We start from the raw sequence: 72,089 nt of genomic DNA on the forward strand, positions 1-72,089 counted from the left end.
CCCTGTTAATGATGCTGCATTACCATTGCCATATTCTGCACTGGCTGCCAGAGACTTCTTGCTGATTATGCGATAGATTTCAGTCAACGCAGTTGTAAAAACACTTTCAACATTGGTAGCCTCTAATGCAGATGTCTCCAGAAAAAAAATAGCCCTTCAGATTTAATACAACCTCCTCATTCGGCAGCCATGCTTCATAATCCACACAGAATTCATTCTTAAGCCAACGAGGCCACATCTTCTTTGCAATGTCCATTATTGCTAGCTCATAGTATTTTGCCATGGCTTCAAGACTTGGAAAGCGGAAAACAAGAGCATGCGTGAACCGGATTCCACTGTTTTCATACAGTTGACCTTTGTTAAACCAGCTGTTGATGCCTCCATGCCTGGCGAGCGTGAGAAAAAGCACTAGCTTTCATTCAGAGGTTCAACACCTCTCCAAAAGTGGATCAATCCTCCCCCGATGATTCCTCTGCCCATAAATGTGTGATATCCAAATCCTTGATCAATCTGCTCAATATTGCATACTCTTTGTTTCATAATAGATAAGGAACAAGATTTCCATAACAAGATTGACTTCTATGATGATTTCCTCGAGAGATGTGTATGCTTTTCAGCCGAATTGAATGGCGATCTGCTGAGGTGTTGTGCATAAAATGGAATGCTGTTAGAAGCGTCGCGTTTTGTGCTCGAGACAGAAAGTCATCACAATCCCCCTTGACTTCATCTAGGTCCTCTTTGAGATCACTCGCAAAAATTTTGGAATCTTGGTCCACTTCATCCATGTGTTGTGTGCAGGACTGGAGTTCCACCTTGGTTCGCTTGGAGAGGCGAGCAGAAGCTGCAGCGAGCTCCTTGACAAGAGGCATTGTACAATGTGCATGTAGTTTTCCAAAATAAAATAATTCAGGATCCAGAGGTTCTGTACCGAAGCCTCCTATTGCCAGAGACAGACTCCCCCCCACCATATGCCGGGTTTCCTCCCTCTCTCTCTCTGATCCACCTCTTTTCTTAGCTTTTCCCCTTAATTCCATAGCAATGCGCCCCTTTTGGATTTTGAGCACCCCCAATCTCAACTTAGCATTAATAAGGCTATTTTGGGGATGCAAATCTTTTGATCTTTCCCTCCAATTTTAAAAACGGAAAGCCTTCTCTCAAAACAGTAGGCTCTATAGGCTTTTCTCCTAGATCCATCCAGATGCCACCTTTAAGTCGATAATCTAAAGATTCTCTGTGGGTGTCAATACCATCACAAACCCAAATTTATAGAAACTTTCTAAAAGTCTTCTTGTAGACATCCAAGAGTTCATTGTATTGACGTTCCTCTCCTTTCTTTGCAGTCTTGACTTCATTGGCATGGCGAATTCTAGCATAATCAAGGGAATACACAATAAGGAGAAAAGAAGCAATCTTTGAGATAGCCGCAGAGACTCCTCCATTCAAAAAGTCTTCGGCAAAGGCATATGAACACTTCTCCTCCATGGCAGATAAGGCTAATGGATCTTCTTCCAAAATGCTTTAGCCCGCATATTACGTTGACCTTGTTCACGTGCAACCTTTATCTTTATAGCTTAAATGTCGGCTTCTACAAAGCTTCCTTTGATTCTACGATTTCCTGCACTTTTCTTGGAGATCATCATTGAAATTAACAGCTTGATAATGTCCTTTGGCATCAGTTTTTCATATTTTTCTGACACACACACAACATGCATACAAACAGAAACACACACAAACACACACACACAAGTGGAGTATATACATTGGATGCAGGTACTGAAAAGGATGGATTATCTTAATGCATCAATCACACACAATGAAACACACGCAAAAAGATAACACAGATGCACAACAAAAATGGAGGTGTTTACGGCTCGGATGTGCAACAGCACGACACCGGTGTGTCTGCAAGGATCCTCCATTTTCCATCACTTGAACAATGACTAGTATGCCATGACATGAGCTTTCCAATAGACTTACACTTGAACATAAGTTTTATACGTGGAACAATTGGAAAATGTCACAAAACCTTACGAGGCACATCCATTGACTTCATCTCCACTTCGTATCTTGATTCGCCACAAATAGGACACTCTTCGAACTCTTGAATCCCACGAAATCAGACACAATCATTGACACATGCATGGATCTTGACATAATCGAGGCCTCCTAGAGATGTCAGGTAATGTCTTGCTTGCTCTCTCTTAGTTAGCAATTTGTTTCCTTTTGGAATCATTTGTGATAATAACCTACATATATTTTTAAAAGTGAGTTAAAAAAGCACCAACATATATTTCTGTCTGATTTCAAAATAGAACAATTAATATTGTGATTCATAAGCCAAACTTGATTGATACCTACTTGAATAACGCATCCAAACTGACATTACTCCATCCATAAATTGTTTGCAAGTTAACTATCTCGAGGGATGCACGAAGAACGGAGTACGTACAACCTTCATACAACGGAGTAGATGACGCTACGTATAGTGGATCATCTGGCTTCATAGAGTGACCTTCTTCTTGAACCGGTTGCGAAAATAGATGGTGTACCATGTTGTCCAAAATCTCATCCTCTACAACTTGATGGGGCATTTCATGAGGGCTACTATCATGGTCGTGAGTCTCCACTCTTCTTGAAGACTCTGCCTCCTTGCGTCGACATTTTGCATCCTCTCGACGCTCGGGAGGGAGCATCTGAGGATATGACACCGCATCCTGCTCAACCACAAAAGGGAGTTTCATGTAAGTTGATATATATTGAGTAACATAGACTAGCAATCTTAGTGTTAAAAAAAAACAATGAATACTGGTGATTTTTCTCAGTCCCATCTACAAGCTAAGGTGTGATATTGCAATTCGACGTGCTCGAAAAATACACCCTCGACAACGATCACATATGCATTTAATTTTTCCTCGTAGCCATGCATCTCGATTATGAAAACGTAATGTTTCATCCTCACTTGAGGATGTGCTCGTTGACTCATCAGCATGCACTGCACTAGGTGATGACGATGACATGATTAAACCTAATTCATGGCAACATCAAAATATTTGTCATTCATATATTTACATAAAAACTTCAAGCTGGCGTATTAATTATTCTAAGATCTCAATTTTAAATACACAAAACTCATCATAAATACATTAAAACTTATGATAAGAATTCACTATCAAAACTTATCTTAAAAACAAAAAATTATGATAAAACCTAAATGCGCATCTATATCAGTGTTTATATACGTGTCTAAATTAGCGTCTATTTGCTTGTCTACATTCGCGTTCGTGCGTTTACGTAAACTTAGATGCACATATACATGCCAAAATAGACGCACACGTCAAAATTCAAAACATACTTAAATTATTTCTTTTCAAACTGTGCCTTTTCTTTCCTGCATTTTTTGTGGTTCTGAAGCTCGAGTTTAGCCGACATGTAGTCTCTTCATGCCTCACCTCCTCATGACTCACCTCTTCTCTCATTTCAAACACACAAGAAGGGAAAAAGGAAAGCCAAGGACAGGAAGAAAGAGAGAATAAGAGAGAGGAGAACAAGAGGAAGAAGAAGTAGCAAGTAAGCAAGCAAGCATCAAGGGAGAATAACTTACCAAGGAGAGGAAGAAGAAGAAGGAAGAAGCGCCACCACCCGCCACACCAAACACCCAAGATGAGTCCTCTCTCTCTCTCTCTCTCTCTCTCTCTCTCTCTCTCTCTCTCTCTCTCTCTCTCTCTCTCTCTCTGCATATTAGGATTTCTGATTCCATTAAGTATTGCATTTTGTAAATCATGAATGGCGGTCGTCGGACTGAAATCAGCCAACTGAGCGCATCTGTCAGCGCGTCTGCCAGCACGTCTACATTTCAGTGTAGACGCAGGGATAGACGCGAAGAAATGTTTTCTCTCATTGCATCTGAGGCCGCATCTTAGAGCGTGTGTATTCTGCGTCGGAGACGCGAGAATACACGCGCTCTGCACAGAGGCTTTGACTTCAGAGTCGCATCTCCAGGCGCGTGTACTCTGCAGCCTACACGCGATGATACATGCGCGTGCCAGAAGCATTGACCTACAAACCGTGTCTGACAACACATCTATACTGCATCTTAGATGCGGATATAGACGTGCTCTGGACATAGGATTGACTTTAGGGACACGTCTGAGCGCGTCTATCTTGCAATTTAGATGCGGTTATACACGCGCCAGCGCCAGCTCTGATTAAAAAAAAATTCATTGCCTAAACAATATATTTTTGCAATGATGAATGTGACCAATCCCATGTTTGTGTTTATTAGTTTTCTTTTTTATGAGAAGAATTAGCACTTAAGTTTTATGCTCAATGTCTAAAGAAAGCTAGATTATTAGCACTTTCAAGTGCCATGAGCATCCATGTATTTTTTCTATGTGTGAGCATCAAAAGCCTTCTCTTACATAATGATTCTAGGCTCACTGAATGATTTTTCATAATTAATGTTGGATTGGATCAAGGATTATGGCTCTTTGAAAATGTTTAGGTATGGATGAAGGTAATATATGATTTTTTGTATGCAAACAAATTTGTCTTTTTCTTGTGTTTTTTTTGCAAATGTCGCATCCTAGTTCATCTAGCAATGACCCGGATTTGGATCGCATGAATGATACATTGGCCTTGTTCGACAGGGGGGTCAATGCATTTTTTGGAGGTTTTCCTAGTAGGGAAGACTTCATGGGAGAGATGACCAGACACCTTCGCCGCTCTCCCATAGCAAACAAGGTGTTCAGCATCATGTCTGGAATGCCTCTGACGTCTTTGCCTGGCACTACTTCCTAGACTCCAATTGCAGGTACTCCACGTGCAGGTACTCCATGTGTAGTACCTGTACATGCATCGGTTGAAGCACAAGAGTCAGCCGACGCACGTGTATCTGCAGAAGCACGTGCATCCAGCGAGGTAGAGGGTAGTCAACAAAGAGAGAGGAGGGAGAGTCGAGGGGGAGGACGAGGCTTGTATGGGGGTTGCCTAGGAGGTGGCGAGTGATCACCCTCACCAGTAGATCATGTAGAGGAGCCTGTACACCAGTACTATAGAGTTACAGATACTGGTGGCATCTTCCATGATGATGAAGAAAGGGATATAATGGCGTACATGAGGAGAGTCGTGCATGTGATGTATAAAGATTGTTTCGTCTACTTCAAAAATCATAAAAGCAGCTTGTGGCAAGAGATATTGAGGACAGTCCATACGAGGTACCCAAATCCTGAGGGTCAGCGATTCTCGAATGATTGGGGATGCAAAAAAGTGAGGGATTTGCTTCACAACAAAAGATCCCACCTCATGACACGTGCCAGGGACTCACTGCGGAGGCAGGAGGAGGGGCATGGAGCCTATAGCCAACCATCTATGTGCCACCGCATAGAGTGGAAGAAAGCCAAGAAGAAAGCAGCAGAGCTAGTGAAGAGTCGCCAGCACGCAGAGGCGCGACGGATCCGAATGGAAACTATGGGATGGATCGGGCGGCAGAGAGTCGTGGGAGGCGGAGTTTGTAAGTATATTTTGATTTCTAGTTTTTTTTAATTTATATTTCTTTCAATTCTTTATATAATTTATTCTAATACATTGTGTCTCATAATTATTTATATATATCATGATTGTTTTGCAGACTACTATCGTTGGTAGGATACCTACTCCTAGAGAGGTAGGTTACCATCGAGGCCATAACCGCGCAGCCACATGGCTTCACTTCTATGAGGAGGGTCTCATCACTCAGGACCAATACAATCGGGCTATGAGGATTCGACAGCCAAAGGAGGTATGCTTTTCTTACTTTCCTATTAGAAGTATAACTAATTATAACTTTTTCTCCACCATGTTTACGTAAGCAACCTTGATCTTTTGTCTGTATAGGCAAACCCGGATGTGGAGCATAGCAAGGAGAGGGATAGCGACACTAGTAGCCACGGTGGCTAGCAAAGATGTTTCTTCTTCAGATTCGTAGAGGAGCACCATACCTCCTTTATGGCCTTGTTTTCTTGTATATGTATTATCCATCTTTGAGCCTACTACTTGCGGCCACACTTTAGGTCGCAAGCACTTAAACTCCCCATGTAAATGCTTTTGATCTATAATGAATACATGGACTTTTATTTTCAATTCTCGTGCTTTTAGATCCATTGTCTTTTTCCCAAATGCACAATCTGATGTATGGGAGGGGGAAAAAAAACCAGAGAGCTTTCTGGTTTTTTTTTTCCAGTTCTGTTTTGCGCGTCTATCCGCACGTCTAAATTGCAGAAAACACGCGTTTATAAGCGCATCTAAAATGTAGAGTACATGTGCTTATACATGCGCTAGATAATTCAAATTTAAAAACGAAATTAAATATCTTTTTTTTAAAAATGAGATTTTTTGTTTTCCGTTCGTGTCTATGAGTGCTTGTAAAAGCGCGTCTACGGGCGTGTCTATATGCCTGTCTAATTTGCCACATAGACACGCTGGTAGATGCATAGAAAAAATTAAATAAATAACAATTTTGGTTTTTTAATGTGCTTTTATTCACGCATGTATATGTGTGTCTGTTGCACATCTATTTTTGCGTGTAAATTCCTTTATACATGCGATTATAGACGCGAGGCTGTAGACGCGCAAATAGACAAGCGGATAGACGCGCCCATAAGATTTTCTCTATATTCAAAAATCATGTCTAAAAGTGCATCTAAGAGGCCTTTTTGTTGTAATGAGATATATCAATAAGAAATCTTTATATTCATGGCATCGAAAGATACAACATTGAGGCACATCTCATGACTATACTGTCATGACACCACATATGTGATATTTTTAACCTAAAAAGTAAATAGTTTGCCTTAAAAAAAAAAACTACTAGACACTCCCTCTGGCTATGATACTAGTTATTGGAGCTACAAGGAGAATGGAGATTGCACACACATATAGAGCTATATTCAATGTGGTGTCTCAAATAGCTTTGTTGTTGTCATCAATACTTTATTGTCTTATCAATCAATGAATAAAGAATGAGTATATACGTATATAATTGGGGTTAGTGAGTGAAATGGATGGGTAGCCACATTGGTATTTACCCTAAGAACCAATACTACGATGCATCATTATAAACCAATAAGACAAACCATGCCCTAACAAATCCTCCAAGAGCATATAGGAGCCTCCAATAGAACAAGGCATGGGAGATTAGGAGGTTTGGAGTGGTTATGTGAGAACTCAAAAGGGGTAAGCAGAGGTAATAAATAACAAACAAGAATTTTGAGAAGGATTGGATGAAACCCAAGATGTCTACAAGAAGTTCATTGTTGAATATGATGAGTGAGTACAAGAGCTCCATATACAACTTCAAGAAAAAGAATCAGCTCTTCAAGAAAACAACTATGTACTTTAAGGAACAGACTCAACACTTAAGGCGGCTAAGAAGGAAGTAGAGGAGCTATAAAAATCGCTATTAGAAATAAATCACCAAACTTACTAATGGCATACTCTAGCTAGCTTGGGAGAAGGTAGAAATAGACTTGTATGAGAGAGAAAACTTGGAGACTAAGAAAGTACAAGGCCAATGAAATGCATATGCTAGCCTATAGGAGGCAATAGTCGCTAGCCTGACAAAGGCTATAAAGCCTAGTAGAAATTGAGACCTAGAGGCTATATAAGGCAACACTAATGAATATATCCAATGAATTAAGAGTAGCATTATCCAACAAAATTCAATGAAGGTCCAATTGGAAGCATACAAAAATATCAAAGCTATACATTAGGAACTTTTTAGGAAATCTAATTTATTGGTCTACACTCTGTAAATAGAAGATAGCAAAGTACTCAAGGGTTAGATAGGGTTTATTTTTGGAACCTTGTGTGTGGGATGAATCTAATGTCTATAGAGCCAAAAAAGGACTTTGTCCATTATTTGAGAAAGTAGAGTATATGGATTAAGAAGTGAAGATAGTGGGGCTATGGGAACTCAAACAACCATACCCAAAATCTCCTATTACTAAAACCACTTACATTTGATGTGGGTGAATCTGACGGGTCGATATGATAGAAGAAGTGGATCAAGAGAAAAGAGAGGCATATACTACCATGGTGTAGGCACTAAGAGCATAGTCTCATAAGGTGATTGAATATCCTATCCACACTAAGCTCCTACTGCAAGAAGAAGAAGGAAATCTAAAAGAAGCAATGGAAAGGTATGAAGAAAGGCACACATCAAGTAACTCTATAGCCTTTGACTTTAGAGTGAGCGAGGAAAGCACATTTACAATACCACTACCCCTATGTAGAATATTTTTCCTTATAAAGGTAGTTGAGGATATACCAAGCAAGTGGCCCAACCACTAGATCTCAAGGCCTATCATAGGTCTTGTTGTGTAGAGGAAAGAAAGGGCAAATAACTTAAATAGAAACTAAGAAAAATATGGACAAGTCATCCAAAGTGGTCATATCCAATCTTTGGAAACAAGAAAATGGAATGGAATGTTTTTGCTACTCACTTAAATATGAGAAGGTGGATTCACTCTATTTCCCTATCTATGGACACATGGCAAAGAGTACGAAGACAACAAACATGATAGGTAAAAACTTAACATGCTCAACCTTTATCCATTGGCAACTCATGCATTCAGTGATATATTTAAGCACATCCCTTTTGATCTTTCTCCAGTAAAAGCTTCTTCCTATAGTATTGAGAGTCTTTGCATAGCCTGAATGTCTTGAGAAAAGAGAATCATGGGCTTCTTAAAGTATCTTCTTCTTTGGATGCACAGTCTTGTCTTGAAGTCGACAGGTCCTCCTATAGAGAAGTTCAACTATTTGAACTTGAACTTAGGGCTAATCTCCTTGATAGAACCTCTTTTATCATCTGTTGATACTTTGGATCCTTATTTGCTTCTTCCCCTTAGCCATTTCTATGATTGGCTTAGTGGACATTGACACCATTGCTATCAGAGATCTTGCCTTGGATAAGACTGAGGGAGAGGGAGAGGGAGTGTGAGAGAGTGTGTGGGGTGAGGGACATGGTCTGTGAAGCTTAATCCACTCTCTTATCTTCATCTCCATCCCTTCATGGCAGTGTTTAAAATGCTTGAGCAAGACTTTGTGACATTGAATATGTGAGGGAGTAAGAAACACACGACGTAAAGCTCTTTCCAATCTTGTCTTATTCATAGCATTGACCCCTTTCAAGCACATGGATGACAACTAAAGCAAAGAGGTGAGCAAATAAGTGTGTGTATGGATTGTGGAGTGTAGTATGCCAATGCAAATTAAAACAATGTGGTAAATATTTGTAAGTTCACTCACATTGAGTCATTAGATTAATGTGTGCACATGAGTAGGCTAGGTGAGAGATAGCCATGAGTTTCATGTGTCAAATCCTTGAAAGAATAATGTTGTGTCCAATCATCCCAGTGTTAAACTTGTATAATCCAATAATTCCAAAAGAAGAAAGAAGATACATTGTGCAACAATGACAAGTGCATATCTCATATATCCACAATGTTGCATATGTAGCTATTGTTGAGATATCGAGCTCTACTCGTGATATGCCAGGGTGACCGTTGTGCATTTATGTCACTGACTTGTTAGCTGCAGATGCGGTTGGTTCACCGCCCATGAATAATAGCCAGATGACAGCTATCCTTATCTACTCTAGTTCGTGGCTCAGTTAGTATGCAACCTTAGTTAGTTGAGTTTGGTTTGAGACCCATATATAGGGTTCTTCTATTTCTTTGTACTTGAGTTCTTTTGGCTTACACAACTAAGAAGAGGAAAACTGTTATCAGCCTCCACTTGTGTGTGTATTCCCCCATTGTGCAAGCAAGAAAGCTACAAGTGAGACTCCTTCCTTCTCTCCCACAATCTTGACATGGTATCAAAGCCTTGTTCCTGGTAAGGAGATCAAGAAAGCAAGCCAATTTCGCGGTTATCTGGTAAGAGGACCAGTGTTGCTTTCATTTTTCTATTTTGGAAGCAAGTCTCTGCAGGTAGCACAGCCAGAAAGTGCAAGAGTGCATTGTCTCAGATTGAGATGCCCTTCGCGATGTAGCAAGAGGGCAGTATATGCTACGGAAAAGGGCTTTAGCTCGAGGTTGCTCTGTTTTTTTGATTTGAGGCCATTTCGGGGCCTGTTTTGGAGGCAGAAGTTTTTGCACACACTCAAGAAAAGGCCCTGTTTTATGCTGTGCGACCACTGTTCTACAGGTCAGTGAAAAGTTACTGTAGAAATTGCATCGTATGCCTATGTGCAAAGACATTGGGAGTTACAGAATCATCCTTGTTGCCTGTTGATGTAAAATCGTCACTAGGAAGTGACTATGTGGTCAAATACCACTTTCGTCAGTTTTGCAGATTTGCCCTTGTGAGGTTGAAGCTGTGTTCTTTGCAGTGACAGAATTTTTTGCAGTGTTCTATAATGGCGTTTGATTCTCTTTCACAGATTGTCACTGAAAAGCTTGACAAGAACAACTTCCAAGCATGGAAGTTCAGAATGATGAATTTCCTTATGGGAAAAGGATATTGGGAATTCGTTGCAAGAAACAAAGAGCCAGGAAAGTTATGTAATGGTTGTCTATCAGCATTTCAGACTCTATGATTGTGCATATTCAAGATGCAAGTATGCCAAAGGAGGCATGGGATACTTTGTCAAAAATGTATAGCACAAATACGCAAGCCAGGAAAATGCAGCTCAAGCAAGAGTTGCACAATGTGCAAAGAGAAAGTATGAGCATCAATGACTACCACATGAAGGTGAAGAAGATTGCAGATGCACTTGCTTCCATTGGGTCACCAGTGGAAGATGATGATTTAGTTTCTGTGACCTTGAATGGTCTAGGAAAGGATTATGCACAGTTCCGAACATCCATTTCTGTCCTGAAAGATTTCCTGATTTTGAGGAGTTGATTGCTCTTCTAATTTCTGAGGAGCAGAGAAATGGTGGTGCATCTTCTTCAAGAAGAACTTCAAAAGAAGTTGTCTTCTACTTAAATGCTGGAAGAGGTAGAGGCAAAGGTAGAGGAGGCCGATCTCGAGGCCGTGGTAGAAATCAGAATATGTAGCAAACTCAAGAAAACCAGTCCTATGGAGGAGGACATGGTAACTCTAGGGGCAGGGGGAGCCAAAGAGGTCGTGGTGGATGGCAAAGAGGCCAAAATGCAAACAGCAATGTTGAATGCTACTACTGTGGTAAAATGGGTCATATGGCTAAAGATTGCTATAAAAAGCAGAATGACATCATGAATGAAAAATTGCAACAAGGGAATTATGCATCTTCTAGTGGACAGGGTGATGACAGAAATGAGCATTTGTTTATGGTGCAGCACATGACCAATTCTGTGACAAGTGTAGAAGAAAGAAACGATGTGTGGTATGTTGACTCAGGTGTATCAAACCACATGACAGGTCATGCAGAATGGATGCAGGATGCAAGGAAAATGAAAAAACCAGGATTTGTGGAGACTGGTGTTGATACTACACATCCTATTGTGCAGATTGGAAAAATTCATTTGTCTATGTAGGATGGAAAAAAGAAATACCTGTCGGATGTATTTCATGTCCTGAATATCACCAAGAACCTGGTTTCTGTTGGTCAAATGGTTAAGCAGGGCTTGTAGGTCAGATTTAATTCTCATGGATGCTTTGTTGAGGATATGAAAAATAAAGGTCGCTTGATAGCAAAAGGAAAGAAGAAGGGCAGAATATTTACATTGGATGCAGACATGCCTGAATTTAGTGTAGCAATGTTTGCACATGGGACCGGTGTAATTGCAGATATTGATATCTGGCATAAACGCATTGGTCATGTTAATGTACAGTGACTTAAATTAATGCAAACCCAAAATATTGTTGCAGGATTGCCTAAATTCAAGGTTGTAGAAATGCATAAGGTATGTGAAGCCTGTCAATTTGGAAAACAGGCAAGGAAACCATTTCCTAGACATGTTCAAGAGAGTAAGAAGCCATTGGAATTAATCCACTCTAATGTGTGGACTACTAAACCTGCATCTCTTGGAGGCTGTCATTATCTTGTCACTTTTATTGATGACTATAGCAGAAAAGTTTGGGTCTATTTTATAAAAAAGAAAAGTGAAGTTTTTGGGCATTTCAAAACTCTTAAAGCTATGGTTGAAAAAGAAACAGGCCTGCAAATAAAATGCCTAAGGTCAGATGGAGGGGGAGAGTACCTCTCAAATGAGTTTGCAAGGTTCATGCAGGAGCATGGCATAAAGCAGCAATATTCATGTAGTCATACCCCACAGCAAAATGGAATTGCAGAAAGAAAAAACAGGCATATTAGAGAGGTATCTCGTGCCATGCTCAATGAAAAAGACCAGCCATATTTTTACTGGACTGAGGCAGTTGCTACAGCAGTCTACATAATGAAGAGGACTCCCACTGCAGCAATACATGGCATGACTCCAGAGGAGAGGTATACTGGTAGGAAACCAGATATTTCTCATTTGAAAATTTTTGGTTGCATTGCCTATGTTCATGTGCCAGATGAGTTGAGATCCAAGTTGGATCCAAAAGCTGAGAAGTGCATCTTTATTAGTTACTCTCTACAGCAAAAATGGTATAGATGCTATAACCCTCCTCCTCGTAAGTTTACAATGAGCAGAGATGTTGTTTTTGATGAGATGAGTAGCTGGTATAAACCAGTAAATGTGATTGATAATGTAGATGCACAAAATGGTAATGCTGCACAGAATTCATAGCAATAGTCACAAGATATTAGTGGACCTGGAGCATCCTCTAGTAGTGGTTCACATTCTTTGCCATGGACAGGCAGATTGAGATTAGGAGAATCTTCTCAAAGCAATGCAGATAGTGGTATACAGGTATCACGAAAAGGAAAAGAGAAGGTAGGTCAGCCCATGTTTGATGTGAATGCAGGTCACTCTTATGTGGATGGTGAATCCAGTGGCTCAGATTAGAGCATTGATGATGAGTTGGGTATTCCTTCTATTGTTACACTTGGAGTAAGGAAGACCAGGGATGTTTTGAGAGCCCCTGGGAGTGAACCTACTTTGTGCAGGTCTACCAGAGCTAGGTATCCTGTGGATAGGCTGAAATATGATGGATTTATAGCCATTCACTATGCCTATATGGTCAAAGTGATACAGGAACTAGAACCCACTTCTTTTGAGCAAGTCATGGGAAAAGAAAAATGGGAGAAAGCCATGGATGAAGAAATGGATGCCTTGGAAGCAAATGATACATGGGAATTGGTACCTTTGCCTAAAGATAAGAATGCAATTGGTTGTAAGTGGGTTTATAAGGTGAAACACAATGCAGATGGTTCTGTGAATAGATACAAGGCAAGATTAGTAGTCAAGGGGTATGCACAAACATATGGCATTGATTATGAAGAAACATTCAGTCCAGTTGCAAGGATGGCAACCATAAGAGCAGTCATTGCTATGGCTGCATCAAAGGGATGGTCTTTACATCAGATGGATGTAAAGAATGCCTTCTTGCATGGTGATTTGCAAGAAGAGGTCTATATGGAGCAGCCACCAGGTTATGTGCATGTTGTTCATCCTGAGTTTGTTTGCAGGTTGAAGAAAGCCTTGTATGGCTTGAAGCAAGCACCGAGAGCATGGTCTGACAAGATAGGACAGTATCTTGTCACTATTGGCTTTCAGATTTCCAAGGCAGATTTCTCACTTTATGTAAGAAAAATAGAGAAAGATATTATGCTGCTTGTCATTTATGTTGATGATTTGATTATCACAGGTGATAGTGATGAAGATATTCTTCATGTGAAAATGCTATTGAAGCAGAAGTTTGAGATGAAGGATTTGGGAGAGATGTGTTATTTCTTGGGCGTTGAGGTGATTAGATCACCAAGTGGGATACGGCTCTTGCAGAGGCAGTATGGATTGGACATGCTGTCCAAATATGGGATGACAGGCTGTAAGCTTATTTCAGTTCCTGTAGAGCAGAATGTGAAGCTGAGTGCAGATGCAGGTCAGCTTCTCGAAGACCCTACTATGTACAGACGCATAGTAGGAAGTTTAATTTATATGACTATTACCAGGCCAGATTTGAGCTATGCTGTTGGATTGGTAAGTTAGTTTATGCAAGCTCCAAGGAAACCGCATTTGGATGCGGTTAGATGCATACTCAGGTATGTGAAGTCCACATTGTAGTATGAAGAGACATTCAATTCAGCTACTAGGATAGCAACTGTTAGCTGTATGATTACTTTGGCAGTAGTGAAAGATTGGAGTTTGCAAGGCAAATGGATGTCAAGAATACCTTCTTACATGGTAAATTACTAGTTGACATGTATATGGAGCAACTAGCAAGTTATGAGGATTTAGAACATCCCACATATGCAAGTTAAAGAAGGCACTCTATGGGCTGCTGAAGCAACCACCTAGAGCATGGTTTGACAAGATTGGAGAGTATCTTGTCAACATTAGTTTTTATGTTTTCAAAGTTGATCACTCACTTTATGTCAGAAAGGAAGATGTTCGTTTGGTCATCATAGTCATTTTTGTGGATGACTTGATTATTTTAGGTGACAATGATAGTGGGATTGTTGAAGTTAAGAAATTTTTGAAGAAGAAGTTTGAGATGAAGGATATGGGTGAGTTAAGGTGCTTTCTTGATATTGAGGTGATAAAATGTGATGATGGTATATGGATATCTTAAAGGTAGTATCACTTAGACATGTTGTCCAAGTATGGTATGACAACATGTAATTACCTTCTTTCAGTATCATTGGAGCAAAATGTGAATTTGAGTGTTGATGTTGGGGATGAGATAGAAGACTCTACTTTGTCTTGGAGGATAGAAGAAAGTCTGATTTACATGATTATCACAAGGCCAAACTTGAGTTATATTGTTGGCCTCGTCTAATCAATTTATATAGATGCCTAGGAAGCATCGTTTGGATGCAGCTAGATGCATATTAAAGTATTGAAATCCACTTTGCATTATGGACTCTTTTATGAGGTAGATAAGGATATACATGTGTTTGGATACATAGATGCAAATTTGGATGGTAGCATGACAGAAGATCCACCAATGGATTCATTTTTTCCTTGGTAGTAGTGCAACAGTTACATAGAGAAGCAAAAGAAACCTACGATTTCTTTATTGAGTATAGAAGCTTAGTACAAAGATGCTGCTATGCCGGCATGTGAGGTGGCATAGTTGCAAAAGTTACTAGCTGATTTAGATGTGTAGGGAGATGGTCTCGAGTAAGTTACTCATGAATATATGTGTGCATCACGTGGGTTCAAAATAAGGCATTTTTAAAATAACATTTTTATACATTTCTTACATACACAAGGGTGTAATATAAAGGGGTTATTTATAGATTGAATAGAAAGGGGCTATATTTAATTCAAGAAAAATTCACAGATAAGGATATTTATAAATAGGCCTTGAACACACATGATGTAGAGGATATACATATAGTCACTTCCACAAGGAGATGGTCCAGTTGACATTCACTATGATAACATGAGCAACATAGAACTAGCTAGGAATCCGATGTTCCATACTAGGACAAAACACATTAATGTATACTACCACTTTGTAAGAGACAAGGTACTTGGCAATAGAGATTGACTTGGTATACGTTAGCACATAGGATCAAAAAGCTAACATTTTTAGAAAGGCATCAAGTAGATAGAAGCTTCAAAAAATTCAAAGCTTATTTAGAGCTGCACAAATACAATTGAGCTTGAGGTGGAGTTGTAGAAATACAATTGAGCTTGAGGTGAAGTATTGAGATGGCAACCTCAACACGTGTAGACATTAATGATGGACCGCCTCATTAGATGGATTTGCACCTGTATACTTTGCATGTTGGTGATCATTACGATCTTCCACTAACTTATCACTTATTACATTTAGTTTGTTGCATCTACCTATAGTTGGCATTGTTTTAGTACTAGTTGATTGGTATAATAAGTTATACACTTTTTAACTTAATAGGCCACTTTTCTTTATGTTGTATCCTATCTATACTTTGTGTACAATGTATTGTGTGAGAAAGAAAAAGAAGAAACCAGCAATAAAGTGTTTCGGCCTCCATCTCTCTTCTAGTGTTCTTAAGTGAGCTTCCTCTTATGTGTATGGTGTGTGTTTGGCAGAGAAGCTCAAGAAAGTCCCCCACTATGCAATTCGGGATAAGAGGCCAATGGTGTATGCTTCTCTTCCAGAGACTTATAGAGCCTTATAAGGGTATACGAGGCCTATAAATTCCTATCATGGATTCTCTTAGAGTATAATGCAGCCTAAGATATGGCAAGCATGTACCTACTCACATGTAGTAAAGGTGTGTTTAGATGGCTAGATATAATCAATGGTTTTGAGGTTAGTTCTATCATCCTTGCACAAATGCATGTGTATGGCTGATGAAGGAGTGAATGAGTGCAATAGCATTGCCTAGGGTAATCTATGTATCATCTTGTTGTGGAAATATAGTGCAATGTAGCAAGGATGGGTGTGTGGTAACAATACATACACATTGGATGCTCTAGATGAAAGGATTACATGATATAGATACATTGTGTATAATTGGATGAGATAGGTGCTATAGAATGTACACTCGGCTAAATGCAATATGTGGTTGGCTACATGTTGTGTGTGGTCGAGTACATGTAGTGTGTGATCGGCAACATTTTTCTGCACAGAGTGGCGAGTGCCTGATTGTCCTTCCCTTACCTCACTTCCCATTGTCCTTCCATCTTTCTAAGTTAGACTTGGATTGCAAACATGGAGGTTAGGTGTCTTAATGCACACCACACCACAAGAAGTCTCTTGCACAACTAGCCAAGTGGATTGATGTACACTTTAGAAGATTCCAATTGAGTATGGAAATGGAAGTTTGGCATAGTAGTGGTTTCACTATCAGTGTTAGAGATACATCATGGATGCTCAATGCACTGTTGGATGGAGTACAAGTTACTATGCCTTCAAACACTAAAGTACATGCACTTGTATGTGGTGTGGATGCTTGATGTGCAGCTAATAGCACACAAGATACCACATATAGGGTATTCCTCTTCTCACCTCACTTCCCATTGTCCATCCATCCCACTAGGTTGGACTTAGATTCTGGAGGGTAAAAATGAGGCTCCTGCAATAGACACTTGGTATATGTGCTACATGCTTGTGCAGTGAAAGTTGAAATGGGATACCCAATCTAAAAACCTTACCTTGAGAATCAATCACATTAATGATTGTGCATATGAATGGCACAATGTACACACTAACAACCAATTCAAACTTCACAAGATACACACAATTTGTTTATACTCATGATCATTCAATTATTATGTGGCTTATGTAACTCATGTGTTTCTTGTCACAATGTGTAGTTGTGGTACACTCACTGTCCGCCTACCTAGGCACTCCTGCCAATCCTCCTACCCAATAGGTTGGATGGCCAAGTGTGCAAGGGGCAAAGCCTTATATCCATGAGGTTATACACATGTGTAGGCAAGTGCACAATTTTAGGCAAAAAAACAATATTGTCCGCTTTTATCCAAATTCAAAAGCAATAATAAAAAACTCAATTTCTTTGACATCTTGACATGTGTGTATAGCAATCAATGCACTAGTACAAATGGAGCAAGTGCCAGACCTTCAAAGTTAATGCTTGCATCAAAGAATCATTTTCCTGTACAGACATTAATCATTCTTAAGTGGCATGATACAAATCCTTTTTTCCTCAAGTAATCACTCACCCCATCAGAAGTGGTGGAAGTCACTGATAGGGTTGGGTGGGGTCCAAACTTGTTAAGTGTTGATTTCTCAACATTTTCACATGTAATGATTTAAATATCCTACCTATGATTGTAGTTGGGTTGCCATGGTGTTTGTGGCAACTTTGTGCTACTTCTCCTCCTTTGATAGTAGCTCCACTCTGTTCTTGACGTAGCTCCTCCTCATTAGTGACTCTGCTTTTCTTCCTCTTCCTCTCTCTCACAACATGGCCCACAATGTAGGGCTTCTTGTGCTTCACAGTGTTGGTGGAGTGATAGAGGTAACAATGATAATGCTAATGGTGGAAAAGATCAGGATGAAGATTGCCAAGATGATGGTGAAGATAATGATGATGATGTAGAAAATCATGATAGTGGTGATGATGACGTGAGTTAAGATGGTGGTGGGAGTGATGATGATGATGTTGATGGTGGGAGAGGATAGGCCGAGAGATGGTGTTGATGATGGTGGAGGAGTCGGTGGCTCCAAGACAGTCGGGCGAAGGTGATGGCAATACGATGGCGCCAATAATGGCGCACCTGCAGCTCACGGTAGACCGAAGAGGTGTGAATATGGTCGAGGCCATCAAGAGTGCAGGGGTGCAAAGACAAAGGCATGGCATGATGGCACCAGCACATGCACAGGGTGGTGAGTGTGGTAGAGTCGAGGACAGTCACAAGAGATAACGGCAAGATGGTGGAGGGAGATGGCAGGTTGACACTCGAGAGCCGACGCTAGGTGGCCCACGGGATGGCAGCGAGGTGTTGTGGATCCGAAGGCCACCCAGAGGATAGTGGGTTGGAGTGGAGGGACGATTGGGGCATGGTGGAGTCGACCGCTCAGATGACGGCGAGTGGGTGCTATGGGGTGCTCTATGATGGTGGGTGGCTGATCTACGATAGCAAATAACTGCTTGAAAAACGATGGTGAGGCAAGTGACATGTTGTGGAGCCAACAGCGATCCCATGAAGCGATGGCAAGCCCGTGAGGCAACGCCAAGCATGTGAAGCACTGTGGAGTTGAGCGGGATGGTAGCGTGAGATGGCAGGGTGGAAGGAGAAGGAGAAGGGGTGAGATGGCAGGTGGAAGGAGGAAAACTTGGCGATGATTGAAGGGGGTTGGCTTGATTTTGAAAACCATGTTATGGATCTTTACGAGATTTCAAGTCATAATTTGTTATGAGGCATAAAAAGGCATAGCAAAATGGCACACAAGATATATCAATAAGGAATCTTTATATTCATGACAACGAAAAATACAACATTGAGGCACATCTCACGACTACACTTTGATGACACCACATATGTGATATTTTTAAACTAAAAACTAAATAGTTTGCCTCAAAGAAAATAACTACTACACACTCCCTCTAGCTGTGATACTAGTTATTGGATTTACAAGGAGAATGGAGATTGCACACACACACACAGAGCTATATTCAATGTGGTGTCTCAAATAGCTTTGTTGTTGTCATCAATACTTTATTGTCTTATCACTCAATGAATAAAGAATGAGTATATACATATATAATTGGGGTTAGTGAGTGAAATGGATGGGTAGCCACATTGGTATTTACCCTAGGAACCAATACTAAAATGCATCATTCTAAACCAATAAGACAAACCATGCCCTAACAAATCCTCCAAGAGCATATAGGAGCCTCCAATAGAACAAGGCATGGGAGATTGGGAGGTTTGGAGTGGTTATGTGAGAACTGAAAAGGGGTAAGTAGAGGTAATAAATAACAAACAAGAATTTTGAGAAGGATTGCATGAAACCCAAGATGTCTACAAGAAGTTCATTGTTGAATATAATGAGTGAGTACAAGAGCTCCATATACAACTTCAAGAAAAAGAATCAGCTTTTCAAGAAAACAACTATGTACTTTAAGGAAAATACTAAACACTTAAGGCGGCTAAGAAGGAAGTAGAGGAGCTATAAAAATCGCTATTAGAAATAAATCACCAAACTTACTAATGGCATACTCTAGCTAGCTTAGGAGAAGGTAGAAATAGGCTTGTATGAGAGAGAAATCATGGAGACTAAAAAAGTACATGGCCAATGAAATGCATATGCTAGCCTATAGGAGGCAATAGTCGCTAGCTTGACAAAGGCTATAAACCCTAGTAGAAATTGAGACCTAGAGGCTATATAAGGCAATGCTAATGAATATATCCAATGAATTAAGAGTAGCATTATCCAACAAAATTAAATGCAAGGTCCAATTGGAGGCATACAAATATATCACGACTATACATTATTAGGTACTTTTTCGGAAATCTAATTTATTGGTCTACACTCTGTAAATAGAAGATAGCAAAGGACTCAAGGGTTAGATAGGGTTGATTTTTGGAACCTTGTGTGTGGGATCAATCTAATGTCTATAGATCCAAAAAAGGACTTAGTCCATTATTTGAGAAAGTAGAGTATATGGATTAAGAAGTGAAGATAGTTAGTCTATGGGAACTCAAACAATCACACCCAAAATCTCCTATTACTAAAACCGTTTGCATTTGATGTAGGTGAATCTGAAGGATCGATATGATAGAAGAAGTGGATCAAGAGAAAAGAGAGGCATATACTACCACGGTATAGGCACTAAGAGCATAGTCTCATAAGGTGATTGAATATCCTATCCACACTAGCTCCTACTGCAAGAAGAAGAAGGAAATCTAAAATAAGCAATGCAAAGGTATGAAGAAAGGCACACATCAAGTAACTCTGTAGCCTTTGACTTTAGAGTGAGCGAGGAAAGCACATTTACAATACCACTATCCCTATGTAGAATATTTTTCCTTATATAGGTAGTTGAGGATAGCAAGCAAGTGGCCCAACCACTAGATCTCAAGGCCTTTCATAGGTCTTGTTGTGTAGAGGAAAGAAAGGGAAAATAACTTAAGTAGAAACCAAGCAAAATATGGACAAGTCATCCAAAGTGGTCATATCCAATCTTTGGAAACAAGAAAATGGAATGGAATGTTTTTGCTACTCACTTAAATATGAGAAGTTGGATTCACTCTATTTACCTATCTATGGACACATGGCAAAGAGTACGAAGAAAGCAAACATGATAGGTAAAAACTTAACATGCTCAACCTTTAGCCATTGGCAACTCATGCATTCATTGATATATTTAAGCACATCCCTTTTGATCTTTCTCCAGTAAAAGCTTCTTCCTATAGTATTGAGAGTCTTTGCATAGCCTGAATGTCTTGAGAAAAGAGAATCATGGGCTTCTTAAAGTATCTTCTTCTTGAGAACTTGACTTCTTTGGATGCACATTCTTGTCTTGAAGTAGATAGGTCCTCCTTCTATAGAGAAGTTCAACTATTTGGACTTGAACTTAGGGCTTATCTCCTTGATAGAACCTCTTTTATCATCTTTTGATACTTTGGATCCTTATTTGCTTCTTCCCCTTAGCCATTTCTATGATTGGATTAATGGACATTGACACCATTGCTATTAGAGATCTTGCCTTGGATAAGAGTGAGGGAGAGGGAGAGGGAGTGTGAGAGAGTGTGTGGGGTGAGGGACATGGTTTGTGAAGCTTAATCCACTCTCTTAACTTCATCTCCATTGCTTCATGGGGGTGATTAAAATGCTTGAGCAAGACTTTGTGACATTGAATATATGAGGGAGTAAGAAACACACGACATGAAGCTCTTTCCAATCTTGTCTTATTCATACCATTGACCCCTCTCAAGCACATGGATGACAACTAAAGCAAAGAGGTGAGCAAATAAGTGTGTGTATGGATTGTGGAGTGTAGTATGCCAATGCAAATTATAACAATGTGCTAAATATTTGTAAATTCACTCACTACATCACATTGAGTCATTAGATTTATGTGTGCACATGAGTAGGCTAGGTGAGAGATAGCCATGAGTTTCATGTGTCAAATCCTTGAAAGAATAAGGTTGTGTCCAATCATCCCAGTGTTAAATTTTTACAATCCAATAATTCCAAAAGAAGAAAGAAGATACATTGTGCAACAATGACAAGTGTATATCTCATATATCCACAATGTTGCATGTGTAGCTATTTCCAAGATAGATGCATTCTCTTTTTCTAGGATCATAAGAGAAGAAAGTCTATGTGGAGTAAAATAAAATGATGCTCCAAAATCTATAAGCTAGTTCAAAGATATGCCATTTTCCATGAAAACCAAGAATGTTTCACCAAAAGAGGATAAAAATAAAACATTACCCACCCTCGCATGTTGGATTCATTAATCGCCTCAATCTTCGCTTTGCTTTTCTCCTCCTTTTCACCATTATCCTCATTTTCCTTTTTGGATTTTTTATTATTCTTCCACTTGAAACAATAATCTTTTATGTGTTACTTCTTGACAAAAGAAGCATCCCACATCCTTTTTGTTGTGTGACTTATTTCTTGATTTGCCTCTCTCATGAGAGTTTCCCTTGGCATTTGACCTTCTTCTCACCATGATTATACTTTTTTCTTTCTAGTTGCATTCTCTTTGAGAAAACCACTCTCAACATTAGCACTTTAAGATCACTTAGGGGCGTGAAGTTACTAATGGAAGGCTTGAAAGTGTCCCAAATCTTAAGCAAGTGACTAACAAGAACATTGACTTCACTGAATCATGAAAGAAAGCCTTCTAAGATATCAATTGGCTGAAAATATTGTTGAACTTATTGATGTTATTAGACATCAAAGCCTCATTCTCCATGCCCAAATCAATGTATCTTTTGTAGCCAATCGATATACAAGGTTCCAATTTCTTCCACATAAAAGTTACCAAGCTTTTTCCACACCATACATACATGTTGTATCTTTCACAGTAGAATACACAAACTATGAGAGTACCAACACAATAGTAAGCATGCTATGTTAGCTCATCCAAGTTCCCCCATAGATTTGGTTTGGTATCCTCCTACTTGGTCCCATAACATTTGATTGGATTCACATGCTTCTTCTAGACAATAGATTATAGATTTTTTCTTTTTGGTGTGGAACAATCTTTCCAATATTAAACAATGTATTCTTTAAACTTGATAAAGAAGTTATAATGACAATAATATGTCCTGTAGACTAAAGATGGAAATATATACCCAATTACATGCTCAAAAGAGACAAACTACTACATTTTGTGTGCCCAACAATTCCAAGTAATAGTTATTCAAAGATCAAACTAAGATAAATTGGTGAAAACTTGATAGTTTGTCACTTTCAAAGAGATATGAATTTTCTATAATCTTTTTTAATTGTTCGAACTATTTTCTAAGCATAAAATAGTCATTGGAGAACAAATGCATATAAGTTGCCTCTTTATAAATCCAACCCACTCAACATAATCAGTGCATAATGAGTATAACCTAACATAAATATTCTCCAAGATGATGACTTTTTTCATATTAGTGTTTGACCAATATCTAAAAATGATATGGCAGTTACACTGAGTGTAAAGGAGCTACAAAATTGACTAAGTTTTAAATACAAAGTTCTAGTAATTCTTGCAACTCCTTACTTCCTTTACACCCAGTGTCACTACAAATACTAATCATTTACTTTGACTCAATACATGGCTAAAACATCAAGTTCTTCATTCTTGGCATTCCAAGAATACTACTACATTTGTACACCCAAATTTCCAATAACCTATGCTAGCATTACTTTGGCTATAAGGGCATATCCTAGTGTATACTTTCCATCAAGATCATTGACATTAAAGCAACAATAGTGCTTCTTTTCTCCACCAACCACAATGGTTGATTTTAACAACTCAAGTAGAGCTTGTATCTATCAAGAGCCCTTCAATGAAGGCTCAAAAACACTAGACTTGCAACTTTGTACAAGTTCTATCAACCTCTCAAGTTTTGAGCTCTAATGCAAGCTCACACTAATTCATCTCTAAGATGAGAAATAACAAACACTATATTTACTAAGATGTTGAGTGTGGACACATATATACCTCTCAAAAGCTTGATGTATATGTTAAAACTCTTACTTCAGATACTCCACCATGAGAATCACCATGAGCACCACGAACCATGCCAACAAATAGACAAACAGATATACCCATAACCTCATAGCCTCAAGGATGAGGCTTTGATACCATGTAGACAAATTGACGAGAGAGAGAAAGAGATATATATATTACATGCTCAAAAGAGATGAACTACTACAGTTTGGGTGCCCAACAAATCCAAGTAATAGTTATTCAAAGATCAAACTAAGATAAATTGATGAAAATTTGATATTTTGGCACTTTTAAAGAGATATGAATTTTCTATAATATTTTTTAAGATATGAATTTTCTATAATATTTTGAAATTGTCCCAACTATTTTCTAAGCATAAAATAGTCATTGGAGAACAAATGCATATAAGTTGCCTCTTTATAAATCCAACCCACTCAATATAATCGGTGCATAATGAGTATAACCTAACAGAAATATTCTCCAAGATGATGAATTTTTTATACTAGTGTGTGACCAAGATCTAGAAGCGATATGGGAGTTACACTGAGTGTGAAGGAGCTACAAAATTGACAAAGGTTTAAATACAAAGTTCTAGTAATTCTTGCAACTCCTTACATCCTTTTCATCCACAGTCACTACAAATACTGATCATTTACTTCGACTCAATACATGGCTAAAACATTAAGTTCTTCATTCTTTGCATTCCAAGAATACTACTACATTTGTACACCCAAATTTCCAATAACCTATGTTACCATTACTTTGGCTCTAAGGGCATCTCCTAGTGTATACTTTCCGTCAAGATCATTGACATTAAAGCAACAATAGTGCTTCTTTTCTCCACCAACCACAATGGTTGACTTTAACAACTCAAGTAGAGCTTGTATCTATCAAGAGCTCTTCAATGAAGGCTCAAAAACACTAAACTTGCAACTTTGTACAAGTTCTATCAACTTCTCAAGTTTTGAGCTCTAATGCAAGCTCACACTAATTCATCTCTAAGATGAGAAATAACAAACACTATATTTACTAAGAAACTGAGTGTGGTAACATATATACCTCTCAAAAGCTTGATGTATATGTTAAAACTCTTACTTCAGATACTCCACCATGAGAATCACCATGAGCACCACGAACCATGCCAACAAATAGACAAACAGATAAACCCATAACCTCATAGCCTCAAGGATGAGGCTTTGATACCATGTAGACAAATTGAGGAGATATATATATACACACACACAAGATATATAGATTTACGTATCTCAACACTCTCTACAAAGAGAAATCTTGAATTCGTAGCTAGCTCTAGCCTCTACCCCGGTCAAATAGCCCATTGATGAAGGAGGGCTTTGCTACTAACCTAAGCAGAGGTTTAGTCCATGAACAAAAATGTGCCCATGAGGACACAATAACTTTGGTAGAACTACACAAGTAGGGTAATCATCCTATCATCTAGGAAAACACTTCTTTTCCATAACATCAATTAAGTAATCATTTGAATATCACATAATCATTAAGCAGCTTATCTTACCTAAGAAGACTATATCTTTTTCAAAACAACCACTCTTTTTTAAAAATGACAATTTCAACAAACTGAAACAATACTCGTTAAATACTTCTCAAGAAAAACAAAATCTACAACTTATCATTCTTTGGTATACAATGCCATAAGGTTCCTCTTCAAGTAAATCATGCTATTCAAGTAGTTTGTGCTACTAGTCTAATCGTTTTTTAAACCAAATCATAACTTATCTTCAACTTCTAAATCACTTATCCCTCTAAGGAAGTATAACTTTATAAAAGGCACTTGGAAGGCTTTTGATGTAGGTGAAATAGATATCATAGTCACAATTGAGTGATTTGTATTTGAGTTCTTTCTTGTATCCTAAGCTCCATTTCTCTTTCTTGAATCTCAACGATGCTTGTGTTTATCTTCCCCTTCAAGGTTTGAGGGCTTTCTTCTTCTTGTACACTTTGAGACTTGGCGACCTGCTTTGGCTTGAAAGAGTTCCTAATCAAGGGTTTAGTGTCTCCTTAGTGAAGTAGTGCCATACTTTCACAATCTCTTTATTTCTCTCTACCTCTTCAATCTCGCTTTCTTTCTCTATCTCTCTTCATCTCTCCCTCTACCTCGTTCTATATCCTTCTCTCTAACTTTTCTCTCATTCTCTCTTTCCATCTCTTCCTCCCTCTCTCTCTCCTCTCTACCTACCTCTCTATCTATGTGTCTTTGCTCTCTCTCTCTCCTTTCTCTACATATCTCTCCATTTCTATCTCTTCCTTTCTAAGGGTTTAGTGTCTCCTTAGAGAAGTAGTGCCATACTTTCACAATATCTTTATTTCTCTCTACCTCTCTATCTATGTGTCTTTCCTCTCTCTCTCTCTCCTTTCTCTACATATCTCTCCCTTTCTATCTCTTCCTTTCTAAGGGTTTAGTGTCTCTCTACCTACCTCTCTATCTATGTGTCTTTCCTCTCTCTCTCTCCTTTCTCTACATATCTCTCCCTTTCTATCTCTTCCTTTCTAAGGGTTTAGTGTCTCCTTAGTGAAGTAGTGCCATACTTTCACAATACCTTTATTTCTCTCTACCTCTTTCAATGCTGCTTTCTTGCTCTATCTCTCTTAATCTCTCCCTCTACCTCATTCTCTATCCTTCTCCCTAACTTTTCTCTCTTTCCATCTCTTCCTCCCTCTCTCTCTCCTCTCCACCTACCTCTCTATCTATGTGCCTTTCCTCTCTCTCTGTCTCTCTCTCCTTTCTTTGCATATCTCTCTCTTCCTTTCTATATCTGTCTATTCCTCTCTCTCTCTCTCTCTCTCTCTCTCTCTCTCTCTCTCTCTCTCTCTCTCTCTCTCTCTCTCTCTCTCTCTTTGTGAGTATGCAACACCTTGACACCCCCAAAATCTCCCCCTATCTCTGTTAACTATCTTTTTCTTTCTTTCTTTCTATCTTCTTTCATCCTCTACTACTACTACTACTAATTACTACTCCTATTGCTACTGCCACTGCCACTGCCACTGCCACTGCCACTGCCACTGCCACTGCCACTGCCACTGCCACTGCTACTGCTACTCCTCCTCCTCCTCCTCCTCCTCCTCCTCCTCCTCCTCCTCCTCCTATCTCTCTTAACTAGCTTTTTCTTTTTTTCTATCTTCTTTCTATTCTTTCATCCTCTACTACTACTACTACTATTACTACTGTTGCTACTGTTACTGCTACTGCTACTACTACTGCTACTTACTGCTACTTACTGCTACTTACTGCTACTGCTACTGCTACTGCTACTGCTACTGCTACTGCTACTGCTACTGCTACTGCTACTGCTACTGCTACTGCTACTGCTACTGCTACTGCTACTGCTACTGCTACTGCTACTGCTACTGCTACTGCTACTGCTACTGCTACTGCTACTGCTACTGCTACTGCTACTGCTACTGCTACTGCTACTGCTACTGCTACTGCTACTGCTACTGCTACTGCTACTGCTACTGCTACTGCTACTGCTACTGCTACTGCTACTGCTACTCCTACTCCTACTACTACTACTACTACTATTGCTACTACTGCTCCTGCTCCTGCTCTACTGCTCCTCCTCCTCCTCCTCCCTCCCTCTCTCTCTCTCTCTCTCTCTCTCTCTCTGTGAACATTTTAGGTTGCTAAGAAAAAGGACAAGGGAAATGCCTTAGAATATTAAGGATTTATAGACTTAGGGGAGGAGTAATGGCCCCTCCCTCTCTCTTGAGCTTATTGCCCTCTCTCTTTGTTATTATCATACTATTCATTCTTTGGTCACGTGGCAAGGAAGGAGTCTTGTTAGATTACCATTATTTGGAGATGATTTGAATGGTGGTGGCAATGATCTACAACACAATGTGTGACTGATCGTGGTGGTGATAGCATACCAATTCACAATTAGATAAGATTCTCTTTTTTTGTTTAAACTTAAGTTTAAAGTTCGATAAATTCTTTTTTTCTTTTGTTTGGACCCCTCCCCCATTAATCCCCTTTCATGCACATTGAGGAGCTCAAATATTACTTCTAATGATGGGAATAGTACCTCTATCAAGGTGCAAGAATTAAGCATCAATGTTGAAAAGGAAGCTTAAATCCTTTTCCTTATATTAAAGCTTCACTCTTCGTACTCCTTTCTCCAAGAATGAGCTTCCACAAATAGGAAATGTCGCTCTTATACTAGTTGAGAGGGAAGCAATTGTGGTATGTGAGGTAAAAGCTATGGAGAGTAAGAGGGTTGAGAGAGAAGAGAATAAAAGAGAGTTACGCGGGTATAAAATTAATGTTACCCTTATTTTTTGTTATCTTCACATGTATATGATTGTAAAGTGTATACTTATACAATGAGTGTCCACCCGATTATTGGTCATTTGATTTTACCCCAACAATAAGAACACAATATATATATATATATATATATATCCATTTGATGCACCACCAATGATAGCTCTCACACCTATGATCTTTTCCACTAGAGAAAACCTCCCCTGATAATCAATATCATAAATGTGTGTGTAACCTTTGGTAACTAGCCTTGCTTTCTACTTACTCACATTTTCCTATATATAAAAATTTACCTTGTAAATCCACTTGCAACCTATAGCTTCCTTGCCCTCAAGCAATGGAACCAAATCTCAAGTTTGATTTGCATTGATTGCAATCATTTCCTCATCCACAACTCTCTTCCAATGCACATAACCAATAGATTCATTAAAACAAGTTGGCTTGATCGATTATATTAACATCTTATCATACGTTCCCATATTATGTTAATATGACTAGCACATCTTTTTAGCTAAGTGATTTAATCACTTAACACCCCAGTTAACATTTATGATCAAGATAGACAAGTATAAAAAGTCTTATTTATTCATGAGGGCATATCCCTTTGAGTACATTTGATTTGGATAAGTAGGACAGGCTGATTGATACATTAGTTTGGGGAAAATAGGATTGTGTTACAATCGGCTACAAATTGCACGGGTGAGAGCCCGGTGCTCCTTGAATTAAACCATGATGCGCTTGCGCTCTTTTACAAAAGTATTGACTTGCGCTTTTTCTTGTGCGCCTTTCTCCCTTATTTAAGACTTTTCTCCTTGTGCGTCTTTGTCTTCTGTTTCACTTTGCCTTGGCCTTTGTCTTCTGCTTTAGCTTTTTCAGATTTTCCACCTTCGTTCAGGGAAAGCCAAGGAGAGGAAGAAAGAGAGAACAAGAGAGAGGAGAACAAGAAGAAGCAGCAAGCAAGCAAGCAAGCATCAAGGGAGGGTAACTTACCAAGGAGAGGAAGAAGGAGAAGGAAGAAGCACCACCACCCGCCACACCAAACACCCAAGGTGACTCTCTCTCTCTCTCTCTCTCTCTCTCTCTCTCTCTCTCTCTCTCTCTCTCTTTGTTTCTCTCTTCCTCTCTCTGCTCTGTCTGTGTATTTAGGATTTGTGATTCCATTATGTATTGCATTTTGTAAATCATCAATGGCAGTCGTCGGGCTAAAATCAGCCGATCGAGCGCATCTGATAGCGCATCTATATTTCAGTGTAGACGCATATATAGACGCAAAAAATGTTTCCTCTCATAGCGTCTGAGGGCGCGTCTTAGAGCGCGTGTGCTGGCGCGTGTACTTTGCAGTATACACGTGATGATACACGCACTGGACAGAAGGTTGATCTGCAGTCTACACGCAATTATACACGCACATTGACATGGGATGTGCGTCTGACAGCGCGTCTGTGCTGCATTTTAGATGCGAAGATAGACGCGCTGGACAGAAGGTTCACTTTGGAGCGTGTCTGAGGGCGCGTCTAACCTGCAATTTAGACACGGGGATACACGCGCCAGGTCTCCCAGTTCTGATAGTAAATAATATATTTTTGCAATGATGAATGTGACCAATCCCATGTTTGTGTTTATCAGTTTTCTTATTTATGAGAAGCATTTTTATGCTCAATGTCTAAAGAAAGCTCTTTGAAAATGTAGGTAATATATGATTTTTTGTATGCAAATAAATTTGTCTTTTTCCTGTGTTTTTTTTGCAGATGTCGTATCCTGGTTCATCTAGCAATGACCCGGATTTGGATCGCATGAATGATACATTGGCCTTCTTTGGCAGGGGGGTCAATGCATTTTTTGGAGGTTTTCCTAGTAGGGAAGACTTCATGGGAGAGATGACCAGACACCTTGGCCGCTCTCCCATAGCGGACGAGGTATTCAGTGTCATGTCTGGGACGCCTCTGACGTCTTTGCCTGGCACTACTTCCCAGACTCCACATGTAGGTACTCCACATGCAGGTGCTCCATATACAGGTACTCCATATGCAGGTACTCCACGTGCTCCACGTGCATCGGCTGAAGCACAAGGATCTACAGAAGCACGTGCATCTGCAGAAGCTCGTGCATCCAGCAAGGCAGAGGGTAGTCGACAGAGAGGGAGGAGGGAGAGTCGAGGGGGAGGACGAGGCTTGTGTGGGGGTTGCCTAGGAGGTGGCGAGTGATCACCCTCACCAGTAGATCACGTAGAGGAGGTTGTATGCCAGTACTATAGAGTTACAGATGCTGGTGGCATCTTTCATGATGATGAGGGAAGGGATGTAATGGCGTACATGAGGAGCGTCGTGCATGCGACGTATAAAGATTGTTTCATTGCCTTCAAAAATCAGAAAAGCGGCTTGTGGCAGGAGGTGTTGAGGGCAGTCCATAGGAGGTACCCAAATCCTGAGGGTCAGCGATTCTCGGATGATTGGGGACGCACAAAAGTGAGGGATATGCTTCACAACAAAAGATCCCACCTCATGACACGGGCCAGGGACTCACTGCGGAGGGAAGAGGAGGGGCGTGGAGCCTATAGCCAACCACCTATGTGCCACCGCATAGAGTGGAAGAAAGCCAAGAAGAAAGCAGCAGAGAAAGTGAATTGTCGCCAGCAGGCAGAGGCACGATGGAAAACCAACTAAGGAGAAATCATCTGTCAGCAATTCAACATTAAGAAATTTGCATGCCGTCACTTTGATTGCAATTCACTTTCTGAGTGTCTCTCTTTGAGCTTGCCGATGCCGTTGGTCTCTTGAAATCTCTCTAACATCACCTTCTGCGGAGCTGTTATGAACTTGCTGCTTCTTTGACGGCCGTGTGGTGGATTTTCCCTTGACGACACCTTTTTTAATGCAACGGAGTTTGCAGGAGTGGATGATCTTTTGTGGCGCAGGAGTGGATGATCTTCCGTGGCAGAAGGTGGAAAATTTTGTTTGTATATGTAGTTCATATACTCACTGTGCAATGACACCTTTGTCAACATCCTGAAAGCTTGTGTATTAGTAGACAACATTAAGTTGATTCATGCTGAGGAACATGGAACACAATGATTGCAGGGAATGCTCAACATGGTATTGGTGATTGTGCCCTGGATCTCTTTGGAAAAAGAAAAAAAACAGTGGCAACCTGTAATGTGTCCACTAGAATCATCCAAGACACGTCTTAGTAGTCCTCGGAAAGGATGTCTAGAAAGCTCCGCCCGGCATTCCCATGGAATGTTACGGGATTTGCGATCTAGGTCTTCCTGCGTCTGCCACGTAGCAGAAGTATCCTGGCTGTTCCCACTTAGGATCGACCTGAATTAGGGTTTTCGTGATTTGGTCATTAGCTAACAACAACTAGCGTCAGACCCGAGCAAACTACTTTATGCAGAAACGCCAGGTCCGAAGCGGATTCACACTGCACTTGGTTCAAGGAGAATGGGAAACGAGAGGGATGCAAGGCTCAACCTCTCTGCCATAAGGCATAGTCCCATTCCGTTCCCCTAAAACAACGTAAATCGCGTAAGATGTAACTCTAGGTCATCGCTCTCATTACTCGTTTTGATGATGATGATCATCCCGCTGTTCTTCGAGATTTTTGAGAAAAGTTCCCGGCTAGCCCGGACCACCCAACCGTAGGACGGACCCATGGTCCATCCTCCGCACTTTCCTCGGTTTGTTTTAGTTATGTAATTATCTAACACATTAATTTGACATATAACAATCAGCTTCTTTAATTACTCCTGTTAAGCACTGGTTCCTTCACGTAATCTTATCACGTGACATAGAAAAACAATATCAGACAAATTCTTTATTATCATTTCATCATTTTATCTTTGAAATACAAGGAGTTCCGCCCGTAGGCTTGTCCATAATCCGCCCGCAAATTCCAGGGTGGTTATAAAAACTCGCGTGAGAGGCAATAGGGAAGGGGGGGCTTAGATTCCAAGAAAAAGGGGGTGTAAAGATCACTTAGGAAGGGGGCTTATGAAAGCCCCCTTAGAAGCTTTCAAGAAGCTTCTCTCGTTAAACCACGTGGACGAGAGTATGGTGGCCGAATATTTGCAGAGCTGGTGACGTCCGTCATCAGCCGGCGGCTTCACGAATCAGGCGGCAGCTGGCGCTCTTCTACGGACTTCCTCCTCCACCCCACGACAGTCTTCAGCAGCCTCACGACCTCTCTGCTTGTCCCCGTCCATCTTCAACAGCCTCACGACCTCTCAGCTTCTCCACGACTCCCCCCTTCTCACCCCTTTCCACAATCCTCTCAGACTGTGGCGTTATGGCCCTCCCCTCCCCTCAACCGACCTCCATGACAATAGGAATTGTAATACGGGGACGGCTGATGCTGCGTCATCCACCCCTCTCCTCCCTACGCCCTCTCCCACAGGGGGTTTTTAAAGGGTAGGGAGAGGAGACCTCTCTCTCTACGTGGCCAGTTGCATGGCCCTTATCCCTTCCACGAGCTCCACCAACGAGCTTAGTCATCGTGCCTCCCCTCCTTCTCCCCCAGCACGACTGACGGCTAGGGAAAGGAGGGGATAATTTTTAAAAAAAATTGCTATTATCTAACTTAAGAGGAGATTCATATGCGGGAATATTATACAACCCTTGTTGAAAATCTTATATGTATCTTATGGTGTTAGAGAGCTTGCTAGAGACAAACCTATCCTTCTGCAGAGTCATAGATTCCAGCAGTGAAGTATTGCCATAGAGTTTGTTAAACTTGCACAGGGTTTAATAATTTCTGATCAGAAACTGGCCTTTGATTACTGGAACTGGTGATGCTTGGATTCAATAGCTCTTCAAGTTGTGAACAACAAGTTTATTGAACAGATGCATGTTAAAACAACAATCTTTGCATTCAATATGAAGAGTCTGGAGTTTATTGTTGCATAGCCTGATCTCACTTGTTTAATCTTCTATCTTGAAATTTCTCAAGAACCTCTGTGGTTGCGACTTTATTTTCGAAAACCCTTCGACATCTTTGGTGAACCTGACGTGAAAGCGTCGCAGAAATTTCAGGATGAGAGATACGTCAGCATCCATTTCAGCCTCTTCTACAATTCCAGCTGCGTCCTCTACTTCAGCTCCATCAATAACTACTGCGTCAAGTACTTCAACAGATGATCTAAAGCAGATTTTGCAGAATATGTCCATGTATATGCAGCTTCAAAATCAGCAGACACAATTGTATATGCAGCAGCAGTAGCAATTGCATCAACAGCAGTTGTCTCAGTAAAGGCAACTATATTCGGAGGAGGAGAATGCAATCAGCGCGACTAAGGCGATTGAAGCAGTTGAGAATGAGAAGAAGCTATTTGATGGCCATAATGTTTCAGCATATTTGAAGACATATGAGATCAAGATGGGGTTTTTTGGAGTTCCAGCTGGACTTATGAGTAAGTATTTCCTTCGTCTTGTCACACCTGCCTTGAGGGCAAAAGTGACTGATCTTTTTATTCAAAATTCGCATTGGCAAGATTTTAAGAAAGCCCTGAAAGAAGATTATTTCCTTGAGGACTTTGGGATGGCTACACGGCGGTCATTCCGAGAGTGGGTCTACATGCCAAACAAAGGTTTAGCTGCTTCAGAGTTGATTCGAGAATTTGAAGAAAGGTATAGTCAGCTTGATGCCATTGAACAAAGAGCATTGGATGTTGAGAAAGTTGAGCTTTTCTTGCAAGCTGCAGATCCTGCTCTTCAGGAAGAATTGGGAGAGCTTCTTATCGCACGAAGCCTATGGGACTTAAAACGGATTGGCAAGATGCCCAGGATGCAGTCTCGACTTTGACAAAGAGAAGGATATGGAAGACCCGCCTACAGAATGGTTCTATGACACCGACACCGTCTTCTGCACCTATGCCTGCTTCTATCCCTGTTATTTCTTCTCCTCCTCAGCTAGTTTCTTGGCCTATGCCAGTGCCTACTTTTTCTACTCCTCCTATTCCTCCTGTTCCACGACCAATGCCTACACCTTCTGCTCCAAAACCATCCAATCTGTCGTCGATGCCTACCTCTCTTGATGATATAATCAAAGGCATAACGAATTTGACACTGGAGTCAGTTAAAGCGGAGTTGGTGGGAAAATTGAAAGAGCAATTTGCTTCGACTGCGCCTACTATTTCTTCTGGTGCTCCTAGTGCACCTAGGAGTGCTCCTAGTGCACCTAGGAACACCATATTGGGGAATATGGGAATTTCCCATAAGTTTGGGACACATGGTCAAATCTTTGGATTTGTCATAACTTGAACACTATAACTCCAAATTGAGTGCTCTATAGCTCAATAGATTCCATTTTTCAAGCGCTTTCCAATTATAGGTCACATCATATGGTTTTGAGCAACTTATAAGCATGTTATCTGGGTGCCACCTTTTTAGTATTCAAAAAATGGGAATTGGGAGATTCCCAAACTCACTAATATTTTGTTTAGGAGAGATCGATGATGTATTTGGTATGATAGTACGGACCATCAGCATTGCAGAGATTGTGAATCTTTTCAGGATGCAAGGAGGAAGAATTTGGTATTTTGGGGACAAGATGGTAAGATTTGGTTGACTGAAACAGGAGCTCCGCTTGCTACCAACTTTGGGAAAGGCGGAATGAAGAAGTTAGTGGATGACATGGCTGCCGAACTTCTTATGTGGCAGCTAGAGGAGATGCTTCTGCATATGGAGTCCAGATTGAGAAGGGATCAGAGAATCAGTCAGCACTATGGACTTATCCTATGGAGACGGCAAACAAGGGAAAAATTCAGCAAACTGTTTTGACTAGTGCATGCTCTAGCATCAGATCTGAGATAGGTTGGGATTCGCCTGTTGACAGGTACTCTATTTATGCCTACTTGGCTAAGTCTCAGGGAGCAGATGTACTTGTTGAGGAGAAGCGTAAGAGGGATGAAGAAAATCCAAGTGCAGCTAAAAAAACTAGAGGGGGTGAGTTTGTTACTCCACCTACTGCAGGACCGTCTTTGAGACCAGGGCCAGAACGATAGATGGAAGATGCTCAAAAGAGAGAAAAGAGGAAAGAGCCTAGAGAGAGAAAGCAGCTAGGGTTTAGATTGATGTCCGATATTGAGACATCTACAGACATGGAGAAAATATTTAATGACAAGATACTTGGTAGTGAGGTGACTTTTACTATTTCTGAGGTTTTGGGCATCTCGAAAAGAGAGTTTCAAGATCAGTTCCAAGAGGTCCTGAAGAGGAAAAGACATGCATTGCCTACTACTGATACACAGGGAGTTTTGATTGGGGAGTTGGACGAGGATGAGGATGAGGTTATGGTTGAGAATGCTTCTGTTTTTCCACAGATAGAGAAGAGAGTTCAGCCTATGCACTATGCTGAAACTGATGAGCCTGTCTTGATACCGCGTAGTCACTTTTCGCGGAGTCATTGGGCTAGGGAAACTATAGAGACGATGGTAAAAATTGGAGAGAAACAGGTGCCTTATGTTGCTTTGGTGGATCATGGTTTAGAGATTAATCTCATAGTTCGTGGAGTTTATGAGAGTATTAGATGGCCTATGGATGTAGAGCATGGGTGGGGTATGAGAGCTGCCAACAACATTGCAGGTGATTTGTATGCTGCCTGTCCCAGTGTCAGGGTTTCTATTGGGGATGTAGAGGAGAATTTCCATTTCTTTGTGCAGGATTCATGCTCTTATCCCATAATTCTTGGACAGCCATTCATCACAGAGATGCGCATGGAAACAAAGGTAATGGATGATGGATCTGCTTATGCACGGATTCGCAGTAAAGATGGTATGAGAGCAGTTCAGTTTATGACTGTGTGTGTGAATCATGTTAGAAGCAGGGATACTCTTAGAGATGCACCTTTGCCCACTGTGAGGGATTCGAGTTTTCATTAGGTACCGTTGTTTTGCGAGACGACGGTGGTACAGAGCAGAGGGGATTGGAGTTCTCGCCTCCTGGCAGCAGTGTTTTCTCCTCCAGTTTTGTTGGAATTTCAGCAAACAGTTCAATGAGTTATCAGAAGACTTCTAAGTTGCCTAGAGCTGCCAGACAGTATATATGCAGGAAGAAGAAAAATTTGAAAAATGCAGGAATTTTAGAGGATGATGAGCATATAGATGGGATGTATGATAGTATGATTTGTGCAGATACGATGATAGAGATGGAAAATATGCTGAAAACTGATATGCAGAGTTGTCACAGTAATGTATTAGTGCAATCCCTGGACATGTTTCATGAAATTGCAGATTTTGTGTCATAGATAGAGCCAGAGGCTGAGGTGATTCAGCAAAAAGTATTGAGTGTTGAAGAAATTCAGCAAACAGAGTTTCCAGCTGAATATGATCAGCTTACAGAGACACATAGGGCTGAAACTTTTCAGCCAACAGAGTTTACTATTGAAATATTTCAGCATCCAGAGTTTAGGGCTGTTCCTATGCAGTCCATAGAGCAGAGGGCTGAGGATATTCAGCCATTGGAGTGCAGAATTGCTAATTTACAGCAAAATTTGAGTAATGCAGAGGATCATAATGAAGCCAGGGTTGACACGAAATACAAGACTGTGGATAAGAAGGTGAAGCCGGTAGTTGTACCGCTTCCACCTGACAGTGATCAGTAAATAGAGAGGGCTGCCAAACAGCCAATTTTGAGGAATCCGGAGCATATAGGCCATAAATTTTCAGCAGAGACTCTTGCTGAATTGAAAATTGGAAATGGTGATTTCTTGCTACCCACAGAGAAGCAATGCTTTCAGGAGATGCTTGAGCAACATGGAAGGGGGTTTGCTTTTTTCCCGCATGAGATTGGATGTGTGAATCCAGATATTGTTGCTCCTATGGTGATCTTTACTATTCCTCATATTCCATGGAACCTCCGACCTATTCCAGTGCCTAAGGCACACCTGCCAAAGCTGATTGATTTGTTAAATGAGAAAATCAGGATGGGAATTCTTGAGCCTTCATCTGCACCATACTCAAACAGGTGGTTTACGGTTCCAAAGAAGAATGGTACTCTCCGATTTATACAGGACATGCAGCCAGTAAACAGAGTTACTATCAGGAATGTTGGTATAGGTCCAGTTGTGGATGAGTTTGCAGAAGCATTTGCTAGACATGCCATCTATTCTTTAGGTGATTTGTATTCGGGATATGATCAGTTTCAGTTGGCTTTGGAAAGCACGGACATAACCACTATGAGAACTCCTATTGGGCTTGTCAGGATGTGTACCTTGCCTCAAGGTGCCATTAATTCTGTTGCGTATATGATGAATGCCATGCATAAGGTCCTTCGTGATTACATATCTCAGTTTACCATGCCTTTCTTGGATGATGTACCCATTAAGGGGTGTGCAGAAGAAGAGAAGAATGAGAGTCTAAATGAGCAGGGATGCAGATACTTTGTGGCTGATCATATTTCAGCTTGCGAGAAGATTTTGGCCAAGTTAGAAGAAGTGAACTTGACACTATCAGGGCAAAAATCTGTTTTTGGAGTAAATGAGGTTGTCATTGTTGGACATATGTGTGGGTATTATGGCAGGAAACCCTCACCTGATAAGGTGGATGCTATAGGCAAGATTACGGAGTATTGTTCTACCACTTCAGAGGTGCGGAGATTCATTGGAGCTTGTGTGTTTTATATGACTTGGATATCCCATTTTGCACACATAGCAGATTGTTTATATCAGCTGCTTCGAAAGGGGCAAAAATTCTATTGGGATGAGAGCCACACTAGAGCCATGCAGAAATTGAAGAAGTTATTGCAGATTACTCCTACTCTCAGGAAAGTGGATTATAATTGTGGAAGGCCTATTGTATTGACAGTTGACACTAGTCCAATTGGCATAGGTTGGGCTGTGGGTCAAGATGATGCAAATGGAAACAGGTATGCTATTCGGTTTAGGGCGAAAATCCTAAACAAGAGATAGAGGAGATATCCGCAAATCAAGAGGGAGTTACTGGGGATTGTTACGGCTCTCAAATGTGACAAGGAGTACTTTATTGGAGCTTCAGTTGTGATAGAGACAGATTGCTTGCCATTGATTGGTATGATTACGAGTTGCTCTACTCCGGATATAGCTATGCTGAGATGGATTGCATACATCAAGTCATTAAATCCGGAATTTAAACACATAGCAGGAAAGTATAATCCAGTGGCAGATATGTTGTCTAGAGCTAGATATGATGATGAGGAAATACTACTTGTAGAAGAGGATGATGCAGAAATTTCAGCCACTATGGTTGATCATGTTTGCTATGTCTATGATATTGTGGCTTTCATAGAAGAACTCTATGTTGGAGATTGGTTGCAGATTGGGAAGTACCTTAGTACACTAAGCAAAAGAGATGAATGGATAGATGAAGAGTTCAAGAAGATCAGAAGAAAAGCCTATGGTTATTTTCTCAAGGACAGATTTCTTTGGAAGCATCCGAAGAAAAGAGGCGGATTACCTTTGCGGGTTGTCTGCGATAGAGAGACACAGTTACAGGTGATGAGGGAGTTTCATGAGAGTCCTTGGGCTGGTCATAGAGGAGTGTGGGCTACTTATGAGAAAATCAAGGAGAAATATTGGTGGAAAGGCATGTATAGAGATGTTTCTCACTTTGTAGAGACTTGCAGAGATTGCCAGATGTATTCGGTAGTGCGTCATCGAGATGAGCTTCATCCGACCTATCCGCTATGCATTCATTATAAGTGGATAGTTGACTTGGTTACTATGCCTATGGGTCTATGGCAGATGAGGTATATTGTTTTGGCTAGAGAGGATCTTACCAATCATGTTGAGGGTAGATCTTTGAGAACGAAGACCACTAGTGCAGTGTGTAAGTTCTTATTGGAAGAAATTTTCTGCAGGTATGGCTGTGTGGGTAAGATCACTACGGATCGCGGTGAATTGGATGCAGATGAAGCTAGGGAGTTTTTCTCTCAATTAGGAATCAAGTTGGCTCTAACCACAGCATACAATCCAGAGGGAAATGGGAAGAGTGAAAGAGGGCATCCGCCGATAGTAAAAGCGTTAGCCAAAGCATGCAGAGGACGGATTGGAGAATGGCCGAGACTTCTACCATTTGCTTTGTGGGCTGATCGTACGACTCACAGTGTTACCACAGGATATATGCCCACAGAGTTGATGTATGGTCAGAAACCTGTTATGCCGACTGAGACTTGTGCTTCGACTTGGTCAGTTTTACGTTGGCAGGAGGATTTGACGAGAGAGGAGCTCTTAGCTCTTTGGATTCAATAGTTGGAGAGAAGACCAGAGGATATTCAGCTAGCTATTGACAGGTTGAAGATTTCTAGACTAAGAAATAAGGACAGGTTTGACAGCAGGCATCGCTTGCGACCTAGAGCAATAGAAGAGGGAGACTGGGTATTAGTCTTTGATAGCAGCCTTGAAAATCAGTATACTGCACTTCGAAAGATGGTGAAAAGATGGTTCAGGCCGTACATAGTCAGACATGTCTTTGATAATGCAATATATGTGTTGAGAGAATTGGATGGGACAATGCTTAGAGTGCCTATTGCAGGAAAAAGAATCAAGATTTTCAAGAAAAGAGATGATGAAGATTATGCATTGGAAGAATTTGCAAGAGAAGAGCAACGAGAAGAAACTCCAATGGAAGAGACAGATGATATGACAGATAATCTTGTTGATATACATGAAATGCACAATGAAGAGATTGATCTGTTTGTGGATCTTGATGATAACGATCATGGGTAGTTGGCCCATCCGGAGGATGCGCAGGATTAGAGGGGGTGGATGTCGTATTGCTGCGCATCCGAGGTGTGAAATCCACCCAAAAGTTGTATGTGTGGGAGTTGATTTTTGTGTACATACTTAGTTATTATGTTTGCATCTTTATTCTGTTTGGTGGAGGCTTAGAGTTAGTCATGTCCTGCCATGGGCTAATTACAGCTCCCAAGTCACAGCTTGCCTTGCCTGAACTTCAACTTGGAGTCATTCCAGGTGCTGGAGGCACTCAACGTCTACCCTGATTAGTTGGTTTGTCAAAAGCCATGGATATGATCCTGACATCAAAGTCTATCTCTGCTGAAGAGGCTCTTGAATTGGCCCTTATCGATGCCATTGTGCCATCAGAAGAGCTCCTTGACTATGCCAAAAAGTGGGCTTTAGATATTGCAAATTTTCGCAGGGCATGGAGTATTTCTCTTCATAGAACTGACAAACTAGAGCCCTTTGGTGAGGCACGAAAAACTTTGAAGCTTATAAGACAGCACCCTTTAATTTGCTTAGATGCTATTAAAAAAGAACTATTTTTGAAAAGAGGACAAAGGGGGCGTGAGAAAGAAAAAGCAAGGGAGGACTATTTTTGAAAGGGGAGTTTTGAAGGCAAAAGACGATGATGGAGTGGAATAGTTTTTGCTTTAACGGCTGCAATAGAGTGTGGAAATGCAAGTGATGAATCGCATGCAGAGGACAAATTCTAAAGGCGAAATCGACAGAGGAGGAAGGGGAACAGCCATGGCAGTGGTGGGAGAGAAACGCATGCGCTCTGCCATGAGCGCTCTCGACGAAGCCAACCAGGCCATTCACACGTTCACAGGACCTTGGTTCGAGTGCAGTCATGATCAAGATGGTTGCTGAGGATCTAGAAGCTGAAAATCAGACAGAACTCGTGGAGGAGCGAGTGTCATCCCAAGAAGCATTGAGGAGATTTTTCTGGATTACAAGGGCAGGCGAGCAGGCTTGATCAAGGTTCTCACTTCAAATGTGGAGGAGTTCTACGACGAATGCAATCCAGAGAAGGACAACTTGTGTCTGTATGGGTACCTGGATGAATCTTGGCAAGTCACCTTACCTACAGAAGAGATTTCACCTGAGCTCCCAGAGCCTGCTCTAGGCATCAATTTCCCAAGAGATGGGTTGGAGCGCAAGGACTGGCTCTCGCTGGTAGCAGTACACAGTGATGTTTGGCTTCTCTCTATTGCATCCTTCTATGCAGCGCGATTTGACAAAAATGATAGGAAACGCTTGTTTAATATGGTTAATGAGCTTCCAACAGTGCTAGAAGTAGTGAGTGGCAACAAACCAACTAAGGAGAAATCATCTGTCAGCAATTCAACATTAAGAAATTTGTATGCCGTCACTTTGATTGCAATTCACTTTCTGAGTGTCTCTCTTTGAGCCTGCCGATGCCGTTGGTCTCTTGAAATCTCTCTAACGTCACCTTCTGCGGAGCTGTTATGAACTTACTGCTTCTTTGACGGCTGTGTGGTGGATTTTCCCTTGACGACACCTTCTTTAATGCAACGGAGTTTGCAGGACTGGATGATCTTCTGTGGCGCAGGACTGGATGATCTTCCGTGGCAGAAGGTGGAAAATTTTGTTTGTATATGTAGTTCATATACTCACTGTGCAATGACACCTTTGTCAACATCCTGAAAGCTTGTGTATTAGTAGACAGCATTAAGTTGATTCATGCTGAGGAACATGGAACACAATGATTGCAGGGAATGCTCAACATGGTATTGGTGACTGTGCCCTAGATCTCTTTGGAAAAAAAAAAAGCAGTGGCAACCCTTGCTGAAAATCTTATATGTATCTTATGGTGTTAGAGAACTTGCTAGAGACAAACCTATCCTTCTGCAGAGTCATAGATTCCAACAGTGAAGTATTTCCATAGAGTTTGTTAAACTTGCGCAGGGTTTAATAATTTCTGATCAGAAACTGGCCTTTGATTACTGGAACTGGTGATGCTTGGATTCAATAGCTCTTCAGGTTGTGAACAACAAGTTTATTGAACAGATGCATGTTAAAACAACAATCTTTCCATTCAATATGAAGAGTCTGGAGTTTATTGTTGCATAGCCTGGTCTCACTTGTTTAATCTTCTATCTTGAAATTTCTCAAGAACCTCTGTGGTTGCGACTTTATTTTCGAAAACCCTTCGACAACGTGCATATCGATGCTTCTAAATTTGTTGTGGGGGTAGTGTTGTGCCAACCTGGCGAACACAACCTAGACTATCCAATGAGCTTTGCTAGCAAAAAACTCACTGAGACGGAAATAAACTACTCGACGACGACAGAAAGAGAAGGGTTAACCATGGTGTTTGTTGTGAAGAAATTCCAGCACTATCTAGTGGCCACACCTTTTACCTTTTTTGTGGACCATCAAGCCCTACTCTATCTAGTAAACAAACCTTGTGCTATAGGATGCATAGCTTGGTGGCTCCTTCTGCTCTTGGAATTTTACTTCTCCTGGTTGTATGAAAAGGAAAACAGCACTACATGGCTGACCATATGTCGCGCATTCCCACGGGAGAGGCCACTAGACAAGGCATTGTTGACGAATTGCCCGACGCCCATCTCTTTACCCTATCCAACGGGAGAGAGTTATTCAAGGCTGATCTAACGCCATATTGGGTGAATGATATAGTCCAAGTTCTTGAACACGGATTACCTGATCGACCGATAGAAAAAGCCTAACTTAGGCAATTGATCCTTAAGATCCAGCCCTATCAGCTGATCGCAGGCCAACTCTACAGGCTGGGGCAAGATGGATTGTTGCGCAAATGTGTATGCAAATATGAGATGCACAATGTGCTCTCAGAAGCGCACGGCGGCATTGCTGGAGGGCACTTTAGCGAAGACATGACAACACAAAAAGTGTTGCAATCTCAACTGTGGTAGCCCACGCTTTTCCCGATGCAGCCCGATTCGTCAAGCATTGTGATGAGTGCCAACGGACAAAAGTCCCGATTCGGAGGGACCAGATGGAATTGACCCCTGTTATCGTACGACAACCCTTCGAAAATTGGGGAATTGACTTCATCAGACCCATCAGTCCTACTGCCCAGTATTCACAGCCCAAGTACATCATTGTGGCCACGGACTACCTCAGGAAATGGGCAGAGGCAAGAGCGATACGAAAAAACGATGCTAGGATGACTGCCAAGTTCTTATGGGAGCAGGTGATCTCATGATTCGGCTGCCCCATCGAACTGGTCAGTGATCAAGGTACGCACTTCATCAACGAAGTGATAGCACATCTCCTGTCCACCTTTCTCATCATCCATCGCAAATCCGCACCATACTACCCTCAGGCAAATAGCCAGGCCGAATCCACGAATAAGATTCTTATCAATGTCCTGACCAAGGTGGTCTCAGTCTCACACACCGATTGGGACAACAAGCTGATGGCAACCCTGTGGGCTTACTGTGCAGCTTATAAGACGGCTGTCGGTCAACAAACCGCCTTCAAGCTGACCTATGGAACTGAAGCAATTCTACCATTAGAATTTTTCGTTCCTAGCCTAAGAATAGCACTTCAAGAATGATGGGAAGGGAAGGAGGCATGGATGCAACGCCTGGTCGAACTCGAGCACCTCTTAGAGACTCACCTTCTAGCCACCCATGCGCTTATATGTGAGACGGCCCGACGCAAAATTTGGTTTGACAAGCATGTCAAGCAGTGTGACTTCAAACAGGGCGACTAAGTGCTCCTCTACTCAGTTAAGAGGCACAATCAGAAAATGAAATTTAGAGGTCTTGGACCTTTCAGGGTTCATGCGATCAGCTGCACAAGCAATGTCGAGCTCGAGATGGATGGTGAGGGCATAGGCTTCTTCAATGGCAGTCATATCAAGAAGTACTACCCCCCACCCATCCTTTGCACGAGCCCCCGATGCTAGAACTACCTGTCAAGATACGAGTGGCCACAATCACGGAGGTTGATGATGAGGATGAGGAAGCTGTAGAACCCGCATACCTCCATATTACGGTCACGGCAAAACAAACATGCGCTTTCAACGCCTTGATCAATGAGGGAGCAGATTTCAATGTCTTGACTCATGATCATTGGACTCAACTTGGCAAACCACAAATTCAATCCACTAATGCGAAATTAAGCCCATATGGGACCCATTCCTATGCACTTCTCGGCAAGTGCAGAGCCACCGTTTCTATCGAGTCTAAGACTATTCCAATGATTTTTTATGTGTTGCCAAATGCTAAAAATGCAGGCAGCATGGAGTCGCCACTAGGGCGAACTTTCAAAAAGCAGACTCACTATAATGTTGATTATGAATAGCAGCGCATCCACCTCGCAATAGGCAACGTTCGCATTGTCACAGCTTTTAGCAAGGGCTGCGCGAACTCATCACTGTCTACAATGCCACCGGTAGAAATATCCGTAACTAAGTCCAAGGAGGGGGGTAGTGCGTGGCCGCCACCTCCCAGATTCCATGAATCACAGCCCACAACAGCAAAACCTAAATCCCAACAGCCTAGATTTCAATGGCAGCCTAAGCAGCCGCAACTGCCGCCTAGGAGTCGACGCTCCTATCCTCATGAAACCAAAAACTCTAAACCTAGGAGGCTAAGACGCAGTCACAGAAAGCGCCGCATGATCAAGCAAAGATGGGTTCCTAAAACCCTCTTGCACGCGCAAGGCTACTACATGGGCAACACCTGGCTATGGATCCCTAAGGCCTACATGGCCAAAGGCGCTACTCATACGCCGCCCTCAAGCTTGATCAACCCAAGTCCCATAATCCCTCCAAACCATTCGCCGCAGTGCCCTCCAAAACCACAGCCATCCGACCCATCCACGCCTAAACCCAAGGAAGTCACACAAGCCTATCGACCCAAATAACAGACTTCGTCACATGAGTCATCACTCGACCAAGTCAACCCAACTTCTCCAATCCACCTTGAATGCAGCAGCCTGTCCGTCGTGGCTGCCCCTAATCTACCCATAATCTAAGCAGCTCAACCTGAGACTCAAACACACACCCAACCGCAACTCGTCGTTGCCACCAGCCCTAGTTCTAGCAAACCGCGACTGCCCCTCGGCCTTACGCCATCCTATGAACGCAAATCCTTTTTAGCACTGGCCGCTGACCTCGCGGAGGACATCGGGGATGACGTGGTGAAATGCATTAAATGACTAAATGCCACCTTCATGTCGTTAGCACTAAGCTACAACCGCTTGGACTTAGGATTATTGGAGGAACCCTTTGCAACTGAAGTTCAAACCATGCCCTGATCCTGGGAATCCTATGAATTAGCATTCGCAAACGCTTCCTGCTCCGCTGCTGAACTTCTCAATAGCGAGATATCCAAGGAGCAAGCCATCAAGCAATGCCTCATCACATCATACGATCAGCGAACCACTTCGGCGATCACTGAGCAAGAAATCACAGTGTTATCAAAGCTCGCTGATACCGACTCTCCATTCTTGAAGCATTGGTACACTCTTAAACTGCAATGGGAAGTCGAAGGGTGCCGCATAATGACCAACGCTGAGCAACGCCGCGCTATCAAAACGGTGGAATACGACCCCACATATGTCGCACCAACCTCATATCAAGTGTTAACCACTCTTCGGGGCTGTCCCATAGAAGAACACATCAAAGGACACCCCTACCTCGACCGCTTGTTAACCGAGGAAGAGTTACACATTGCTAGCCGAGTCAACTCTGGTGACTTCCTAACAGATGTTCTCATATACATCACACAAGTGGGGATTAAACCCTCTGATCTGGACGGCGACTCACTTAGAGTATAACCCCCAATTCTATGATTGGCTCCTTCACAAGTAAATCCTATGCCACCATGCCAAACGCCATCGCCTTTCTGACCCTAAATCCTAGGAAGGATTCTTCTTAAGCTGGAAGGAGAGGGGGAATAAGTGAAACACATAAACATATATTATGAAAAATAGGAAAAAAATTAAAGGCTGAAAAGGAAAATCTACAATGGTTCTTAATGAATTCATTCAAAAAGCATAGAGTTTCTCTTTTTCAGCAGTTAGCAAATTACTATGTGGAAAGCACTAATGAAAATTTTGATTTATGGCAGGAATGAAAAATGTCGCAACAAGATCGAGCCCACCGGCTCCCATTCAAGGAAGAGGAGAGAACGCAATACAGCATTACCTTGGAAAGCCGCGCCTACAACCAATTGAAATTCTGAACTATTCATAATGTAGAAGGATTAGTGGCCAAGGAAGAGGCGGCCAAGAGGGTCGTGGAAAGCTACAACTTCAAGAAGTACCTAGAAAGATTTGCGCAAGAACCCAACCACACGAGCTGTGTGGAATTTCTCAGGTCCTACGACCCCGACAGTGAGTGCAGCACCATCACAGTGGAAAGAGGACAAAATGCCAAGCAAGTATTGGTTCGCCTAACCCCGGCCTTGGTGGAGAAGGCACTAGGACTGGAACCAAAGGTGGAAAAGAAGCAGAAGAGGGATGTATACGCCATGCTTGGGATGAGAAAGGAGAACGTGCTGACAAATGACAGCATCAACATCCAAGACATCCCCAATGCAGAGACCAGGTTGCAGGCGAAACTCATACATGCACTCTTTTCCAGCCAGCGCTACAACGCATTGGTGCATCGGATTAGTGTGCCAATATTAGAGAATGTGGAGGCCCATACCCCTGCACGAAGTCGACTGGAACGACTACGTGTGCAAGACCATCGACCAGGTAGCTAGAGCGCTAGCCTTAGGAAGCATGTCCGCAGGAGGAGAATCCCTAGCGTCGAAGGCCGCAGAAAGAAATAAGGCTTCCTCCAAAGCCTCTTTCATCGCCTACGGGAGCATCTTAACGGCGCTTATCCAAGAGAACGTGAAAGGGATGCAGGAGGCAGAAGAGGGGGAGGGGAAAATACCTGATAGGTCACCCCCTCACCAACACCAGGAGAGGTCCAATGATAGGACTGAGACGGAGGAAGAAGAGGAAGAATAGAAAAGCAAAAAGAAGGTCAAGGAGACCAAGAAAAAGGCGGCACAAAAGAAAAAGAAACAGGATGAAGGCCGCAAGAAGGAGAAGGAAGACTTGAGAATTTGAAAAGACAATCCCTCAGGGAGGCCGAGGAGAGAGAAAGGAAGAGGAAGTAGGAAGAAGAAGAAACACTAGAGCAAGTCAGGCAGGCTAAAAAGGCGTCAAAGCAAGAGGCTGAAAGGAGAAGAAGAGAAGAGCAGGAGGAAAAAGAGAAACTAGAGGAAGAATACAAAAGGGCCGAAAAGGAAAGAAAAAGAAAAGTCACGGAGGAGGAAGAGGAGTTAAGAAGAAATGAAGAGGAGGACTTGGCCGAGGCTACATGCCGATCCATCGAGCAGCAGTGCAAGGCAGATGATCCAAAAGCCGTGAACCAGCCGAGGAAAGAAGGGCCTAGCTCCAGCACGCAGGCACCAGAACCTGCCCCACCCGCAGTTCCTGAAGGAAAAGGCAAAGCACCCCTCCATCCTATCACCACCCTCATGGCACCCCCCGTGCTGAACCCACTACGCTCACCCCTAGCATCCCCACCAGCTTGGAAGTGTCCAACCTGGTGGCCTAGATGCAATACTTCATTAGTAAAGAAATGGCCCAAGGGAAGAGCATGGAAACCATGACCACGGGACCAAAAAGGCCAACCGTAGATACAAAATTGAGGCAAGACCAAAAGCGTCCGCGTATGGAGGCCTCAACCACCCCCACCCACGCAATAATGACACCACCATCCAGTTACGACGAATACATTGCTGAGCTGCTCTCCCAACTGGAGAGGGCGAAGGAGGAAAAAATAATGGCGGTGGCTGAGTTGGTGACAGAGAAAGAGTCAATGGCGGCCTTCCAAATATTTGAACTCAAGTAGGAATTAAAAGCAAAAGAGGACAGGGAAGAAAGCTACAAACAGCGCGGCTGGAGGACGAGAATCAAAAACTTGTGCAAATGCAGCGAGAACACAAGCTCCTGATCATGCAATATGAGGATCTCATTGCAAAAACCGCCAGAGTCGAAGCGCTTATAGCTAAGCTCAATTCCAGGGACGAGGAAAGAAAACAAAACATGGAGCAGCAGCAGAACAAGATCGAGTCCCTGACCAATCAGCTGAACTCCAAAAAAGAAGAACATGAAAAACTGGTCAAAGAACGGGAGGACCAAGAGCAAAGGCTCATGACCCTGGTCCTAAGGCAAGGAGAGAGCCTAGAAGAGATGAACAAAAGGGCAGAGGAGTAGGCTACGCAGAATGAAAGAAGGGTGAAGACACTGGCATGGCGCCTTGCTCTGGTGGAAAAAGAGAAGATCATCATAAAGAGCAAGGCAGAAGCCGCCCAGGTGGCCTTCCATGCCCAACAGAAGGCCTTCCTCAACACAATCATAGACACCACCCGCCCAGAGGAGGGAGAATTGAAGGACGTGGCACAAAAGAAGCTTAACATTGCACGTAGATCCCTGCATGGAGGACTGCAAATGCCACCCCAACCTACGGAGGTTAGACTGAGCTTGGAAGAGCAAAGGAAATACCTACTGCTGGCCAGCCTAACCCCCCAGGAAGTGGATGCCATAGGATTTGAAGAGAGAGTACCACAAGGAGACCGGTAGGGGGAGGAAGTAGAACTTGAATTCGTCATAAGAAGAACCAACAAAGAAATAATCCCACAACCCCCCTCGCCCCACAATCAAGAATAGCAACAACTCGACCCGCCCCTGGACAGACAAGCCATGCTCAAGGAGAGACGGAAAAAATTGGTGGAAGAAGCTAGAAGGCAGCTGCAGGCCAAGCCAGTCGTGCGGCCATCCGCATCCCTCCCACCATGCCCCGATGACCTCCCAACGCAATTCCACGCTGAGCTGGTGATATGGGAACGGTAGGAAATCAAAAAGGACACTTTTTCTTTCAGTTTTCTTATGCCTAACAGCCAGAGAAGGGTCCTCCCGATCAAAGTAATGGAGGAGGTGATCACGGCTGGTAGCCGACTAGCCGACTGGGCCAAAAATGGCTGGACAACAAGGCAAAGACCCCCACTCTGTGGGGCACGGAGGAAGCAGAGTTTTGGCAAGATAAAGTGATCGAGGTGCCACACACTGTAAGGGGCTATAACTGCCAACCCCTCTGGAGAAGGAAAATATGTGATATTAACATGCTCGCCTCGATGGCATTTTGAACACCGTACTTACAAGAGGAATGACCCCACATTCATGGCGTATCCTCGTAGGGTAGGCATGGATTTTATTGCCACCCTCCATGGGCGGCATGACTTTCCCATCATCTACAATTCCAATGCCACCTCCTTCGAGAATGCCCTCCTTTTTTATTTAGGAAGCCTAATCGACTCCATGACGTGCTTTCTCGTAGAATTCTCCTCCTGTCCCGATCCCGCTTTTATAACTACATGTAATTACCTTAGGCTTCTTAGGCTATTACTCAAGCAAGATCCGGCACCGCAAGAGAATGGCTTGCCCCCCCTCTTTTTTGATCCCAATGCTATTGAAAGCTACGCTATGGCACACTTAATGATGAGAGCTAGCCTCCTCCCCTCCTTTTGCTTAGCTCTCCTAGAGGACATGAGTGATAGCCAATTTACTAGGTGTAATCACCCCTTCCTCTCCACCACCTCTCTCCACGTCCGCATGAACCTGAAAGGGTACATGCAAAGCCACCAATTTTTGTGCAAATCCATCTGCCCTCCTTCCCTCCCTCATTCAAATGAAGAGGGTTAGGCCTGGCTGTCATTCATTCCACTAAAATTTTAAAATTAAAAAAAAATTGACTGGTCAACATCACCCACTTGTAGAAGCACTTACCACCACATAAAACACGATCACTGCACCTAGGGGTTCTTAAGTTAGGCGTGTCCGGTGGCTTCGATCGGCCAGCTCCACTCCCAACCCCCTAGCCCTTTTTGCTCCCCCACTTCATGCTTAGGGCACATCAAGGGTAGGACACACCTAGGGAGGTAACACTCACTTATGGTTAGACCTGTCACCCTAAGCCACTGACACCGTACCTCCCTTGGCACAAATGGGGTCCTCAAGTGTGGGACATCACCCAGGCTCGCCTGCAGTTAGACCCACCTCCCCATTCCACTAGCACGAACACAATGCACTAACACGTTGAGATAAACACTCCCTTAGGAACAGTACCACACCTTCTCCTTCCAAACATAAGAGAGTAACAAACCACCGACTTCGAAGGCCCCGTCAACCACGCAATGCCCGTTTGGCTCCTCCAACAAACAATGTCACAGCTCCTACAAGCACCTAAGTCTCCAAGTGGCCCTCACCATTGCACCATTGGCCAATTGCCTGCCAATCTACAACAACACAAAAGTGCCATGGGACTAGCACCCGTCTAGGAGGGGGGTAATGTTAACCCCAAATCGAGATGGCCCCAAGTCGAGATGGCGGAAAAAATGAAGAAAAAAAAGCAGATAAACATGGAAAAAGAGCAAAGACATGTAGGCGACCTAAAAAACCAAGCCAGGGCAAAAAAGTGCAATTTTAAATGAAGGGCGCCTCAAAAAACTCAAAAAACTCTTGTAAAGAGCGCCAAGCTCCCTCCTGTGCCAATTGTAAAATACTAGACGGGTGTAGGCTAGAGGCATAAGGCTAGAAGAGGGAAATGGAAAAAGGACCTTGCCACAATGGCCGGTCATGTAAAAAATGGATGGGTACCCATGGGATTTTAGGGTTTGTATATGTAAAGTTCAAAAAGTAAATGAGAGCTCATTCTTTTGGTGTGTGGCAACAAGAGTCTTCTTCTTCTTCTCTCCTTCTCATCTTCTTGCTTGTGTGTGCTATTGAGAGAGGGAGTGTGAGAGTGTGAGGGAGTGAGTGTGTGAGAGTGAGGGATCAAGAGGGTGAAGCTCTTCACCATCTCCTCTTCTCTTCTTCTCTTCTCTTCTCTCTTCTTGCGAGCGCGGCTATGGAGGATGGAGCTTGGAGGTGGAGGAGGCTTGAGGATGCTTGAGCTTGCATCTAGGATCGTGGAGCTATCGGTGTGTGTGAGAGAGGAGGCAACTCGTGTCAACATCAAGATAAGCTCACTACACTCATAGGATCAATGGTGCGTCGGCTAGGTGAGAGATAGCCATTAGAGCTCGCTTGGAATGCTTGAAACAATAAGCGGTCCGTGGGTCTTAGCGGTTGAGTGAAAGCTCCCACACAAACCCTAGAAGGTCTGTGGATTACAAGCCCTTATGCAGTCGATGCAAAGGAGAAGGCCACACTACAAAAGATTGTCCAAGTCCAGCCCTTGTGAAATCTACTTTTGATACCCAACAGAAGACCCAAGGACCCGCTTCCAATAACACGTACAAAGAAAGGAGAACCCGTAGTTTCAAAAGAGAATGTTCCCTTTGCCAAGACTATGAAGTTCAACCTTCCTAGGGAAAAACAAAATAGTGTAGTACAAAAAAATATAGTACATAGAACTATAGAGCCACTGAGAGCCACAGAGATAGTAGCAAAGGCAAAACTAGAAGTCCAAGAAATAGGGGATGTGGAAGTACCTCCTCATGAAGAAGAAGTGTAGATGTTGCTGCTCCTAGAAGAAAAAGGGAAAATAAAAGTTGGCATGGCCCCATTTCCTAGCCAATTGAAAAGTGAGTGGATCCTATCAAAGAGTATGATTTGGTCAAAGACCTAGACACTTTTAAACCAAACTTAACATTCCAACAGTTGAGAGTTGCAAAACGGAGGCCGACTGATGCAAGACGGGAGTGCCCGGAGGCCAAGGCCAAAACAAAACCAAGTGGAAAATGACTTAAGGGATAAGGGAGGGTGTGAATTTTGGGAGCCACACCCCAATTTTTCACGTGGGATTAGGGGGGGCTTTTTTTTTTGCGTGAAGAAGGAGATGGCGACGTCCTCCTGGAGCCAATTTTAGAGGGAGAAGGGGCCATGGGAGCTTCAAAGCAACCCTCCTCACCGATTAAAGCAATGATCTTGTGCTTCTCTACACTCTCCATCACTGTCTCTCGCATGAGAAATGGATGCCTGGACATGGAGGACCAGATCTAGTCTTTCTCTCTCCCCTCTATGGGTTGTTCATGTGCATCATCTTGAAGGAAGAATCAAGAAGGAGATTGAAGAAAATGATGATGGAAATTAATGGAGATGCTGAAGATTGATGTGCAACATGGAATTGAGAGCAATGGAGGCTCCCTCCGCTGGTCATGCAGTCATTAAATGCGTCTCGAGTTTCATAAAAACAAGGTATGACTATTTTTTATGAAGGAAATGAAGCTTTTTTTAAACATTTTATGATAGAAATGATGTTCTTAAGCGATGAAAATTTGTGTGAGTGTTGTTTGCATTATGTTTAATTGTTGTATATCAAAAAATTCTAATTTCATAATGATTTGCATGTGCTATTTAAATCCTACAAACCCGAAATGCGGTTTTTAAGGATAAAATGATGGTTTTGTTGTTTCAGGAGGGTAAAATGTGTTCCTATGGGGAAAAATGGAAAATAAAATTGAATTATAGTATGTTGGAATGGTTGGCATGAAAAAAGTAAAAATAATAGTGATTATTATCAAACAAATGCTAAAAAATAAGAAAAAAAAGAGAAAAATACACTTCATAAAAATAAGAAAAAATATAATGAGTGTTTGTGAATGTATGGTAGTGGCAGAGCATGAGGCTTAGCCTTAGTTTTCCCTATCTTTTTGTCAAAGTTCATGATTTATCACTTTTGCTACATCAAAACATGACAAAATGAACCCCTACACCTATGCAACGAAAGCACTACCTAAACGTAGGGGGTGGGGTATTTGAGTGATGCAATTTAGGTGCTGATTTTGTTGATGCATTGTATGGTATAAAGTCCATTGTATTTTAATTAAGCGGATAGTTGCATGAACGGTGTCTCAGTGCTATCCTTACATCGCCACAACGAGTTAGTGAATGAGCATTGGAAAGCCTGATTGTGCACAACACGTTTCTGATTGAAAATTATGTTTGAGCACATTAGGATCATCCACTTTTGCATGTGCATATCAACCATGGTATCGGAATATGAAGAATTGGATGTATAGCACCTGTTTTCCATTATGATGACCTACACTTGAGAGTGTGTGAGACAACCTAATCTGTAGGCTAGTTGACGTCTTTGGGGATTGTTTGATAAGGATACATGGTATCTCTTGGAATATGTTCAAAATGAAAGAGTGGAGTTTGTATCGTGTGTATTTTATGTTGAAGCAACGCATCTTGGGGCCAATCCTCAATGTGTAGGAGAGTCGCAGTGGAGCCCGGCAATCAACAGAGAGGAGCTTCCTTATGTTTGTGTTACGAGGCACCATGTATGTATGTTATGGGGTCTCCGTCTCTGAGGATAAGAGATGGCAAACGACTATGACTCAATACAAACGTAGAATCGATTAGTATAGAGTGAGGCGCAGACGCTCATGGTCCGTGAGGTCGTGTGGTGGGGTTGTCTATTGTGTGAATGAAGTTGTGCTAATCCCATAGCCCGTGTTGGTCAATTTTAGGTCCCATTAGTGGTGCATTTGTGAGGAGCCACCAATAAGTGGTGGTACCGAATCTAGGGTTTCTAGGGACCAAATAATTGGTTTATGCCCTCTGACAAGAACCATCAAGCTGAAATACAAAAAGCTGAACATGCTTAGAGGGCTAGATGGCAATTGGAGATTTTAAGGCGTTATTCTCCTCAAAGGAGCAGCCAATTATGTATAAGCGGTAGTGGCTCTAATAACCTAAGTGTCATAAGTAGTCCTTTGAGTGCAAATGGAAGTCTTAGTAATTCTTCGCTTCTAGTCAATCAACCCACTTCAAGTGGGGGTGTAGTTTTACCTACACAAACTCCTGTTGTCAATTCGATTGTAGCCATGGCACAACCCATCGCAATTCCAGCAAGGACACCAAATTTACCGACATTAGAAGCACCTTTGCCCATCTTCCATGGGTTAGTAGAAGAAGATGGAGACCTCCATATTAAGGAGTTTCAAACGCTCAGGTTCAACTATCGAATCCAAGACAAAGGACACCTAATGATGTTCTTCAATATGATGTTGGCAACGTCCTCCTGGCGGGCGCCGATTTTAGAGGGAGAAGGGGCTATGGGAGCTTCAAAGCAACCCCCCACCGATTACAACAATGATCTTCTGCTTCTCTATGCTCTCCATTGCCTTCTCTCGCACGAGCAATGACTACGTGGACATGGAGAACCAGATCTAGTCTTTCTCTCTCCTCTTCTCTCTCCCCTTTATGGGCTATTCATGCGCATCATCTTGAAGGAAGAATCGGGAAGGAGATTGAAGCAAATGATGATGGAAATTAATGGAGATACTAAAGATTGATGTGCAGCATGGAATTGAGAGTAATGGAGGCTCCGTCCGCTGGTCACGCAGTCATTAAATGTGTCTCGAGCTTCATAAAAATACAGTATGACTATTTTTTATGAAGGAAATGAAGTTTTTTTTGACATTTTATAATGGAAATGACGTTCTTATGCGATGAATATTTGTGTGAGTGCTATTCACATTATGTTTAATTTCTATACATTAGAAAATTATGATTTCATAATGATTTGCATGCGCTACTTAAATCTCGCAAACCGAAAATGCGGGTTTTAAGGGTAAAATGATGGTTTTGCCGTTTTGGGAGGGTGAAATGTGTTCCTATGGAAAAAAATGGAAAATAAAATAGAATTGTACTATGCTCGAATGGTTGGCATGAAAAAAATCAAAAAATAATAGTGACTATTTTTAAATAAATGCTTTTAAAAAAATAGGAAAAAAAATAGAAATACGCTTTATAAAAATAAGAAAAAATATAATGAGTGTTTGTGAAGGTATGGTAGTGGTGAAGCATGAGGTTTAGCCTTAGTTTTCTCTATCTTTTTGTCAAAGTTCGTGATTTATCGCTTTTCCTACATCAAAACATGACAAAATGAACCCCTGTACCTATTGAACGGAAGCACTACCTAAATGTAGGGGGTGGGGTGTTTGAGTGATGTTATTTAGGTGCTGATTTTGCTGATTTTTTTAATGCATAGCATGGTATAAATTCCATTGTATTTTAATTAAGAGGATAGGAGCATGAGTGGTGTCTCGATGCTATCCTTACATCACCGCAACGAGTTAGTGAATGAGCATTGGAAAGCCTGATTATGCACGACACGTTTTTGATTGAAAATTATGTTTGAGCACATTAGGATCATCCACTTTTTCATGTGCATATCAACCATGGTATCGAAATATGAAGAATTGGATGCATAGCACCTATTTTCCGTTATGATGACCTATGCTTGAGAGTGTGTGAGACAATCTAATCTGTAGGATAGTTGACCATCTTTGGGGATTGTTTGGTAAGGACATATGGTATCTCTTGGAATATGTTTAAAATGAAAGAATGGAGTTTGTATCATGTGTACTTTATGTTGAAGCGACGCATCTTGGGGCCAATCCCTGATGTGTAGGAGAGTCACAGTGGAGTCGTGACAATCAGCCGAGAGGAGCTTCCTTATGTTTGTGTTACGAGGCACTATGCCTATATGCTATGGGGTCTCCCTCTAAGGATAAGAGATGGCGAGTGTTGGACTATGACTCGATACAAAGGTAGAATCGATTAGTGTAGAGTGAGGCTCAAACGCTCATGGCTTGCGATGCCGTGTGGTGGGGTTGTATGTTGTGTGCATGAGGTTTGGCTATAGTGCCATAGCCAGTGCCATCCCATTTTAGGTCCCATCAACAGTTGTTGATGTTGTCTCCTAGCTGTCGAAAGAAATTCAACAGCATACTGACTAGAAGAAGAGGCCTAAAATTTTTTCCCTCCATGGCGACCAAGTGTCCAACAGAGCCTTAGAACCTGTAAAGGAAGTAGATGTGTCTAATGCCTTCCTAGATCCCTAAGCCCCAGAGATTGGCGTATGGATTGAAGGGTGCTTTATTACCAACACATTGAATGATGGAGGCTCATCAGTAAACATAATAATGGATGTGACAATGAAAGATCTAGGCTTGCACCGAATACAACCTACACAGTGGTTTATCAGATTGGCAAACCAAAGTAGAATTAAACCGTTGGGCATTCTCCCGTATGTAAAGACAACCCTTGCAGCAAGAGACTATTGACTGACATATTTGGTGGTCAAACCAAATTCCCACAGGACCTCATACCCTCTGTTATTGGGAAGAACTTAGCTTTCTGAAGCAAGGGCAAGGACATATTGGTTCAAAGGGACCCTAACTCTAGGTAGAGGACCCAATAAAGTAGTATTGAAGTTGTATGGATCGCAAAAAAGGCAATGGATCCACATCCATCAAAGTCGTAACCGACTCCTCTAATGAAGTAATAGATGGTACATCAGAAGACAAAGAGGTTGTTAAACATATATTTCCCAAGAAAACAGAGACACAGTCCCTAATAGTGGACATTGTAAGCCAACTACTCAAAGAAGAAAAGTCCTTGTCCATGCGAGAATACCTCTTGCGCCTGAACCCAAATTGACTTCTGAAATCACCTTTGATAGTGAAATAGAAGCATGGATGTATTATTCTCCCTGTTACATGGCACTTGTCGTAGAGACAGAGCCAAAGACAGAGACAGGAGCAGAGATAGAGACTAACATAGAGACAGAAGCAGAAGCTAAAGGAGAGGATATAACAGAGAGTTTGTTCTTCTCTTACAAAGCACTCACTGATGTAGAAAAAAAACCTCAAGTAGAAAAATGTGATAATATAGAAGAAGATTATGAAAGTGAGCTAGAAGGATCTATCCTACTCACAGAAAGTGGAGATGAGAAAGAATTTTCTGAAGCCTCAAAAGCAGAAGATTCCTTTCTATTTGACAAAATGATTATGGTACCCTTTGGACTGATCAATGAATCATGTCATGAGAAAATCCTTTATAAGAAATGGATTAAGAAGCATAGGCCTTCCTTCAGTAGTGGGTCTTGTCATCCAAAGTTACCTTTCCTTAAAGAAATGATGATGATGCACCGTAACAATAACCCCTAGTCCTGCAGTCTAAACAAAACGCAGAAAGTTCATGTTATGTGACATTCTTGGATGCATCTTCAAAAGAAAAATCCTCAAGCCAATAAATACTTTATCCCCAACCCAAACCCAAAACCTTAATGAGACCCTTTCAACCTCCCAAAGAGAGAGCTAAGCCTTCATTAAAAGACAACATTAGTTTTAGTGCATCATAAGAAGATGAGACCACTCCCTTGAAGGAGTCGGATTTTTACCCAGAAGCAGTCCATGGAACATTTATCCGTGAAGTGGAAGGTGAAAAGCAATTGACGTTCTTATATGTTGAAGGTACTCAACATCACCTAAAGATGGGTCTAAATCTCCCAAAAGAGGAACTATTGGTCTTGCGAGACCTACTAAAGGAGAACTTAGACGTGTTTGCATGGTCATATAAAGATCTAAAGGGATTGATCCCACAGTATGCCAATACCACATCGACGTAGAGCTTGATACCAAACCTATGAGGTAAAGATAGAGGCGTATGAATCCCAATTATTCTGCTCTAGTGAAGGCCAAATTATTGAAGCTCCTTGAAGCTGAATTCATTTATCCAATGGCTAGCAATGAATGGGTTTCACCAATTGTGGTCGTATCCAAGAAGAATGGGAAGATTCCAATATGTGTGGACTTCCAAAAGATGAATTTCAAGACAAAGAAGGATCATTTCCCTATCCCTTTCACAAACCAACTATTGGACATTGTGGTAGGCCTTGAGCTCTATTCCCTCTTGGACGGATTCAGTGGATACAACCAAGTCTAAATCGCAGAAGAGGACCAATCCAAAACAGCTTCACAATAGAATGGGGAACCTATGCTTACAGAGTGATGCCCTTTGGGCTGTGTAATGCTCCTGCTACCTTTCAACGAGTGATGATGGTTGCCTTCCAGAACCATCTACATGATTTCATTGAGGTATACCTCGATGACTTCTGTGTCTATACCCTAATTTGTGAGTATTGGGGACACCTAGAACAGTGTTTTGAAAGATGTCGAGAGTATGGGATTTCTCTTAACCCTGACAAATGTGTATTTGGCATCTCATCAGGAGTTCTTCTGGCCACATCGTCTCTGCACAAGGGATAGCAATAGATCCTGCTAAGATTGAGAAGATTTTTGCCTTGATAGCCCCAACCAACCTTTAGCAATTAAGGGGATTTCTTGGCCATGTGGGCTATTACAGAAGATTCATTGTATACTTTGCAACGAAGGCAGCCTCTTTGCATAAACTCTTGAGAAAAGATGCCGAATTTACATGGACCACTAATTGTGATGAGGCATTCAAGTAGTCTTATGCCAAAAGGGCCCCTCTAAGTTAGATTAACCAATCTATTGTTAATGGAACTTATGGTATTGGTTAAGTTAGGTTAATAGGGTATGGCCCTAACCCAAGGACATAAGGGATTAACAAACAAACCCTTGGGAATCTTGCCAAGTCACAATTGATCTAGGATCGAATGCTAGATGCATTCGGAGAGAAGGATTCACTCCTTAGCAGTTAGCCAAATAACGACCGCTGGAAATGATTGTGCTTGTAATAGTTTAGAGAGCACTATTTTCTTTGTTTGCTCAAGGAACTAAAGGATGAAAATATATCTAATGCTTCAGGTTGAAGGCTTGAAGGGAGAGGCAGCCTCAATTACCCTCGACTGTCTGACTGACCCTAACCAAGGGGGTTGTTAGCCGCGCCGAGAAGGTGGACCGAACCCACCGCGTGAGGTCTCTTCGTTGAGTGCTACTTGGAGCAGGAGGATGCTTGGGTGCCAGCGGGGGCTCTAGCTATAAATCCCTTGCCTTTCGGGCTCTGCATAAGAGGCTAAAGTGACTCAAGAATTGATCTCGAGGCCCGCATACTAGTCTACGGGCAGAATCTTGGATTAGTAATCCCTGTGGATTGCTGGATAGCCTTCGGGCGGATTATGGACAAGCCTGCAGGTTGGGAACTTATTTGACACTCTTTTTCTATGTCAAGTGCTAAGATTATGTGAAGGAACCAATGTCTAATGGGCTAATTAAGGAAACTGCTTGATGCACGTCCAACTAAATGTGGTAGGTAATTAGACAACTAAAACAACCTGAGGAAAGTGCGGTGGATGTGGCCATGGGTCCGTCCTATGGATGGGTGGTCCCGGTTGGCCGAGAACTTTTCTCAATCATAATGGATAGCCCGAGGAGATCTTCTCAAAGGAAATGAATAGCAAGGGCATTGACCTAGAGTCTAGGCTATAATAATCCCAGTTTATGTTGTTTTCGGGGAACGGAATGGGACTATGCCTTATGGCAGAGAGGTCGAGCCTTGCATCCCTCTCATTTCCCATTCTCCTTGAACCAAGTGCAGCGTGAATCAGCTTCGGCCCTGGCGTTTCTGTGTAAAGTAGTTTGCTTCGGGTTCGACGCTAGTTGCCGTTTAGGAAATGACCATTAGGGGAAACCCCGATTCAGGTCGGTCCTAAGTGGGAATGGCCAGAATACTTCCGCTACGTAGCAGACTCGGAAAGTCCTAGATCGCAAACCCCATAACATTCCATGAGAGTGCCGGGCGGAGCTTTCTAGACCTCCTTTCTGATGGATTGCTAAGACGTGTCCTGAAGGGAACAAGTGGACACGTTACATCAAAGGATTCAAGAAAGATGACTACAATGATTAGATTCAACAATAAGCTTACTACATACTTGTGTGAGACCATGTACGGCTATGTGAGAGGTAGCCACCACTCACTTGAAATGCTTGACTTGATAAGTGGTCCATAGGGTCTTCATGGATGCTAGTGATAGTGATGAAATTTTGGTTCCATTACTAAGACTAACATATTTAAGCTTGAGTGCTTGCGCATTCCAAATTGAGCAACAAATTAGGAGTTCATCTTTGAAACAGCACTTGATGTAGGTAAGAAGTGAGGGAGTCAGAAGGTATTCGATCTCCTTTGCGTGATAGTTTAGGTTTTAGAAGGTTTAGAAACATTAGTTAGTATAGAGGCAAGCTCATGCTCAACCACCAAGACCCATCGACCATTGATTGTTCAATCATTTCAAGCAAACACCTCTGGCTATCTCTCACCTAGTTGACACACCTTTGATCCTATCGAGGTGTAGTGAGCTTACCTTGATGTTCAAGTGAGTTGCCTCCTCCCTTAAGCACATGGGTAGCTCCACGATTTGAGATGTGAGCTCAAGAATCCTCAAGCCTCCACCTCCAAGCTCCATCTTCCATAGCCTCACTCGAGACAAGAGAAGAAAAAAGAGAAGAAGAGAGAAGAGAAGAAGATGAGTCCACTTTGCCACACACCAAAGAATGAGCTCCTCATTCACTTTTTGATTTTATATACAAAACCCTAAATCCATTTTGGGTAGTCATCCCCTTATCCCCTTTTTTACATGGTCGCGGCCATGGCCTAGGCCCTCTTTTGCATTGTCCTCCTATCTTCTTAGCTTTCTTCCTATTGTCCATCTACCTTTACAATTTACACAAGAGGAAGCCTGGCACTCTTTTACACAAAGTTTTAGGGGTGCCTTGCATTTAAAAATGCACTTTTGCCTTTGACTTATCTTTTGAGGTCGCCCTTGTGCTCTTGGCTGTTTCCCTTCTTGCTTCTTCCATTGTGTCTAATTTCCTTCTAAGCCACCTCTTTTAGCTCCCAACTTGGGATTTTCCACTTTTTATTGTGCTTAGGTTAACATTACCCCCCTCCTAGCCTAGTGCCAATCCCATGGCACTGATGGGTAGTAGTTGGAAGGTGGGATGGGTGTATCCTCTTGCCAGTTAAACTTGCGCAAGAATCTACCAATCTCATTCCGAGGAATTGGCCATTCTCTTGTGATCAAACCACAAGATCATGCGACGTTGCAACTTGTTGCATAAGTGTCGCATCTAATCCATGGGACTATTTCACCCATCGAACGGCGTCTTCTAATCACCGAATCATGATTAGATAAGAAACAGGGTTTAGGGTGTCTTCATATCCAATCCATTTTGATTGCACTAGGCCAACATCATTCGGTCCTAGGGGTTCCAACTCAATCCGAGTTTCATCTTTTGATCGATTGATCCTTAGGGCAGAAACACTAGATCGTTTCTTACAAGTACGTCCAATTGTCCCTACATTCCCTGAATGTGGGCAGGACTTTAGGGTATGAGAGTTTCATCTTGGCAATAAGTATGACTAGGTCAAGTCCTTAATGTGCTAAACCCTAGTTGGCACTTGGAGTATATTGTATTGATTTAACCATCCTAAGCAAATCCTTTGCGGTTTAGGTGTTTTGGGTAATCCAATTTACTTGTCTTACGACAAGGATGAACTATTCCTAAAGATATTGCCTTGATCAAAGAGGGAAAAACTAGTTGCATTACGTCATAATTCACGTAGGCACGCGATTCATTTCCTCTAGATTCACAATCCCTAACTTTTCTTGTTAAGACCAAGCACATGTTAAAATTCGCATAACTCCCATTGATCCTACTAGGACATGCATTCACAATTCATGATACTAAGCTTTTAAGGTTTTATGTTAAAATGAACCATGCAGCCTTTCCCTAACTACATTTCTGAATGAAATATTCGTACGCTGAATGAGCATTACGCAACCTTTCCTAACTACTACGCAGTTAAATGAGATTTATGCCAATTGAAGCTAGAGTTAACCTACTTCATGCAGCCCTAGAATCTTTCCATGCTTTGTAGTTTCCTATGGTTGATAAGAATTTTTAATGAATCATTACGAAGAAGATTTGTCTAAAATTGCGACATGCAATTTAATCTTTCCATGCATAATCAAAGGTGTACTACAATAATTTTGACATAAATCAAAAATAGGAATAAAACCTGGACTTGTGGGTTCAGTGAAATAACCACATGAATATTAGGAGATGATCCTCCTGCGGTTGCACCTTGTGACTTTTTAGGGGCCATCGCGAATTCGGCTTCCGATTTGCCTTCGTGGATTTCAAACTTCTTGCCTTGGCTCGCAGTCTTATGATCTTGGCCCGTCTCCCTCGTACGTACAATTCCCTTTGAGGTACGACTTCCTTGACCGAACTACCAACTCATGGAATTTGACTTTGGAAGGCCTTGGAGTTCTTGTGAAGGCCCTTGCGGCAATGGAAGCTTGAGAGCTATTCTTCTCCTTGAAATTCCGGGGTTAGGAATGGTTTTGTGGGGCCTTGCGGAAAAGGGGACTTTAAATCCCAAGCCTAGGGGCTTGTGGATGATTGGTGGGAAGGGCTTTACACTTATTTTCTTCAAAAATCCCGAGGTAAAGATCTTGTGGAAAAGGGGGTTTAAGGAAACTCTCTTCTTCTCTACAAGACCCGAGGCGTTGAGTGCTTGTGAGGGATTTTGTAGGAAGGCCTTATAGGCTTCGTCTTCAAAACTCGCGAGAAAAAATTGGTTTTTGGAGGGTCCAATGGGAAGGACCCTTAAACCCGGCAAGGAAATGGGCTTGTGATGGATACAATGGGAAGGGGGCTTTAAATCCCGGGGGTAAAATGGATTTATGGAGATCCAAGGGGAGGGGGGCTTAGAGAAGCCCCCTTACAAGCTTCTAAGAAGCTTTTGGGAAGTGAGTGCAGGGCCATGTGAAAAAAAAGGGAATAATAGCTACGTGGAAGACATGGATTTACAAGGCCTTGATGGCAGCCATCAGGTGGAATTGGCGGCAGCAAATTCGGAGGCAGCTGGAGGCGTTAAGCAAGCAGTGACCTCCACTCTCTCTTCACGACGACCTTCTACAGCGACGCAGCCTCTCCCTTCCTCCTACCACGTGCGACTTCTGCAGATTCTTCCCTCTTCCAACCGTCCTTCCCAAGTCCCCCCAAAGGGGGTTTTATAGTCTGGGGGAGAGGGGATCTCCCCCCCACGTGGTACCTTGCATGGACTTCTCCCTTTCTTTCCTCATGGGGCTCCTACTAGCCCATCCCCTTCCCTCAGCCACGCATCGGCTGGGGAAGATAAATTAAAAAATTTTGAAATTTATCTCAACATTATCCTCTTAACCTCCTCCCAAGAGGGAGTTCACCTGCGGTTATGTAGGTTTTCAATCTGGGTCTCGATTTTGCCAATGGGGAGGTCATGATTCCTCACGTACGGTTTATAGATTGCACTGCCGGTAACTCCAATGTTGTAATTAACCTTTGCATGAGTTTCACACGGGTTGTGGAAAGTCAGACTAGCAATATTTTTCAAACGGGAATATTACATTCTCTCCCCCTTGGAGGAATCAAGATGTCCTCATCTCGAGATGAACTAGGGATATTGTTGGTTGAGAGTGCTTTCATCCATCCAAGTGCCATCCTCCTCGGGATAATCTTTCCACTGGACGAGGCATTCTCTCAAGGTTCTGGATCTCAGTTGTCTCTCTCTAACATCTAAGATCCTGTCAGACCATAGCCCAAGGACTCCTTGGCTAGGCATTACAACTTGTTAGTCATCAAGTACATGGCTAGGATTAGGTACATACTTCTTCAATAGGCTGATATGGAATACATTATGAACCTTTAGGTTCTCAGGGAGTTGCAGTCTATAAGCATTAGGTCCTAGGCACTTGAGGATCTTGTATGGTCCACAATACCTTGGACTTAGCTTCTTGCAATCTCCTAAGGATAGGGAACTCTTCTTTGGGTGTACGTGAATGATGACCATGTCTCCTTCCTCGAAGGTTCTATCTTGATGCTTCAAATCCAAGTATGCCTTTTTTCTATCCTTAGCGGCTTGGATGTCCTATCTTATTGACTTCATTTGGTCATCCATCTCTTCCAGCATCTGCCTTGAAGCTTCAGCCCTCAAGGTTGGATCTGAGAAGTTTAGGGGACTTCGACAGTCATGACCATACAATGCTTGAGAAGGGGTCATCTGAATGCTTTGTTGGTAAGAAGCATTGTAGGTAAACTCAACCAAGGGCAAGTATTGAATCCACCTTTTTGGTTCACGGGAGCAGTGTGCCCTTAGCATATCCTCGATGACTTGATTGACTCGCTCCGTTTTGCCATCAGTTTAGGGATGGTAGGCTGTACTAAAACAGAGTTGAGTCCCAATGCCTTCAAAGATAGCTCTCCAGAAGTGTGATGTGAAGAGAGAATCACGATCACTAATGATTCTTCTGGGTAACCCATGAAGCTTTAATATCTCCTTGATAAACAATCTTGCAATGTCTGAGGCTTTATAGTTTGTCTTAACTGGAATAAGGTGTGCAACCTTAGTAAGCATGTCAACCACAACCATGATGGAGTTGTATCCTCCCTGAACTTGAGGTAGGCCAACAACAAAGTCCATACTGATGAATTTCCATTTCATTTGGGGAATGTCAAGTGGTTGCAACTTTCCAGGCATTTTGACATGTTCGGCTTTGATACGTTGACAAGATAAACACTCAACGACATATTTGAGAACGTCACCTTTAAGCCTATCCCAATAGTAGTTCTTCCTAACTTCATTGAGAGTCTTGACATAGCCAGGATGTCCTGAGAAAGGGGAATCGTGAGCTTCCCATAGTATCTTCTGCTTAAGTGACTGGCTTGCCGGTATACATAATCTCGTTCTATAGTAGACAAGTCCACTATTGATAGAGAATTCGTGATACTTAGCCCATAGCTTCTAGTCCTATTCCTTGATAGGGATTTCCCTTAGCATCTTTTGATAGACTGGATCATGGCATGCTTCCTCTCTAGCTAGCTTAAGTATTGGGTTGTTTGGCATGGATACCTTTGTGGCTAGAGATCTAGCTATTGATGGATTTTGCAGGATTAGAGAATTAAGGAATGCCTTGCGACTGAGAGCGTCAGCAACTACATTCTCCTTTCCCGGTCGGTATTTGATTTCAAAATCATACTCCTCCAGCACTTCAATCCACCGATGTTGCCTCATTTTGAGCTCGTTCTGGGTAAAGTTCCAATTGAGACTTTTATGGTCCGTCACTAGAGTAAACTTGTTACCCAGCAGGTAGTGTCTCCAAAGCTTTAGATCATGGATGACAGCTAATAGTTCTAGATCATGGTAGCATAATTCTTCTCATGGCTCTTCAATTTCCTTGAAGAGTATGCTACAAGATGATCTTCTTGCATGAGCACACATCCTAAGGTAAGCGTGCTAGCATCCGTTACTACTTCAAACTTTACTGAGGTCCAAAAGTTTCAGTATAGGTGCTGATACCAAACTTTGCTTTAATCTATCAAAGCTAGATTGCTCGGCAACTGACCATGCAATGGATGTTTGCTTCTTTAGTAAGTCCGTTAAAGGTGCTGCAATCAAAGCATAGTTTTTTATAAAGACCCTATACCATCCTGTCAATCCAAGAAAACTGCGTATTTCTTTGAGAGTTGTTGGTATTGGCCATTCTAGAACATCTTCGACTTTGGCTGGATCCACTGAGATTCCTTCCGCTGATACGATGAATCCCAGATATTCAATCTGATGTTTGAAGAATGCACACTTCTTCATCTTAGCGTAGAGCTTGTGTGCCCTTATTGTCTCAAGGACAATCAGAAGTTAGGGTTCATGATCTTCTTCGTGTTTGGAATAGACTAAGGTGTCGTGAAGAAGACGAGTATGAAGTCATCAAGATATGGCCTAAAGATATCCTGCATTAACCTGTTGAAGGTGACAAGCGCATTCGTGAGCCCGAATGACATAACTAGGAACTCAAAGTGTCCATATCTTGTGTTGAAGGCCATCTTTGGGATATCTTCTTCCTTGATCCTTATCTGATAGTAACCAGACCTGAGATCAATCTTGGAGAAGATCTTCACACCTTGAAGACGATCAAGAAGCTCATCTATTCTAGGAATCGAGTACTTGTTCTTGATAGTTGATTGATTCAACCCTCTGTAATCAATACACAGTCGAAGCATTCCATCTTTCTTTTTCTGGAATAGTACTGGACCTCCCCATGGTGAACTACTAGGACGAATGTAGCCCTAATCTAGCAGTTACTTTAGTTTCTCCTTTAGCTCAATTGCTGCCGGGATGGGCATCCTATAAGGCCTCTTTGCAATTGGCATAGCTCCTCGCACTAGCTTGATCTCATGATCCACTTCTCTTTGAGAGGTGGGAGTTCTGTCAGCTCTTCAAGAAATACGTCTGCATACTTCTTTAGCCATAAAGGTTCTTCACTAGACTCCTGCTTCTGATCTAACTTATTGAGCTTAATCAAGTAGACAAGTAGTCCCTTTCTAACTCCCTTTATAATCCAAGATGCTTTGGCCAATTGAATTTTCGGCTTTCCAACCTCACCTTGAGTTGTGACCAATTTCCCTTCAAAGTTTCGAAAGGAAATTTGGCACTTTCCACAATGAATGTGGGCGTCCTTAGGTTTAAGCCAATCCATTCGGAGTAAACACTCGTGGATACCTAGGTTCATGCTCTAAATTTGACCGAAGTCGTCTTTCCTCCCAGAAAGAATTCCACCTTAGCAGTTTGCTTGGTACAAGTGACCTTAGAACCATTTGCTAATTCCACAAGCAAGGTAGATACTTCTATTGTGGCTATTCCTAATCTTCTTGCACAAGTTGGTGAGATAAAGGAATGTGTACTGCCACAATCAATCAAGGTTTTGAAACCTTTACCTTGATAGTCCGATGGTGTCTGAATCACCGAAAACTGGCAATTTGGGCCTTTCTTGTGAAGGGCAGCATGGACGGTTGCCCTTTCAACCTCTGCTTCCATGGTCAGGTCTTCTTCTTTGCACAATTCCTGGGTAACACAGGCGGTTCTTCCTTTGCCTCGGGTGGCGGCTCCCTAGCCACGGCCAGTTCCTTGGAAAGGTGCTTGATGATGTCCTCCGCCAAGCTTGGGACATTGCCTCTTGAAATGACCGGGCCCGTTGCAGTGGAAACAATGGAGATTTTGGCCATTGCTTTGGGTAGGGACAAAGTTGTTGACATTATTGGTCCTTGCTTTCTTTCTTTGTCCCCGGTTTTGACCTTGAACTCTCTTCACTTGGGGCCTATATGCTCCTCTATTCTGGTCATTATAAGACCAAGTTTTGTTACTTCTTGGCCTAGCCTGCACCTCCTTAATTATGGGCGCAGCTCGAATGAGTGTGTCCTGTAGATCTGTTGGGTGCATAGATTCGAGACGGGTATTCACTGGTGGGTTTAAACCAGCACAAAATTTCGACACCTGCTGTGTCATGTCTATCTGTGGCGCATACTTAAGAAGTGAAATGAATTTTGAGTAGTATGCGTCAAGAGTGAGTCCCAACTGTTTCAACTCGTAGAACTCATTCATTTTTTGCGTGCGATATGCAAGTGATAAGTATCTTCCTTGCACAGCTTTCTTTAGATTTTCCCAGGTAACGGATCCCTCCGAGATCCCTTGATCTCTGCACCATTGCTTCCACCAAAGCCTGGCTTTGCCGATGAGCTTCAGCTTGGTGAGCATAGCCTAGTTGGCGAGTGCAGTACGGGCTGCTTCAAAGTAATCTTCCATGGACTCTATCCAAATCTCAACATCCACTTGAATAGTCCTACCTTTCCCATGAAATTCTGGCAGTTTGATCTACTTGAGAAGAAACTTCTTCTCCTGGATCATGACAGTACTTGATGTAGGGGTGAACTGGGAATCTGTACCTGGGGTTGTGCCTGGATAGAGGATTCTTAACATTATAACTCGCTAATCGTTATGATTTTATATTTCATACCCAATTCAGCTATCAACCAAGAAACCTAGCCACTTAACTTTTTATCAGTTCTCATAGACAAGACAGACATTAATAAAAAGAAGTCTTATTCCATTTATATGGGCCTATCCCTTTCGGAGTACAATAATTCCTGTGATGATAGAGCAACTATTACATTAATTCGGGGAGAATAATGTCGTGTTACATTTAGCTACAGGAACTGGATAATAGTATGGTTTCGGGTCATGGATCTTTAGGAATCGGTAAGTTATCAGAAGATTAGGGTATCCTTTCCTTTGGTACCCATTCTTCTCATAGCGTCCCACCACCTTGATACTGTCGGCAGGAATTACGTGGGTCACTTCCTCATATATATATGAGTTCAGCTCAACCCTTCGACCTTTGATATGTAAAGTTGAGTTTACGTGAGCCTCCACAAAAATGAACAGCTTCACGATCTTCAGGTCCTCCAACCACTTGATCCTCCACAAAAATGAATAGCTTCACGATCTTCAAGTCCTCCAACCACTTGATCCTCCACAAAAATGAACAGCTTCACGATCTTCAGGTCCTCCAACCACTTGATCCTCTTTAGGTTGGTTCGAAGGTACACAAATCGGTGGGCAGCTATATAGTAGATTCCTAAGTCACATATCCACCTCCATTCCATGTATAAAGGCAATGGATCATAAATACGATCTAGGATGTTCATCATATCGATCCTTTGTCTATAATCCGAAAAATGCATCGCGGTCATAAACATGACTCGGAACGCTAAGAACCTGTTCCATGCTTCATAATTCTGCAAGACAGCATCGAAAGTAAGGAAATGTTCTAAACAACAACATTTTCTTTACTTCTTCTTGTTAAGATTTCTTAAAAAACAAATCCTTCGTTGGTTTGCTCTGATACCAATTGTAACGTGTCCATCTGTTCCCTTTAGGACACGTCTTAGCAATCCATCGGAAAGGAGGTCTAGAAAGCTATGCCCGGCACACCCATGGAATGTTACAGGGTTTGCAATCTAGGACTTTTCGAGTCTGATACATAGTGGAAGTATTCTAGCCATTCCCACTTAGGACCGACCTGAATCAGGGTTTCCCCTAATGGTCATTTCCTAAACGGCAACTAGCGTCGAACCTCGAGCGAACTACTTTACATAGAAACACCAGGGCCGAAGCTGATTTATGCTACACTTGGTTCAAGGAGAATGGGAAACGAGAGGGTTGCAAGGCTCAACCTCTCTGCCATAAGGCATAGTCCCATTCCGTTCCCCTAAAATAGCATAAATCGGGATTATTATAGCCTAGACTCTAGGTCAACGCCCTTGCTATTCATTTCCTTTGAGAAGATCTCCTCGCTATCCATTATGATTGAGAAAAGTTCCCGACCAACTGGGACCACCCATCCATAGGACGGACCCATGGCCACATCCACCGCACTTTCCTTAGGTTGTTTTAGTTGTCTATTTACCTACCACATTTAGTTGGACATGCATCAAGCAGCTTCCTTAATTAGCCCGTTAGACACCGGTTCCTTCACATAATCTTAGCACTTGATATAGAAAAATAGTGTCAAACAAGTTCCTTTTCAACAGGTTATCATATTTATCTTTTGGAATACATTCATAAAGTCCAGTCCGCAGGCTTATCCATAATCCACCCGAAGGCTATCCATAATCCTCCCGAAGGCTATCCAGCAATCCACGGGGATTACTAATCCAAGATTTCGCCTGTAGACTAGTATGTGGGCCTCAAGTTCCAATCCAAAGTCATCTTGGCCTCTTGTGCAGGGCACGGAAGGCGAGGGATTTACAGCCAGAGCCCCCTGGCACCCAAGCGTCCTCCTGCTCCAAGTAGCGCTCAATGGAGAGACCTCACGCGGCGAGCTCGGTCCACCTTCCCGGCGCGGCTAATAACCCCCTTGGTTAAGGTAAGGCAGACAGTCGGGGGTAACTGAGGCTGCCTCTCCCTTCAGGCCTTCAACCTGAAGCATTAGATATCTTTTCATCTGTTAGTTCCTTGAGCAAACAAAGCAAACAGTGCTCTCTAAACTGTTACAAGCACAATCATTTCCAATGGTCGTTATTTGGCCAACTGCTAAGGAGTGAATCCTTCTCTCCGAATGCATCTAGCATTCGATCCGGGATCAATTACGACTTGGCAAGATTCCCAAGGGTTTGTTTGTTAATCCCTTATGTCCTTGGATTAGGGCCGTACCCTATTAACCCAACTTAACCAATACAATAAGTTCCATTAACAGTAAATCATGGCGAATATGTTACTCCAACTTATTGATTGGCAAATACCTAATTCCCTTATCTTGGCAATTTTATAACAAGATCACTACTCATCCTCTTGCAAGTTAAACTTGCGCAAGAATCTGCCAATCTCATTCCGAGGAATTGGCCATTCTCTTGTGATTAAACCACAAGATCATGCGACGTTGCAACTTGTTGCACAAGTGTCGCATCTAATCCATGGGACTATTTCACCCATCGAACGGCGTCTTCTAATCACGGAATCATGATTAGATAAGAAACAGGGTTTAGGGTGTCTTCATATCCAATCCATTCCTGATTGCACTAGGCCGACATCATTCGGTCCTAGGGGTTCCAACTCAATCCGAGTTTCATCTTTTGATCGAGTGATCCTTAGGGAAAAAACCCTAGATTGTTACTTGCAAGTACATCCAATTGTCCCTACATTCCGTGAATGTGAGCAGGACATTAGGGTATGAGAGTTTCGTCTTGGCAATAAGTACGACTAGGTCAAGTCCTTAATGTGCTAAACCCTAGTTTGAACTTGGAGTATATTGTATCGATTTAACCATCCTAAGCGAATCCTTTGCAGTTTAGGTGTTTTGGGTAATCCAATTTACTTGTCTTACGACAAGGACGAACTATTCCTAAACTTGATATAGTCTTGATCAAAGAGGGAAAAACTAGTTGCATTACGTCATAATTCATGTAGGCACGTGATTCATTTCCTCTAGATTCGCAATCCCTAAATTTTCTTGTTAAGACCAAGCACATGTTAAAATTTGCATAACTTCCATTGATCCTACTAGGACATGCATTCACGATTCATGCTACTAAGCTTTTAAGGTTTTATGTTAAAATGAACCATGCAGCCTTTCCCTAACTACATTTCTGAATGAAATATTCGTATGCTGAATGAGCATTACGCAACCTTTCCTAACTACTACGCAGTTAAATGAGATTTATGCCAATTGAAGCTAGAGGTAACCTACTTCATGCAGCCCTAGAATCTTTCCATGCTTTGCACTTTTCTATGGTTGATAAGAATTTTTAATGAATCATTATGAAGAAATTTGTCTAAAATTGCGACATGCAATTTAATCTTTCCATGCATAATCAAAGGTGTACTACAATAATTTTGACGTAAATCAAAAATAGAAAGAAAACTTGGACTTGTGGGTTTGGTGAAGTATCCACATGAATATTAGGAGATGATCCTCCTGCGGTTGCGCCTTGTGAATTTTTAGGGGCCATCGCAAATTCGGCTTCTGGTTTGCCTTCGTGGATTTCAAACTTCTTGCCTTGGCTTGCAGTCTTAAGATCTTGGCCCGTCTCCCCCGTACGCGCAATTCCCTTTGAGGTATAGCTTCCTTGACCGAAGTACCGACTTGCGGAATTTGGCTTTGGAAGGCCTTAGAGTTCTTGTGAAGGCCCTTGCGGCAACGCAGGCTTGAGAGCTATTCTTCTCCTTGAAATTCCAGGGTTAGGAATGGTTTTGTGGGGCCTTGCGAAAAAGGGGACTTTAAATCCCAAGCCTAAGGGCTTGTGGATGATTGGTGGGAAGGACTTTACACTTATTTTCTCCAAAAATCCCGAGGTAAAGATCTTGTGGAAAAGCGGGTTTAAGGAAACCCTCTTCTTCTCTACAAGACCCGAGGCATTGAGGGCTTGTGAGGGATTTTGAAGAAAGGCCTTATAGGCTTCCTCTTCAAAACTTGGGGGAAAAAATTAGTTTTTGGAGGGTTCAATGGGAGGGCCCTTAAACCCGGCAAGGAAATGGGCTTGTGATGGATGCAATGGGAATGGGGCTTTAAATCCGAGGGGTAAAATGGATTTATAGAGATCCAAGGGGAAGGGGGCTTAGAGAAGCCCCCTTAGAAGCTTCTAAGAAGCTTTTGGGAAGTGAGTGCAGGGCCACGTGAAAAAAAAGGGAATAATAGCTACGTGGAAGATGTGGATTTACAAGGCCTTGATGGTGGCTGTCAGGTGGAATTGGCGGCAGCAAATTCGGTGGCAGCTAGCGGCGTTAAGCAGGCGGTGACCTCCAGTCTCTCTTCACGACGGCCTTCTGCAGCGATGCAGCCTCTCCCTTCCTCCTACCACGTGCGACTTCTACAGCTTCTTCCCTCTTCCAACCGTCCTTCCCAAGTCCCCCCAAAGGGGGTTTTATAGTTTGGGGGAGAGGGGATCTCCCCGCCACATGGTACATTACATGGACTTCTCCCTTCCTTTCCTCATGGGGCTCCTACTAGCCATCCCCTCCCCTCAGCCACGCATTGGCTGGGGAAGATAAATTAAAAAAATTTGAAATTTATATCAACATTATCCTCTTAACCTCCAAGGGAGTTCACCTGCGGTTATGGGGGTTTTGAACCTCGGTCCCGATTTTGCCAATGCGGAGGTCATGATTCCTCGTGTACGGTTTATAGATTGCACTGCTGATAACTCCAATGCTGTAATTAACCTTTGCATGAGTTTCACGCAGGGTGTGGAAAGTCGAACTAACAATATTTTTCAAACGGGAATATTACATTTGATGGCTCTAGGATTCAAGGTG

At 42.2% G+C, this 72,089-nt stretch overlaps 1 pseudogene; it reads left to right on the top strand.

The window, feature by feature from the left end:
- Positions 1-39,943: 39,943 nt before the first annotated feature.
- LOC148014235 (PHD finger protein ALFIN-LIKE 4 pseudogene) lies at positions 39,944-41,072 on the top strand (annotated as a pseudogene).
- The last annotated feature ends 31,017 nt before the right edge of the window (positions 41,073-72,089 follow it).

Source organism: Lygodium microphyllum, chromosome 25 (assembly GCF_053477565.2).
Source record: "Lygodium microphyllum isolate KBCC chromosome 25, Lygodium_microphyllum_v1.1.10, whole genome shotgun sequence".
Classification (NCBI taxonomy): Eukaryota; Viridiplantae; Streptophyta; class Polypodiopsida; order Schizaeales; family Lygodiaceae; genus Lygodium; species Lygodium microphyllum.